Source organism: Bidens hawaiensis, unplaced genomic scaffold (genome assembly GCF_021521415.1).
Source record: "Bidens hawaiensis isolate Kalapana, Puna unplaced genomic scaffold, B.hawaiensis_p1.1 tig00001920_1, whole genome shotgun sequence".
Lineage (NCBI taxonomy): Eukaryota > Viridiplantae > Streptophyta > Magnoliopsida > Asterales > Asteraceae > Bidens > Bidens hawaiensis.
In genome coordinates this window covers 1,366,439-1,427,386 of record NW_027491107.1, presented here as the reverse complement: position 1 = coordinate 1,427,386, position 60,948 = coordinate 1,366,439, and the positions used below count along the sequence as shown (strand labels likewise).

General features: G+C 34.7%; 4 protein-coding genes and 1 pseudogene across 7 annotated transcripts in view; 3 read left to right on the top strand and 2 right to left on the bottom strand.

Moving 5' to 3' along the window:
• Window positions 1–5,664: 5,664 nt before the first annotated feature.
• On the top strand, window positions 5,665–10,162 carry LOC143599778 (serine/arginine-rich SC35-like splicing factor SCL28). 2 transcript variants are annotated; one of them, XR_013147352.1, is made up of 7 exons: window positions 5,665–5,912; window positions 6,698–6,775; window positions 6,878–7,042; window positions 7,136–7,197; window positions 7,741–7,780; window positions 8,648–8,875; window positions 9,085–9,232. XR_013147352.1 is itself a non-coding variant. In XM_077077655.1 (7 exons), exons 1-6 carry the CDS (start codon window positions 5,743–5,745, stop codon window positions 9,326–9,328), a joined length of 759 nt encoding a protein of 252 aa, XP_076933770.1. In that variant the 5' UTR covers window positions 5,665–5,742; the 3' UTR covers window positions 9,329–9,359; window positions 10,015–10,162. The 2 variants fall into 2 exon arrangements, 1 of the variants encoding a protein (XP_076933770.1); XM_077077655.1 differs by lacking the exon at window positions 8,648–8,875 and adding an exon at window positions 10,015–10,162 and having other exon boundaries at window positions 9,085–9,359.
• Window positions 10,163–16,165: 6,003 nt separating this feature from the next.
• On the top strand, window positions 16,166–19,087 carry LOC143599350 (uncharacterized). Of its 2 annotated transcripts, none has more exons than XM_077077335.1 (9): window positions 16,166–16,534; window positions 16,602–16,868; window positions 17,188–17,314; window positions 17,436–17,497; window positions 17,582–17,812; window positions 17,900–18,021; window positions 18,111–18,249; window positions 18,328–18,507; window positions 18,981–19,087. In XM_077077335.1, exons 1-8 carry the CDS (start codon window positions 16,169–16,171, stop codon window positions 18,484–18,486), a joined length of 1,473 nt encoding a protein of 490 aa, XP_076933450.1. In that variant the 5' UTR covers window positions 16,166–16,168; the 3' UTR covers window positions 18,487–18,507; window positions 18,981–19,087. The 2 variants fall into 2 exon arrangements, with proteins under 2 accessions (XP_076933450.1, XP_076933444.1); XM_077077329.1 differs by having other exon boundaries at window positions 18,328–18,526; window positions 18,981–19,080.
• Window positions 19,088–21,704: 2,617 nt separating this feature from the next.
• LOC143599768 (uncharacterized) lies at window positions 21,705–28,868 on the bottom strand (annotated as a pseudogene). The gene is made up of 16 exons (XR_013147349.1): window positions 28,698–28,868; window positions 28,531–28,614; window positions 28,324–28,464; window positions 28,108–28,178; window positions 27,882–27,975; window positions 26,984–27,061; window positions 26,216–26,282; window positions 26,055–26,140; window positions 25,912–25,962; window positions 25,429–25,476; window positions 25,226–25,346; window positions 24,403–24,583; window positions 24,186–24,323; window positions 23,984–24,096; window positions 23,634–23,705; window positions 21,705–22,382 (listed from the first exon to the last, which is right to left on the bottom strand). The product of XR_013147349.1 is annotated as an uncharacterized LOC143599768 (transcript).
• Window positions 28,869–53,131: 24,263 nt separating this feature from the next.
• On the bottom strand, window positions 53,132–56,951 carry LOC143599758 (transmembrane 9 superfamily member 2-like). The gene is made up of 7 exons (XM_077077642.1): window positions 56,741–56,951; window positions 56,478–56,518; window positions 55,469–56,036; window positions 54,831–54,968; window positions 54,595–54,751; window positions 54,025–54,509; window positions 53,132–53,468 (listed from the first exon to the last, which is right to left on the bottom strand). Exons 1-7 carry the CDS (start codon window positions 56,878–56,880, stop codon window positions 53,249–53,251), a joined length of 1,749 nt encoding a protein of 582 aa, XP_076933757.1. The 5' UTR covers window positions 56,881–56,951; the 3' UTR covers window positions 53,132–53,248.
• A 1,169-nt stretch (window positions 56,952–58,120) lies between these two features.
• The window catches only part of LOC143598899 (uncharacterized), a 6,547-nt gene continuing 3,719 nt past the window's right edge, over window positions 58,121–60,948 (top strand). The window contains exons 1-7 of the mRNA XM_077076996.1: window positions 58,121–58,207; window positions 58,645–58,681; window positions 59,819–59,973; window positions 60,050–60,154; window positions 60,242–60,342; window positions 60,550–60,628; window positions 60,878–60,889. Coding sequence (XP_076933111.1) covers window positions 58,121–58,207; window positions 58,645–58,681; window positions 59,819–59,973; window positions 60,050–60,154; window positions 60,242–60,342; window positions 60,550–60,628; window positions 60,878–60,889 — 576 coding nt within the window. The remainder of the gene's footprint in view (window positions 58,208–58,644; window positions 58,682–59,818; window positions 59,974–60,049; window positions 60,155–60,241; window positions 60,343–60,549; window positions 60,629–60,877; window positions 60,890–60,948) is intronic.

Below are 60,948 nucleotides of genomic sequence, written 5' to 3'. Positions count from 1 at the left end.
CATGACACATGTGCTACCACATGATTACAACCAACGAGAAAGCGCCAGGTGTCCCAGAGGACACGTGGCGCAGTGCGATTGGAGGAGGCCAACGAGGCTGAGCCCAACCAGTGGAAACCCTAGCACTATAAATACAGCATCAACTCCACTTTGATGACACATTCACACTCAATCATTGACAGTTACAAGCAGTGATATCACATTCAATCATATTGAATTATATTCACTCACAGTCAGTTACAGAAAAGACACAGTCACACAATCAAGAGTATTCAGCGATTCAGCAATACTCTTGAGATTCACTGACTCACACATTATTATCTTCTCCACAAAGATACTGATTCTCACGCCGGAGGGTTACCCCAAAGAGGACCCCTCTGTCCCTTTCTGAGGGGTAAGTAACGGCGCTGTTCATTTTGTAGGTGGAAGAACACGGATCCAGAAGAACCATCGGTGAAACAGTTTAATCATACCCGAGGAAAGTAGATCTGCTACCAGCGAGTAGATCCACGTTTCGAACCATCGGTAAAACAGTTTAATCATACCCGAGGAAAGTAGATCTGCTACCAGCGAGTAGATCCACGTTTCTTCAATCTCAGCACATGAATTTGAGTGTAACCATGAAGCATATTATGATGAAAACGGATCTCACACCAATAAACGTTTAACATGATATGACAACTTCTCGGAAAGTGGTTCCATGGATGTTTCTACTACTTGTTAATCTTGCAAACCAATTAAGCAATCGATTTGAGAGATTTTTTTAAAATATTTAACAAAACAAAAAAGAAAAAAAAAATCCATACCTTCCCTTCAAGGGTTATGGTGAGAGGCCTACAAGACCCGATCAATTCACTCGCCATCTATTTTCATAACAATTGATTTGTATAAATATATAACCAATTGCAGTCTTATTCTTTCAAAAGTTACCACTAACAAGCCCATATAGGATAATATATTATCCAACTGAATATATTGTCTTTAGGATATGTAAACTATATATATATATATGTAAACAGCCGTCACATTTAAAATGGCCCAAATTAAGGAATTAGGCCCAAAAAACAATGAGCGGGAAACTAAGAGCCAAAATGAACCACAAACTGACACGTGTTCCAGTTATTTTACTTTATTAGAATATATGTAGATGTAGATATTCTCTTTCTTCCGGTCAAAACATATATGGAGTCCACATATATATAGAATCACTATCTAATCTAACTATCTCTATAATTGTCTACTATTAAATCATATGTGTCGTTCTTATGTTGCGCCTCCCATTCTCTAAAGCCACCAGATTGTTTGATTTCTAAATGAAGGTTTCCCATGCATTTGACCCGAATTCGTGGGTATGAGTCTTACCAAACCTGGATAGTCTTTAAATGGGTTATAACATTTCATCCATTTGTGAATCTTTTTCATATTCAAACAATATTTTTAACGGATCATGGGTTTCACCAAACCCGGATGACCCTCAAACAGGTTATAACATCTCATTTATTTATGAAATAACCCTTTAATCATCAATGCATAATTTTCACGTGTTATGGGTGTTACCAAACCCTAATAGCCCTCAAATGGGTTATAAGTTCTCGTTTATTGGTAAACAATTTCATTATCTCGTTTACATGTTCTTCGTTGCTATCATCTCCATCGCCGGCTAACTTCCGATACTACCTGTAATCGTCAACTACATCAACGCCCCCTTTTTCATTAGACAATTATTTGTGTTCATGTTTGTTCATTTAAAAAAATCAACATGCTCATGTTTGTTCGTTAAAAATCTAAAAAACTTACACATCTCAATTGAAGAAACCCAAACGCTAAAAAATATAATAACAAACTAATATATAGGTATTAAATTAAAAACAAAACTACGTTAAAAAATAAAAATAAATCATTATAAAATAGCAAAACGATTAAAAACAAAAACTTAAATAAACTCCCGTAACACGGGAGGATCAAACTAGTTTAATCTATATATCAATACATATTTTAGGGCATCTGTGTGATGCAAAATTTAATAAAAATCACAAACTTTTCCTTAATTTATATGATTGAAGATGATATAGGAATTTCCAATGTGAATGCTCGAATCTATAAATTATGGATTTTGGGTAATCATTTGTAGCTTCCATTGATCAAGAATCACCAAAGAATGAGCTAATTATGATGGTTAGGTTGATTTTGAGAAAGAAACATAGTGTTGAAATTGATAGCTTTATACCGATTTTAAGCTTGTTATCGTTGAAAACTTGTTAACTCTAGTTTCTTTATATTTTTAGAACACGAATTATAAATCAAGTTTCAAATCATACCAAACAACTTAACAAATATCCTGAACGAGACATTTGCATCTCAAACTAATAAACCGACCAACATACTCAATTTAAATGATACAATTAAGTTTCAACCATTTTTAACTCCAAGATAAATATTGCCCATGTTGGGTTCCTAACTAACATTTTCTCTTACTTCAAACCTACATGTTCTATGTTTTCTCCTAGGAATTATTTAGGCCAATTTATGTTGTCATACAATTATTAATCAGTATAACCAAACTATGGGAAGATACCACCGATTGTGCATGAGCAGAAGTTACAGTTCTAGTCGTTACAATGACTATCGAGAGACCGTTGTTCTGACATTCAACATGGCCGCTCCCGCGCCCCATCGGGCCTCCTTGTTCGCAATGTCTCCTTCGATTATGGGTAAACTTTTCATATATTACTTTCTTGCATATGTTATTATCCGAATCGTTTTAATCTGTTCCATTAAGGTTGTAATTATGCTGTGACCTTGTTTAATAAGCCTGTTGTCCAAATGCAATTGTAGTTAGTTTGAATCTAAAGACCTGAATTGAAAATCATTAATTATGACCAAAAATGTGATTTGTTTTAAAAATGCTTACGTGTTCTTCCTAAGCGGAACCCTCTTCTATACTATAAAAGCCCACGTTTTGTAAAATTTTGAAGCATGACTGTAATATTTTGAAAAACAAGCTATCGATTCTCAAGCGTGATCTTGGATCTAGGTCTAGGTACTTTTTCAGAATTCATATCACCCAGGTCACTTTTTCTTAGTTGATGGTCGGATTCAAGCAACAAAATCTATGGCGTTATCATATAATTGAGTTTATTACTAAATAGGGAATATGGTTATGTACCTTGATATATAAATGATTTTTAACATATAACAGATTGCTATGATTTTTAACACATAAGTATATATGTCTTTTGATGTTAGAAAATATCAGAATTTTTAGTAAGTAGATCACTTGGCTATGTGAATGAAATCTACATAAATATTCATGCAAACTTGTAAAGTTCTCTGACTTTAAGAAAATGTTAGAATTTATAAGAGAATTATATGCAATTATTTTTCTACGTCTCTTTTAAAGAAATTTTCGTTTTACTGTACAAGACTTAGAATTGTTTTTACTAACCCGCAAGACTTAATGGTATAGTGACATAGTGTTTGTCTTTCTAAAATGAAAGTGGTTAGTTCAAATCCTTGCAAATACAATGTAAGGATTGTAGGTGGAAACTGTGTTGTTAACAAAAATAAAATAAAATTAAAAGTTAGCAAAGGGTTTTAAATTTACAAGTAATTCAATTGTTAGTTAAGAATAAACATCATGATACTCCCTTAATATTATGTAAATGTATAATATATCAACTAAAGACAGGTATAAAAATAAAGTAGAAAGAAACATAGTAAAGAGGCCGGAAAGACTAATTTGTGTGTTATATTGAGGAATGATAGGTTTTAGATTGTTGTTTTTCTTTTTGAAATGAAATTTACAAACTATCGTGCATAGCTTGAATTGTACATGTTGAATTAAAATTAAAGACTTTCAAGTTCTTTTACTAATAGAAAGACTTAGGGTGATCCACTGCATCGCAGTGGTGAAACCTATCTCGGTGAAGGCTTTGGCCCGGGCTATATCCCGGGTTCGAGTCCAAGGGGGCGCGGTTTTACCTATTCTACGGGGTTTCCGCGCATCTGGGGTGGGCCGGCCATGACAGTCCTGCTTGTGGGAATTTGGCCAGTACCACGTTTGGTTGCTTGGTTGGTCGTTCAAAAAAAAAAAAAATAGAAAGACTTTCGTATACTTGAATTTATAAAAATGTTTGTCTAAAATCTCCATGTGTTACCGCCCCCCTTCACTCTTCTTTATGGGTCCAGATTATCACACATGTATTGCGAGCTCAATTAATGGAAGCCATCACCCACATTAGTGTGTCACTTAAAACTTGAATTTTAGTTACCAAGTTATTAAAATTATATTTTAATTTTTATTTAGTAAAAAAAAGATATCAAAATGTTTACATTATAATTTTTACATATTATATTATTATCCTTGTAAGATTTATGAAAATTTATAAAGCAACTAAAGGAAAAAATAAATATAAATAGTTATAACCGAACGAGATTTTATGTTCGCGCTCGTTCATTAAGGAAATGAACGTGTTCACGAATATAAAAGATTGAAACTGATATATTCATTAATATGAATAATGAAAGCCTGTAAACGAACTGAACGAACAAGAGCATGTTCGTGCTCATTCATTTAACTTTAAACGTCCACGAACTCTTAATCGAACAAATATGTATGTGCATGTTCATTTATTTAAAAAATGAACATTTATGTTCGTTTGTTAAAAATATAAACAAACATAAATGAACATATATTTACAAATGTAAATGAACACAAACAAACCTAAACGAACATAAATGACCATAAATTAACAAATATAAAATCTTTAAGTAGATGTCTTATCCAAATAATATTTATTTTCTTCTAATACATACAGAAACATAAACGAACGGAAAATGTGTTCATGCTCGTTCATTTAATTATATGAACACAAACGTTTTGTTCATTTTCGTTCGTTTATTAAATAAACGAACTTCTCGTCTAACGGTTCACAAACAGTTCGTCGAACGTTCGGTTCGTTTACAAGCATAACCGCAAGGACAATGATTATGATACTATAATCTCAACAAACATATGCGAAATGACAAAAGAGAAACAAATTTTGCACCATCCTATTGTTTGTACCCATCCACTTTTCTAGAAAAAAAAATCTATACAGGAAAAAAATCGTCAAGATAAATTTATGGCTAAATCCAATTCCCAAGACAAGTCCCATGATGGTGCCTCGATGGTAAGAAGGTGGAAATCTTTTGTGGAGATTCAGATATCAACATTGGCACCACCCTATTTATTTTGTGACACCTGATTTATCTATCTCATTTTGGTTGTAAGACCGATCGGTGGGGGACGCCTAGTGGTGGCGTACACCATTTAAATTCCCAAGATAAGTCTAAGACATCTCTATGCACTCCCTTAACACTTCACAACCTTGATTTGACGTATCTAAGAACTCTAATCCCCGATAATGTCCTCGGAGAGGTATAAGCTTAGCAAATCCCGTCTAATACGTTGTTAATTTGGCTCTATTTTTACTCCCCACCCACAGGGATTCCACAGTTCTTACTAAATCTATCATTTGTCTTATTTTCACGTACCAAAACCATATCAATCTCCCATCTCTAAAATACATGTTACCACTATTTGTATACAATAACTTCATTTCTTGTTAAGTTCATCCTTAGGAAAATTCGTGTCTTGTGGTAGCATAGCATCAAACCAATAAAAATAATAATATTAATATTATATTTAGGGCAATTTGTGTCGTCATTGACACAGTAAACCAAACCAGACGAGACGAAACAATGGGAAGACATGAGAGGTCCGGGCGAAGCAGAAGCTACAGTCCTCCTCCTCGCCGTCGATACGATGATCAACGTGGCCGCCGTTACGATGACCACCGAGACCGTCGCTCCAATCGCCGCTCGCCTCCTCCCTCCGGCCTCCTCGTTCGCAATATCTCTCTCGATTCTAGGTCATAATTTACTTGCCTCAATTATTATTATTATCGATCAATTAGGTAATTATTAGGTTGTTAATATTAATTAGGTTTTAGAGATATGATTATAATTCGATTTTGTTGCATTACTATACGCATAACTTATTGTATCTTCAAATACAAAATTCAAACTAAGCAACATTCTTAATCCAAAACATAATCAATCACCATTAATTAAATATAAAGTTGACCACTTGGGATTATAATAATCATAAACATAATCATCTCTCCGTCGGAGAGGTTTTATTCCGACAAATGTCAATGAACCACGAGTTAGTTAGAGCAAGACTTTATAAATTAACAAAATCAATTGAACATTATGGTTCTTTTTAATAGTAAAATAGATAGTTTTATACTTAGAACTATGGAAAATCCATCATGCAAGATGTGATAGCCTCTCCAGGATGATTATAAATAGAAAACGATTTTCAATGATTTGCTTATGTACAACTGCAAAGTAGCAAACATTCTAATTGGATTCCATTTTTTAGTCATTCATTGAATGATAAATCACTACAAGATACGCGATTTAAATAAAGGAAAAGCCAATATTTGAAAGTTGTATCTAGAATGACCGGAAAAGTGGAAACAAGGCCATTTGATCATTATGAAGTATGAACAAATCCAAAGTCCTTGTAGACAAAGCCAATCTTCAATTCCCGATGACCATGGGACGAATGAAATCTGATACATAAATCAGTTACAAAAAGAAGATAACTTTTATTGTGTCACTTAAGTTACTTTAAGTTTTGTATGTGTAGGCCGGAAGATCTTAGAATCCATTTTGAACGTTTTGGTCCTGTGAAGGATGTCTATCTTCCCAAAAACTATTATACTGGGTATGATCTTTTTTCGCTAGTAGTTAACAACTATATTATGAAAAATTTCATCAAAAAGCAAGTAGTTTATTATAATGATGATTATGTTGTTGATAATTGCAGTGAGCCACGTGGGTTTGGTTTTGTGAAGTTCCGTAACCCTGAAGATGCAGCAGAAGCTAAACATGAGTTAAATCATTGTGTGATTGGGGGTCGTGAGATAGCTATTGTTTTTGCTGAAGAAAATAGAAAAACTCCCCGTGAAATGAGAACAACTAGTCAGATGAGGTCATTTTCACATGTCAATAATGTTATCCTTATGGTTGTTAATCACTTAATGCTTTGCTCTGTTCTGATTGCTTTTGCTTTCTTCTTCTTCAGTGGGCGTTATGGAGGAGGCTCTGGTGCTAGGCGGACCCCGCCTAGGTTTTCTAGACGTCGATGTTAGTTTCACTTGAACTATTAGCATTGATACTATTTTTCATTGAGATAAAAAAACATCTATATGGGATGGCATACATGTCTCTCTTTATAGGTGGCAGTTTTAACTGGTATAGTAAGTAATAAGGGGTTGATGTGGGTTATGATTTATCTCAAACGGGTCAATGTGCTCATATTAAAAATCAAGCTAAAAAGGTAACATGTCAAATGGTTAAGTGTAAGTTTTCATGCATGCAGCTTCGTAAATCTCTTTATTAAAAAACTTAAGATTATTATTGAACTAGTTTCAGTTTGACTTTTGTATTTATATTTAGTGCTTTATTTGTTTGAAAAATGGACACAAAAAAAGTTTACCATTCAGTGTCAACTCACTTTAAAATAACTCATTTTGGCCCATTATTCAACCTGTTTAAATAGCCCCATTATGCCACATTTATGCATTTTTTTCGTGTAATTCAGGATTATAATGTTGCATGCTACTTTGTTTGCTTTTGATATTTTTCCATCTCATGTTTTTGATATCTTTATTCTCTCTTCTAAAACAGCACATTCTCGCTGTTTCTCACCTGTCAGGCGTGATTTCAGGTTAAGATCATGTTCATCTCGTTTTTTTATTGCTTTGTATAATTTCGTCGATTTGCTGGCTGGTTATGGATTTAAAGTCTTTAAGAGGGTAGATTAAAATATGCTTGATTTAAATAGCTTTGCAATTCAATTCTCTTTTTGTTTGGAGATTTTGTCTTTTAATCAAGCGGTAAGTTCCATGAGAGTAGCTTCTTTTATTAAGGCTAAAGATAAAAAGCTGAATTAACCTTAAGCTTTTCTATTTCTTCTATCTCAAAGGAGTTTCTACTTGAAAGTGGAATATATGTGGAATTTTAATGATATCGGCGATATTGATCTATTTAGCTAGTTATTTATTGTTTGATCAACCTAACTTCGACTTCATGCATTTTTTAGAGTTCTGGGTCATGGTTTAATTTTACATTGCACACTTTAATTTGAGAAATATTGTATGGTTTTTGCTGTTGGAATTGAAATAGTTTATTTTGCAAGATAGTGCCAAAGCAAATGAATGTTAAGGTTAGTGGCTGTTCATTCCCTAAGTGAGTATGATTATGAGTGATATCGGATTAGAAGCGTTATCTTGGATTTTTTTCTCGTAGGAAACAAATTACGTTAAGTTAAGTTAATTTCAACTCTTAGCTGTAATTGTATTTTTCTATTATATTTTGTCATTTGTGGATTTGCTGCTTGCTGCGCGTGTTTTGTTTCGAATGCAGTTGTTAATTTCTGCTCTATGGACAAGGCGCTTTTCATTAAGTCTGAAATTGAAAACTAATCTATTTGGCATACACTTAGATTTCTGCTGCTTGCAAATTTCGCAGTGTTGAAACTCGTCTATATGAATGTATGAAGTTTAATAATATATTGCTTTGCATATACCAACAGTCAAGAAAGAAAATAAAGATTAAAGTTGGACCCACGAGAATAGAAGTTTATCAGTCATGTATTGCTAAAGAAAGATAGAATATAGAGATTGAGATGATAGCTGCAAAAGCTTTCCAATTCCAGTTTATTGATCATCACAAATTGGTTGTAAAGATCTTTAGTCGGACCCGCTTTTGGAACAAAAGCTAACCTATAATCTTCCTTTTTTTACCAACTGTTCGGGTAAAGGTAATAACTAATAATACCTCTAGCACAATGTTTGTAGTTTGTACAACCTACAGCAGTTAAGAGTTAGGGTTGCTTCGTTCACCTATTGTTTCTAAGTAGATTAGATACAATAATCCCACTTATGATTGGCTTTTATCAATGAAAATATGTTGTTGATATAGTACCAGAATTATATGATGGTAATTTATGGGATGTGATATTACATGCAGTAATAGAGGTCGGAATGAGTATTCAAGGTCACCACCACCTCATGATGATGATGATGGTAGAACATACAAGTCTAGACGTGCAAGTCCCAGGAAAAATGGCAGGGGGTCGATGTACACAGACCAGAGAGGCGGTTCTCATGAAAATTTGGAACCGTCGCCTGCGCAAGACTGGAATTCAAATGAGGTGGCGGCTGGTGGTGGGCGGCTTTCAAGGTCAAGGTCTAGGTCTCCTCCACATTATTAGTCTGTGGCTTCTATTCAACCTCTTGTTTCAGGTGTTTTTAAACTTTGATGGTTAAACGTCTTTTCAGTTTTTGTAAGGAGTTGCCAAGAATTGATTTCTGTATTTTGTGTTTTTAATTACTATTGATCTGGTGAGGCATATGACATTATGACTAGAAACTTGTCAGTGTCAATGAATGATCCTCTTAGTTTGGAAAACTAGTTGGTTTTATGAGTTTTGCAAGTAGTGTGATCAGGGTGTAAAGGTGACAAGCCGAGCCTGAGCTTATTAATAATTTTTCAGGCTCGAGCTGGGTCAGGCTTGACTGTTTTAATTAATTTATTAATTCATTTATTTATGTGAATATATAATGATTTATAGATAGTTATAATTATAATTTCTGCACATAGCAAAGTATATATCATAAATTTATACATAATAATATTTGTTATGTAGTTTATATATTTATTGTATAAAATAAAAAAATTCTATATGTATAAGTAGATGAAAATTATTGTAAACGGGTGAGATTGTAATTTGGTGGGTATGTTGTTTTTAGTCGAGCTCCTCGATTTTTAGTCGAGCTCCTCGATTAAGGTGGTCCTGATCCGAGCTGATCTTGAGTAGCCGCTCATGAGCGGCTCAGCTTGGGTCATTCGTACCTGTACGTGTGGTTGCTGAAATGTTGAGTGTGCATTCTTTTGCAGGTGAATGATGTTGATAGAAAGATGTGGCCAAAATTTTCCTGTTCAGAAAGTTAAAAGTTATGGTTTGAACTTTGATACAATTTAACTTTTTTGCGTTTGGAATGTAATGTTATTTTACTTTTTATGCTTAATGCAGTTTGCTAAATTTTTGTTTATACTTGTGGATATGAGTTTGATTAAGAATCGCTAAATATTTGAGAATCACTTTATGAGTAGTGTTAAAATACGCTTAAAGAAAACATTTTGTGGTTGGTGGCATTTTTGTGATTACTAAAAAAAACCTATAGTGTAATAACGATAGTTACAACATTGTTTTTAATAATCTATTCACTGACTAAAGACTCGTTTTGTTTTATCGATCTGTCATGATGGCCAAGGTGTAGTTCTCTGTTATTTGGTCGTCGTCTCTTGAAACGATTTAGTAGTAGTAAACCAAATGAACTCAACTAATTAAGGAACCGTGAGTTGAGATATACATTTTTTAAGTCTCTTTCACGCAACTAATAGCAACGATTAATTCTTTTTCGAGTTTCATTATCAAATGTCAAGAATATATAAGTTTTCATGTGTTGTGTTTCTCCCTCGCTGAAGCCAAGATAACAAAACAAAAGCTGATCTTGCATCTCGATTGCTTGGCGAGTGGATTTGGAGAGATGATGTTTTCCCAGCTCTTTTTCTTTCTTTTGAAAGTTAATATGACACCTCCATTAATTAAACAAACATTATTTCATTAAAAAAATATTAAAAGTTATATATAGTAAGGTTTTGTGAGATAACTAACAATTGACATTTGTTTAGCAACTTACAACCATCGCTGCGTGGTGAGGACTTAAAGAGATGTACTTATTTGTATATCGATGGGTTTATATAAACCGGGAAAGGATAAAGAGAGAACTCGTTGTTAGGGAGAGAACTAGAGAATTCTTAAGTATAGGGTTATTTTTGTAAAATTACCCCAAATACATATTTACACTTCTGATGGCTTCTTTCCTCTGTACGACCTTCCCCTCTACAACTTTCCTGTACGTGTTCGATGGACTCTCTCCAAACACCTGCAGATCTTGAATCATTACAACTTGATGATTAAGAACCCTAAATCATCAAATATATCACCAATCGTGTCTCTTCATCATTGATTTCAACCAGTGTTCAATGGACTCTCTCCAAACACCTGCGAATCTTGAATCATTACAACTTGATGATTAAGAACCCTAAATCATCAAATATATCACCAATCGTGTCTCTTCATCATTTATTTCAACCATTGAACATGACATCTGAAGGTACTTTTGAATTCTAACTTTTATCTTCCTTAATCATGTGTGTTACTGATCATATTGCTCTATCTACACATTCTACAATCAATAATTACTCTGTAATTACAAAATTTGGCGATTATATTGCATAAACAACATGAATTAGGTGATTCTAGGTAAAAAAAAAAAACAGCCAAAATTAGGCGATTCTGGTCAAAAATAGTTATTACTAAAGGAAAAACCATAATTTGTTTGCTTCATGTATTGATTTGATGGTTTAATTGATTAGTCATGAACAATTTTAGGAGATACATGAGTATTACAAATGAGTAATAATATGTAATACAGAGTATTGCATATATGTAATAATGTTAATATTACATCTATGTAATAATAAAATAAATATTACGATATGCAGTATCATGTTGTTGTATATGTGCAATACCCGATATAACATATGTTCAATACCGAGCATTGAGTATTGCATATATTTAATATTGTGTAATACCAATTACTGCATGTATGTAATACTGTTATTATTACAATTATGTAATATACAAAAATGAGTTATGAATAATCATAGTCTTTAGATATTTGTATCCTCTATGTGTTGATAGCATTGCTTGCTATCATTATATTGACCGAGCGTTGCAGTTGACTTTGTCTTCTGTTGATACCAACATTAGAAGTAGTTAACTTAAGGATTATAAGTTTGCCATTTGTTTTGGAATGTTTGAAGGTTTTACTATTCATTTGTTGGAATAGTGAAATTAGTTTGCTATTAGTTTGTCGTGTGTTAGTTTTAAATTAGCTTTCTGTTAGTTTGTCAAACATAATAAAGTATAATAACATCTGTTGATTTAACAAAATAGTTAGTCTGACATTATATGTGTTTGCATATATTCTCTTTATTATTCACAAAATGAAGGGCATTTTAAAGATTTCATTCGAGGACGTGTTTCAGTCTCGGGGTATGATCAAATCATATTAGGCACTTTTGGCTTGACTTTTACATGTCAACATATTAGTCATGGTGCAGACCTGAGCATTGGGTTAACAATTAATATTTAAATTGCACTATTCATGATGTTATGCCCATGCCGTGAACTTTATGGTAACAAACTAACAATGAACTGTTTGATTTTTTTGTTAGTGCAGATAAGATGTGATCTTATATTGGGTACCTTGTATTAAACTAAAATGTGATTTTCCATTGGTTACACTGCAACTCTTATGGTTTGTTTCCACTCCTTAAGTTGTGCAGAGTTTATATTTATTTTTTAAAGTGGTTGGTTGAATCAGATTTTGGATTCTACAACAAATTTATTTGGCTGTTACATTTATGTTGGATTGCATACATTTTCAGAAAATGTCAAACAACCTCAGTGTGTATACATAAATGTCGATCTTGCATTGAGGCTCTTAAAGTTTTGGACAAAGGAAAATCTACGCATATGTGAAGATTTTGAGATACTAATTGGAGGATAATTCTTTTCGAGATGAGCGTACAAATAAATCATGCGTTGGAGAAAGCATAGTAACCTGATGAATTCAACAAGAAATTAACTTGGTTGATTTGTCGATGATGACTACTTTTTTTTTCTTGTTTAAGTATTTATACTAAAATGGTTCATTGGGTTATGAATGATTTGGTCATTATATTTGCATATTTCATGTATGTATTCTATGTTTGTACTACACATGTGTATTGGTTGTTTTACTTGCATTTTAAACATCATGTACGCGCACTTCATAATATACACCATTATTTCAACATTATATGCTTGTATTACATATATGTAATGTATCTATTGGATATATGCATTACATGCTTGCATGCACATATGTACTCTATTTCTCGCGGTCAAAACAACCCACAATACCAATTGTAAATTTCCTGCGACATAAATTTCAGCAATCTCTAAACCGCTTAAAAACATAAAATTCATCGCTTAAATGTAAGTAAATACATATTGCACATACACAATGCAAATGAATAAGCTTGTATTAATGTTACATTTTGAGTATAAAACATGCATCAACAAAACATACACAAAGATACAATTTAAAAATACAAGTAAAATATACATTGCACATATGCAATACAAACAAATAATCTTGAATTGAGGTTATGATTTGAATATCAACAAGCACCGGCATAAGTTGACAAGGAGACGGATACATTGTATTCTAGACCATATTTTATTTAGCCATCCTTTAGTCTTATTAACTCCTTTTTTGTTCAACACCACATTTTCTCTCTTTCGGTAGTTTCTTTAATTTCCAATCTTCATATCCTGGTTGTAAATTAAAGAAAAATGTTGGTATTTATATCTAACAAAGTACTAATACATGTATGCAATACAATAGTGCTACATATATGCAATACAACACATTGTATTAATACTGCAAATAGGCAATACAACATGGTTCATATGATGCAATAGCTAAGCAATGCATACATGTGACACAACAAACAAAAAGTACTGCATTTATGTACAACAAACCTCATATGCACGCAATAGGTAATCACTGCATATATATAATACCACACATTTCGTATACATACAAGAGTTAAGCAATACACGTATGCGATACAACATGTTGCATATGCATTAAATATCAAGCATAATTTATATATAACATACCGTCACTGTTTACATCATCGAGCCTGTATTCCTCGTCTAATAGCGTCGTACATTTTCACTATTTATGGTCATTTTGACCTTCTTCGTTGCCTTCATTTCAGTGATATATATACAATATAATTGATTCAAACATATGCAATCACAATACTATATGGATATAATGTATCAACTTATCTAAATCACACCATCAACCCTCATATTCTATGCAATGACAATCCCTAATTTTCCCCTGTTTTGCTATATGTTTTTTTACCCAATTTTCCCCTGTTTTGCTATATGTTTTTTTACCCAATTTTCCCCTGTTTTGCTATTCGTTTTTTTACCCAGCTTCCTCTGTTTTGCTATCTTTTTTTTACCCTTTGTATTTGTTCATATTTTCCACTATAAGTTCATTAAAACATGTGTATAATATGTATTGCATATATGTATTATAGCTACAAAAATATCTAACATATCATCTCAACTTCAGATGCAATACGTCTATGTTGTATAAAGAAACATGCTCAAATATATTTCCATAGCTATGTTCAACAATACATATGTGCAGTATAACTAAAATATATGTAGTGAGATACACCATTCATGTATTAAATCTATGTAATATATCACTAATCATGTAAAATGAAACAATAGACTTAATAGATGACTACTGTATATATGTAATACATATGTAAAATGCCTGTTATTGAATGACGTAATACATAATCTACGTATATACACAGGTTTTAATGGTGTTGCATATACATAATAGATAACTACTGTATATATGTAATACAATAGACTGCATATGCACGTAACATACAAGTGATGCACCTATGTAATACAGATACTACATATGAATTTAATAGACACGCACTGTATACATGTATTATAATAGAGTACATATGCATATTATAGATAAGTGCTACACATATGTAATATAATCGACTATATATGTACTTTGATAAATAAGTGATGCATTAATTATACACTGCATATATGTCATACTTAACAAATCATGTAAATATGACCAATCGATGTTGATAATGCATAAAAATGGATGTGATTGGGTTCGTGTATTCCCATTGTCCAACGATGCATATTGAGACCATACATTAGTTCTAGTACCCAATTCCGCTTTCTCACAAGCAATTCAACGAACACTTGGTGTGCAAACTTAAAAAATTAGAAGACTTAACATATTGTTACCCGATTTTGAGATATAAATCACGAAAAACAGAGAATAATGCGTATGTGTAGTGGTATACACAAAATAATGTTTGACTCACAACCAAAACGCACAGTAATATCATATGTTCGCTTCGATTATGTGTAATCTACTAATGAATCATGCAATACATATGTGTAATTACACGTATGCGAGCTGTTAACCATATATTGTTACCCGATTTTGAGATATAAATCACGAAAAAACAGATAATCGGCTATTGAATGATTACCTGGTAGTGTTATTTGGCTTCGATTATGTGTTCTTCGCGTTTAATCGGCTGGTTTTAATTGTGTTCGTCTGGTTTGAAAAAACCCTAGGTTTTGGGATGATCGATTGATGTGTTTGAGATCTGGAGAGAGAGGGGAGAGATAGAAAGTGATGGTTTTGGGCGGGTTTTGTTATTTTGGTAATTCCTTAATTGCCCATTTCCTAATAAAAACGAGTCTTTTATCAGAATTTTTTTTTTCAATTTTGATTAGGTGAAATAAATGGATATAATAGAGTTCTCTAGTTCTTTCATTTAGAAGAGTTCTCTCTAGATCCCACCCCTGTATAAACCATGTATGTTTAATAACTTAATTGACATAAATGACCGTAACAATCGATGGGGGGCGGGGATGCGGTTGTGACGCCCCTAACGTCTACGTCTTTGCACCACCTTTTGAAACCATCATAATCGAACCGAGTCGTTGTCTTTGCATCAGCGGCACTTTAGAAAGTATAATAAATAAATATTTTAACAACTAACATAGAATAAAATAATATTATTTGTATGAACAGTAGACAAATGTGAGACAACTACCATCTACAAATTAGCATATAATACTTATAAAAACTTATCCAATCTGGAATTTATTACTTATGTGTTAACTTCTAAGAAAAAAAATAACTTAATTTGTCAAATACAAAATTGGTTGATTAATGTCATTTGATGTGGTTACAAAATACAAAACAGTTTTTTAAAACACTAAAATAATCCTTTCCTTATCCTCCTCCTCCTCCTCCTCCTCCTGGTTGTTGGTCTTCGTCTAGCAAAAAGCATGATGCATTCCCAGCACTTCCACTTCCCTCACACCAAATTATTATTATTCTTAAAACCTCCTCATTCTAATCATCAACCCACTTTCAGTTTCCTCACCACCACTACCACTACCAGTATCTGCTGCTCATCCTCTAATTCTAATTCTAATGATGGACCCAAAAAACAACGACCCACTCCAAGGACTAGGAGGTACGGAAGCTCCCGGAAGTCAGTCCTGCGTAAAACATTCAAACAAGAACAAGTGACCTTCACTGCTCCTCTCTCTGATGACCCCCTTGTCGCCATCATCGGCGGCGGAATGTCCGGTCTCCTCTGTGCTCTCCAGCTGGAGAAGAGAGGCGTCCGCTCCACCGTATTCGATACCGTCAGTCAAGCATTTTATCAAACACTTGCTCTGCATTTTATAAATATAACAAATTTTAATGATTCAGGGAATTCATGGACTTGGGGGAAGAATGGGGACTAGAACTATTCATGATGAAATGGTGTTTGACCACGCTGCTCAGTTCTTTACCGTCACCGACTCCGCGTTTGCTGACTTGGTTGACGAATGGTCCCGCAAAGGCTTTGTGAGGCAGTCACAAAGGGTGATTGGAGAGCTTCAACCCGGTGGCCATTTCCTCCCCTTTCTTTCTTCCACTCCTCGATATATAGCTGTCAATGGAATGCGTACTCTTGCAGACTCAATGCTTTCCCAGGTTCACTATTCTATTACTACTTCACTTTTATTTATTACGGAGTACTATCTTTTTTAATGCCATATGAAACTGCTTTAACTGCAAACCTCATTCATGTTTTGGTGTCTTTTCTTTTGACTTATGCTGATTTGATTCTGGCTTTGGTTTTTGATGTATATGATCCGCCATTAACTCTTGTGAAGACGTTAATGAAACTCACAGTAGATCGATAAATTAGGCTATATTGAAATGAAATAAAAATTATACGGATTTGTTAAAGTAGTTATATGAATTTGGGTAATGTGTAATGGCTTAGCTGGAAAGTTTATATGTGTTTCAGAGTTCCCTGATTGAAGTAGTCCGGCCGTGCTGGATAAGCTCTATGGAACCATATAATGGAATGTGGCACTTGAGTGAGAATGGAAAACATCGGGGACAGTTTGATGCCACTGTTATTGCACATAATGGTAACTGTCATATTAATGTCAGATCGTGTACTGTCTTTCCGGAATATTCTTGTCTAATACCCTTTTCATTAATAGAATGCGCATTTCATGATACTACTCAAATGTTATGTTGTATGATCAGGAAAATGTGCTAACCGATTGCTCTCTACATCGGGACTACCACTTATTGCAAGGCAGATGAAGGTATACAAAGCATTTCTAGAGTTTCTTATAACCTTTTTTACTTCTTTATAACTGTTCAACAGTATTAACAGTGAATGTTTACAGAGACTGGAACTTAGTAGCATATGGGCTCTTCTTGCTGCCTTTGACGATCCACTTCCTTTACCGGGAAGAATCGTTACTCCATTCGAAGGTGCATTTGTGAAAGGGATAGACTCTCTATCATGGATGGGAAACAACACACAAAAACTATCTAATTCTCAGAATGTGGGACCGCCTCATTGCTGGACATTTTTCAGCACCGCCTCTTTTGGAAAACGCAATAAAGTCCCTCAGGTTTTTATATTACTCCCTTTGGGCAAATGAAGACCTCGTATTTGACTATTTGACCCCTACCTAAATTGACTCTTTTAACTTTATCAGGAGAATATTCCTAATGCAACGGCAGAGAAGGTGAAACAAATGATGCTTGCTGGTGTGGAGAATGCCCTAGGGTTAGAAACCGGCTCACTTAAGACACCAACATATACACGTGTACAGTTGTGGTATGAATTTCGGCAATTGCAGTGTTATAAATTTATAATTATGATGGCATTACATAAGTTAAGTGGGAATAATATATATTATTATGCAGGGGTGCAGCTCTTCCTACAAATACTCCTGGTATTCCATGCATATTTGATCCTCTTGGAAGAACGGGTATTTGTGGCGATTGGCTACTTGGTTCCAGTTTAGAGGCGGCAGCCCTAAGTGGATTATCCCTAGGAAATCATGTAATTTCAACCCATTTATAACTCTTATGTTATTCACTAATATAATATGGGGTTAAATGAGGGGGTATTCTTATACAGATTGCGGATTTTCTAAAAAGTGGTGGGTCACAACCGGATGAGTTTGCGGTTGGGTTACACGAGGAGTTCCATCCGTTGCAGGGTCATGATATTGGGCAGTTCCCAGGGTTAGAGGCCAATAAAGATATACGTGAGGCTGAGGTTCAAGTTGGAGCTTAAATGTTCTCTTGGACATGAGTCGTGTGTCTTTCCTTGAGTCGTAAGTTCATCTTTATAGTTTTATGGATGCTCTCCTTTATTATTGATCAGGGACCTAATTGACTAATTTACCCCAATAGGCTCCACTACTTATAAGGTCCACTTGAATCTTGGTTCCATAGATCGGTCCAAACCCTAGGTTGGTTCCATAGGTTGGACCGGCCAAAATGGTTCTGTTTTGGCAGTTTGAACCGGTTAAAGTTTCTTTCTTTAATTTTTTTAGTTTGTATCAAGTTTCTAAAAATGATAAAGAGGTTCATTAATATAGTACATTTGCATATGGCCAGTTCCAAATTTCCAAAACCGAACTTGGGATTGTACGATTGAACTGAACCACCAAACCAGCCGGACTGCCCGATTTGATTCAGTTTTAACGATTTATAAACACGCCTACATCCAAATGAATATAGTCCATAGAATAACAATGTAAACTGTTCTTCATTTTGACCTTGCAGGTTTGGAGTCTATTAGCTTCTCTTCCTAACGCCACATCATGAAGCACCTTTTGTTGTTACTAATGCTATTGACAACAGTTTACAGTGCCACTAATCGTAATATACTGTAAGCGGGCTTATCATGTAACCTTTTTGATCTGTTTTTACCCTTTTTGATTAAATGTAAATGAAATATCATGTAAGCGGGCTTATCCTATCTTTGAGAACGTGATTCTCATCCCGGGGTTATAAAAGCGTGGCGGAGTTGGAATTTCAGTCCATTCACTCACTTATTAATGGACCAACTTGGGTTATCTCCATCTCTAATAGTTCGAATAGGAAGAAATTAAGAGAAAAAAGGACTTAAAAAGAAGTGTCAAATGTGTGGAAAGATGTCCAAATGAATAAACATCTAAATCTGTTTTGTTTAAAAGATTAGATTATTATTTAATGCGTAAGACTCATCTGAAGCTCGATTGCGTGAGTTATTTTTCAAGCGTGAGTAATTATTCAAGCTCGACCCTTGCTCATTTATTATTTATAAGTTATTTAATTATTGGTTTATATATACACACACACACATAAGTATGCGTGTATGATTATAACTTTTATATATTCATATTGTAATGTTACTTTTTATCATAGTTATATATATGATAGTATTTATCATGTAACTTGTATTAGATACATATTATTATACTTATATTAATAATGGACTAGAGCCCGTTTAAGCTTATCCGATTCGAGTTTTAACGAGCTGCTCTCTAATATCTCATGAGTGGCTCAACCCATTTACACCCGTATTGCATTCCCTAATTGTATACTTAGATTATAAAAACGGAATCCCACACTTTTCATAAGTAAGGAGTATGCTGCAAAGTATAACAAAATTAATATCTTGGTCTTTGGGATATTTGTTTTCCTTTTGTGCATATTTCCACTTCATCTTGAAGATCCATGCTTGCTTTAGTTTTACCTGATCCCTTTTTCGTTCAGGTTGTTAAATCTATTGCCTTACCCAAATTAAATAAAAAACTAATTGCATGGACTAATTGAGCTTTGTCTACAGGCACACACAAGTGAAGATGGGAGCATTCCTTTGATAATAAGAAGAATCTAGAGTGCAACATTGCTGCTAGAAATACTCTTAAGAGTTGTATCAAATAGCTTGCGTGTTAACTATCATTTGATTTGACATTTAAAGCTTTTGTTGTTAAGTAATCAATATCGATGCATCAAATCTGTTTGTTGTGTCTTGTCTAAAAGTTAACACAAATCTGTTTGATGTTTCTTGTCTGAAGGTTGCACAAGCTTATATATTGTTGTCTTAATTTATCTGATGTAACATCATGATGTGTTGCTCCTGTCTTCGATCTTTTGAACCGTGGAAAATCAAAACCACGTGTTAATGTTTTGCACTTAAAAGTTCTGGGTTTGATGGAATCTATATAACTTTTTTTTGTGTGTTTGTATCCTTGCGTGAGATCGAGGGATGGACCTTGGGGTAATGCTGTAATGGTAGGGTTGTTATCATACTTGTCAAAAGCGCGAAAAGCACCCGCCTAGGTGCTGAGGTGAGGTGCAACGATACCCCCTTATGTACTAATTCTATAAAACAAGAGAGAAACTAATTGGTCATTGTACTCTATTGAACTCACATTGTTATGTACATGCTGCCAATCACTCATCATTGTATATATGTCAAAAATAGTCTAGGTATAGACTATAGAGCGTGCTATGATATAGACTAAAAATTAGATAAACAAAATTATTATAAAAATGGTTATTCTATTATGGTGAATGACATTTTGTCATCATGGCCATAGTATGTTGTCTACTTTGTTATCATATTTGCTCCAGCAATACTAATTGTGTAGCTAACGATGGGCCGTGTGACGACACCGATAACAATTTAACTTTATTAGCTAGAATTCAACATTATATACATTTTCATGTGTCAATCTTTTACTGGATGCTTGGATTTTATTTAGATAAAACAATTTAACATCATCGGCTATTATTGTTTTCAACATTATCTTCATTTCCACGTGTCAACCTTTTACTAAAACTTATATAAAACGAAACATTATTAACTATTATTATTTCCAACATTATCTTCATCTCCACTTGTCAACATTTTACCGGATGCTTGGATTTTATATTGATAAAACGATTAAACATTATCGACTAGAAATCTAACATTATCTTCCATTCCACGTGTCAACCTTTTACTGGATGCTTGGATTTTATTCAGATAAAATGGTTTACCATTATATAATCATTGATTTTCTTGTATAAATAAGAGCTTAACATTGCCGTATCTTATCCAACACTAACTTTTCTTTTCTAAACTTTTTGAAAAATGTCTCGGAACGAAAACTCATCATCGGCTTATGATTTTATCGAACTTTAATGAATTTGATAAATGGAAAGCTAGGGTTGCTGAGCAAAATCATCTTGGTCACCTAATTATTAAATTATATATATGCGAAACATGATCATATTCATAGGAGATCATCCTCCTAGAGCGAGAAGAAGGCATCTTGACTGTCAACGTGAGCAGGGTGAGGCACGTTTGATGAAAGACTACTTTGTTAACAACCCAACATATGATCAAGACACTTTTCAGCGTAGATTTTAAATGTGAAAACCATTATTGATTTACTGAATGGTGGTGGTTGTTACATCGCGCAATATCTTTTTTCAACAGAAGCAATGCCACAAGACACCACCCACCATCATTGCGTTCACCACCAAATTTATAGCTTTTCAAAACGACTCATTGTGACTGATCCTTAAATAAAACAATTAAAATACTTAAAAAATGACATTTAAATGGGTATAAATTTTCTGGGATTGCAATGTCTAAACAGTTAACCATGGATAAAATGGTGTACAATGCAGAGGGGAAACAACAGATAGGAAGAGGTTGAAGAAGATCGAGGATCAGTGAGCGGTTTGTAAACTGCACATTGTTTGCTTTTGCAGAGATGAATTGTAGTCAAATCACTAACTTGCCCAGTTTGGTTTTATGATTTCTTAAAAACTTATGTCACATTTGGGTTGCCAGCCTTATGTACAATTATGATATGCATGTGATGATTATGTGTTTTTGTTATGTTTAACTATGCTTTAGTTGATGGATAAATTCAAACTAATATAAAACACTACATACACAATATATATAAGCATAATAATCACATGTATAAACATGTCCATCGCCTTCCAGTCAAACATCACCATGAGAATGGGTTCAAAGTGGGTCTATTCACCACAATTATACATCAGTTCTGGCTATGAACAGTGCCTGAAATCGGAGTGTGGTTATGGCTGACAGTCTGTTTATAATCATGGTAATTTGCTTTGACCAAGTAATGAGCGCTTGTCGTGCATCCTTTAGCCACCATAACAGCTGCAATAACTCTGAAAATAACAAACGTTTTAAACATTGTCATATCCTTTTTAACAAAGCAATTATGATCATACTTGCTTAGACACAAGACGCACTGGAGATAAATATATAACCAGGGTGGCAACCTTGACCCAAACCATTCTAAATGGGTCAATTTGGGTTATTTTAAAATTCAAATGGGTTGATTTGGGTCATAGGTTTTAATTAAATGGGTCAAAATGGGTCACTTGAAATTTCACATTCTTATTTTCGGGTCAAAATGGGTTGACAAATTTAACTATATGGGTCGATATAGGTTAGTGTCTTAAGGAAAAGAGACATGTTCGGGTTGAAACGGGTTTTAGATTGGAACGATATCGGTTTAGGTTTCGGCTCGGATCAGGTTTCGTGCCGACACGAGTTTTAGCACTGGACGGGTTGGGTTTCGGTTTCTTTCCAGTTTTCACACTAGACGGGTCGATTTTGGTTTTTGATTCGTTTTCGTCGACATTTCGGTTTCGGTTAATTCGTCGGTTTTTTTTATTATTATTATTTTTTTTGATGAACAAGGATAACGGCGAAAATATTTTAGTTTTTTTACTTTTTTCGTTATTCGTTTATATTTTGAGTTATGAATTTTTTATTGTTTTTTTTGAGGGATTTTAATCTTAATAAAAACCCTCAAAAAATTAATAAAAAAAATAATAACTCAAAAAATAAAACAAAAACAAAAAATGTAAAAAAAACTAAAGCGTTTCGTCCGTTGTCCTCGTTCAAAAAAAATCGACAAATTAACCGAAACTGAAAAGTCGACAAAAACGAAACAAAAACATGCTGAAACAAGCTGTTAAGTGATGAAACGAACTGAAAAATTGCTTAAGCAAGCTGTTAAGTGCTGAAACGAATTGAAAAATCGCTTAAACGAGCTATTATATGCTAAAACGAATTGAAAAATCGCTTAAACGAGCTGTTAGGTGCTTAAACGAACTGAAAATTCGCTCAAACAAGCTGTTACGCGCTGAAACGAAATGAAAAATCTCTTAAACGAGTTTTGACCCAAACCCGTTTGGACCCGTTCCAACCTTGACCCGTTCTAACCCGAACCTGTTGACCCTAACCCGTTCCGACCCGAACCAAAACAACCCTTTTTTTAAGTGACCCGTTTCGACCCTAACCCGTTTCAACCCTAACCCGTTCCGACCCATGACCCGTTTCAACCCAACCCAACCCAACCCATTTTCCACTTCTAATATGAAGTTATAAACGAAAGTATTGTGATTTACCAAGTACGAGCCTGACTTGAAGATGATCAATTCTCGACATGATTCTGTTCCCTACATCTTTCAACACAAAATCTGTGATGACAGGAGAAACAACCAAATATGATTTAAAAGGACAGGAAAATGTTCACAATAATTATGTTGTGAAACATAAATGATAAAGAAAATTGCCATAAATAGCAGCACACTTTCATTTTGTTTCTCTTTCTTTAATGGTTTGTCGTTTTCCAAAATCGTGGTTAACAGTTGGCCCAATTTACTATAAAAATCGGACCATAAGACCCTCTAATTTGCCACAGTATAAATACGTGAAGGATATCATATGCAATATTGCAGTTTGAGCTTAAAATTACCAGAATCATGCTCCGGCTTTATAGATAGACCGCATAACGCATACTTAGCATAAAGTGGTAAACGCTCGCGCTGGGAATAACCTAACTTGCTAGTTAAAGACCTGACAAGTGCACTGATGCATAAAAGAAAAGGAATGTCATTTGGTTACGGAAAAAGAAATTAAAAACAGTGAGAATGAAGTTCGTAAAAAGTAATTATTACTCGGTACGCAACACTGTAAGAAATTCAGAGGGTAAAGATTCCATAAATTCGGATACATCCCCAATACCAAGTGACTTCACTTCCTGTTTCAGATTTGTTTTCTCTTCAACCGACATTCCCTCCCCAAAAGCAGCTTTACTGTAATTAAAAATAAGATAGTGGTGTCAGCATGTGTGTGTGTGTGTGCATTATGAAATTAATCATATTTGATTATTACCTGTTAATTGTTCTTCCTGTGAAAATCAAGGGAAGATATTTAGCATATTTTCCTACGCCGAAGTGTTGGGCTACTTGTTGGATTTTATGTGAGTCCAAAAGAACCAATGCCTTCCAAAGTTGGCAGTAGTTGACTCTGAAATCTTCATCTAAACTTTTGTAGATCCCATGATCCAGAAGAACTGATGTATAAGCATATAATGGATGAAATATGTATATCTGTGTGTGTGTGTGAGAGAGAGCTATGCTATCAATAGCGGTGCTATAGCGGTTATCGGTCAGGCGGTAAAATAGCGGTCGAAATATCGGTTCAAATAGTGGTTCCAATATTTGCGTCGCTATTTACCGCTATTTCGCCGATATTTGGTCACCGATATATCGGAAATAGCGGTGAGATTATCAGTTTAATATTTTTGACCCAATTGTTACTTTTTTTGGCCCAAACTATAAGCCCATAGCCCAATTTCATTATGATTATTACTGAACGATCAGCTTATTGCCCTAAAAATACCTCAATCGCTGCTGATGCTCATCTCCGATACCCGTTTCTCCGCTGCTGATGCTTATATATTTATGGCTTTCGATTAAGTGATTAAATCATGTCTTAAATTAAAAATATCGTTACTTTGTGTTTTGAACTATTGACTTTTATGATTTTGGTATTAAGACTTAAGTATTATTATTAGATAACTTTTGGTGTTATATATATATATATATATATATCCCACCGCTATCCCACCGCAATAACCGATATCTCAGATATCGGTCATTGACCAATATCCGCTATTTTTTGGCATTAACTGCATAGTGAGAGAGAGAGAGACCTAAAGAAAACCCTTTCTTTTTATCCATGGAAACCAATATGTTACCAGGATGTGGATCTCCATGCACAAAACCATGAACAAATATCATTTCAGCAAATGCTTCTACCAAAACTTTTGCAACCTTCAATAAAAACCCACAAGAATCAATATCTATAGAACAATGAATAATGGGATTTATACTTCAAGATATTAAATACAACAACCTTTCTTGGATCGATTCCCATTTCCTGGATATAATCCAAATCGTCTACCTGTAAGCCAGTGAATTTTGTGTTAACCACATGAAATGATTCACGCATTAACCAACCTTAGTGAAGATAAGGGTTTCCATATACAAAATATAATCCATTTTGTATAAAATGTACATATAACGAAAGCAGTCCAGGTGAAACATAACTATGGTACAGTTTATTTTACTTTCCTAAATGAACAGTTCCATTGGCTGGACAGTATAGCAACACACAAACAATTAGAATAGTTTTACTATTTTCTCAAATAACATTGTGCTTGGTTAATCAATTTATAATGTGATAATACCCAGATTTATCAGTTTCCTCAAAAGATTAGTGCACGTGTAATACTTTAAATTTTTATCTAAAAACATATAAAAAGAAAACAGGAACCACATCATACTTGGCATAAGTGGTCGTGTAAAGAGAAATAGAAAGAGATAACGAGATACTAACCCTTCGTCCCTTGCAATACTCCATCGTCAATACCTGGCTGGTGGTAAGATCCTAGTAGATGTATAAAACAACTATGAAAGTAATTCCATACAAAAAATAATTTGTAGCTTGACTAGCTTCATAACATGATGAATCAAGCATACCTGAAAAACCTTAGGGACTCTGACTCTGTTACTGTGTTTGAAGTTTACTGCAGTTTTGACTGAATTCCTTGCCTCCTGAAGGAAATCTGCGCAGCAGTTTCAATTTATTATATACGCAGACAAAAATAAAAAGAAATTCTTTAAAGGTTAGTTTAGCTCACCAAGCTCCAAAGCAATCACCTTTGAAAATTCTGTTACCATCCACTGAAACCTGTATTCAGGAAACAACTGTAGAAACAAGAGAAAGAATCTTTAAAGCAGATAATAAGAGACTGTGTGTGTGTGTGTAGAGAGAGAGAGAGAGAGAATAGTTCCAAATTCGGAATTCCAATAAGAATTATTCTAAACCGTATATTTCAAATGCATGAGTAGAATTTGAAGGCGTTTGGAGGGAGAATAGATGCATTAGAGCATTCTCATCCCACCCCTATCTCTAAACCAAAAATTACACTAAAACTCACTACATTTTCTCTCTCCATTTCAATTAAACAATACTTTTTTATGCCTTTATCATTATCTTTTCTCCCCCCACCCCCTTCACTCACAACCACTTTCAAAAAATATTAAAAAATCATAGGGGATGAACAGTAGCTTTTTAAATATACAGAAAAATCATTGCGTTCCCTAAAATATAAAAACTCTTCACTCACAACACCCTAAATCACTCTCTAAATTATAAAATCACTCCTCACATACAATAGGGGGTTGGATGAGAATGCTCTTAGAATTCATTTCCATCTTTGCATTGTGAAATGAGTGTATGTGTGTGCGTCTCCCAAGGTAAGAAAAGCATATTGCAATATTATGTTTACAAGCAAAACAAATTACTAAGTATACTAGATTCTATTTTGCAGAGAGTGGCATTATTGAAAAGAATAAAAATATAAAACATAATAATGCCATAATGAACATGAGAACATCACACATACCCATGTGACACATTTGGTAAGAATAGACATTGTTGCAATATCCATTCTCATCCTATCCTTTAACCCTGGATATTGGATCTGCATTCACAATATATTTGAGATTAAAAAAATCCTCAATTCTCAACACCTTTATACTAACAGCACAAACCATGCAATGGAAAGAATGAACCAGATATCAGATTACCTCAAATGTAAATCTCGCCAAATAGATACTAAAACTAAAGCAGCAAAAAACACGGAACTAATAATAACTTTAACAGTTAGCTAGACATATAACCAAGATTTCCTATTAACTTAAAGAAGATGGAAAGGACAATTTTACCCCCTCTTTTTTAGTTTTCAAAATCTGTTAAGATGTATGAGCAGATTTTTCCTAGGTTTTACTTGTAGTTCAATAAACCTGTTTTTAAATAAAAATAACATCTGGCTACAAATATGCGCTTGAATGCTGGGTTGGGTTGATCTGGCAATACCCTTTAAACCATATTTTAGGATTCAATGCATAACTATAATGTATTGAAAATGACAAGAAGTGCTATATCATTGACATAATAATCTCATTTTATTTAAATAAAACGTTTAAGAAATTTTAAGCATTTAAATACACTTTAGGAAACTTCAACCCATTTGACCCCCTTCCTTGTTAGCCAAAATTGAGTAAGTTTACCCACGTGATCTGATGCAGATAAAATAAAATCAAAATACGCTAATTTGGATGCATTTAAACTAAAACACACACACGCACACAACACTACGTGTAGTTTAGAAAGAAATTTGAATATCTGAACTCTAATATCTAGACAATAATTTCAGCATGAAAAAGACCACACATCAGGAGCCCACAAGTAAAAAGAAAGCAAAACAAAAATAATAAGGCTTGGAAAAATCTATGACCAACCTTGAGCACGACTTCCTGATGGTCTTTGAGTACTGCACGGTGCACTTGAGCAATAGACGCAGCAGCAATAGGTTGTTCATCAACAGACAAAAAACTGATACACGACCGCACATATGGAATCAGCTATTGAGTGCTACCAAACCGTAAAAGCAAAAGTTTCAAAAAAAAATAAATAGAGGATACACATTAACCCTTCTATTAGAAAAAAAAAATAAAAAAAACTTACATCTGTTTTATATCAGATCCTAGATTGGTGATTAAGACTTGTTTTATAGCTTCAAAAGAGCACGGAAGTGCCTAGAGTATCAACAACCAAAGATTAACTAATGAGTTGATATGACTACAAAAAACTTATTAGAACAATTATAATGTTTTAAGTAAAATACAATTCCCAGATTGAGCGATTGATACGAAGAATGAAAAGATAGAAAGAGAGTTAAACCTGATCCTGCAATAATGCGAGAGTAGAAGAGTATTCATTGGGGACTTGGCGTACTGAAGCTACAAACTGAGCAGCCTTAATGTAGAAGCCTTGGTTCATCTCACATAGTTTTAATATCCGCTTAGCGGATCGCATATGAACCTAATGAGAAATCAAATTATATATACAAATAATGGTTGAGAGTAAATAAAGAAGACAAGTACTGACCTGAGATAATATTTGTGCATAGTGAGGTGTATCCTTGGATAATCCGTGCAAGGAGTACTTGTAATCAACAACATTGGCAGTAATCTACATAATACAATATGAATTATTATTATTATTATTACAAGAGAGAAATGAAATGAAATGAATATGAAGGAAAGGAAACAAACGGTATAGAGAGATCGAGAGGAGCGAAGGACGCCATTAATGATAAGAGAGTGCTGTCGGTTAGGGTTTAGTGTGTGGTAAGTGAGAGCTGAGGCGCCGGTGCCGGAGATGATGATGGCGGCAGAAAGGTACAACGATGCTTTCTTCCCCACCAACTTGGTGCTCCTCATACCCCGGTAATGGAAGTCAAATGTCAGTCAAATTAGTAACTGTTTGTGTATCTATACTATATATATATATATAATATAAACAAATATATCTTTCCTTTATTTTATACTTTCATAACACAAACCAACAACATAACGATCCGAATAAGAATAATAAAAAATCTTTAAAAATTGTGTTTTGAGAACAATAATAATAAAAGATAACAAATGACAAAAAGGAAATAAAAAAAGGTTTAAATTGTATTAATGTAAAACCTGAAGGAGGGAGTATATTTAGTAAAAAGAGGTAAAGAGGGTACGTTTAGCAACACTTTTTTTCAAACACATAGTACTACCTTAAATAGGGGTGTAGTAGTCATTCTAATATTAAATTTAACGTTTCTTTCATATTTTTTTAAATTATTTACAACCTTACTCCCTCAACTTTAATCAACATTAGGAAATTTAAAGAATAATTACAACTTTGATCCCCCACCTTTTAACTATATATTATTTATAATTTCACTTTTAACCTAAATTCCCCCACGATTTTTAAATGGTCATAACTTTTTCATACGTTAATATTTTTTTTAAAAAATTGCACCATAAAAACAAGCATTTAATTCTCTGTAATTTGAGTATGATATTGTCATAGTTTGTTTTCAGTTAAAAAAATAGCATCTTATGTTTATGCGTTTGTGGTCCGGTTTTGATGGTTTTAAACTAAGCTGTGAGCCAAACCGTTTTGTGTCATCGAAAACTGAAACCAAACTGTTCAAAATTAAAACCCAACAAAAACAAACCATTAACAATTATTAGATTTCGGTTTCATTTGTACTTCCCTACTAAATTGAGTTTAAAATAAGAATTCTTAGTCCACGGTTTCAAATGGAACGATGAGCACCCAAAATCTCTTACGTGATTATTAAGGTCTGTATTCCTGCTGCATTATGCGGGCACTCGTCTAGTATGAAATAAAGAGTCGAAGCTATTTTTACAATTACTTCAAATTTAATTTTGTTCACTTCTCCACCAAGGTTTATATCCGGTGAACCTATTTTCCTCATTGACTTTTAAACACTAAAATTAACGGTCGATTCAACCGATTGACAATGCCGTTTGACTCTATTTTATATACCAAGCATATATATGTATAAAAAAGTTTTGGCCTCCAAAAGTTATGTGCCCCAACAAGGGATGCAACTCGCACACCCCCCGGGGCTGGGCCTGGGTAAACGCAAACCCAAACACTTAATATTTGGGTTTCAAAGTGGAACATAGTTTTAGGTGTCACATACAACAACGATTAAAAAGAATATAAAGTTAAAAAAAAGTTAGAAATAAATTTGTGTTTATAAAAAGGGTTCATTTTAAGGTTTCTTCAATGATGGTACTCAAATTCAAATTCCATTTCATGTGCATGCTCTTGAATATGGACAACACTGCTACAAAGGAGATTCGAAATGTGAGTTCTATGCGGCTGGTAGGCATTTCAAAATAAACTGACAGCCAGTTACATTTAACCGTTAACAAAATAGTTTGCAAACTATAATGTAATAGAAACATTCAATTTCTATGTAACAATAAAGGATGAGAGAATAATTATCATTTTATTAAGTGATTTTTGTTTATTTTTATACGTTTGGATATCATGTCTTGTTACAAACTAACGTGTCTTAACTTCTATATATAAATAATATATATTGTCTCGTATTTTAAACGGTTTTTATTGCAAAATTATTGATTTTCATACTTAATTGCTTTAAGATTGATTACCGGGTTTAAACGGGTGAAACCTTTGAAAACCCCCCAATATGTAGACGGTTGTTGTGATGAACTCAAGGATGTTGACATGGCGATATGATGACAAAAGTTACGACCGTGACAACAAGAACTACAACTACGGCAATACAACGCCAACTATTAAAAGGAGCTACGACTATGGTGACAACATAAACTACGATTGTGTGGCACAATGGCGGCAAGAAAAAATAAATACAATTTAAATTATATATGTACAAGCCTCCTGATGCAGGACAAGTGAAAAACTGAGAGAAAGAAAGTCATCACACAAGAGAGCAACGGGGGAAGATAGTTGAAGATTTGATGGAGCTGAGAGAGATAAGACAGATTAAAAAAATAAAATCTAAGATTGTAATACCATGTAGAATAACGAAAACTATGCAAGGTATTATATAATATAAATCAACTATGTATAGGGATACATTCACAATTATTAAAAAAAACAAATTAAATATCTTCTAACTATGGTAGTGTTAGAACAACCCCTAGTACGAAGTTATGAACTCAGAAATGTATCACCTTATGGAATATCTAAGTTGTCATGAAATCATGAAGCTTGTGTTCCATGGATTTATATTAAACTAGCAAGTTAGTTTTGACATTATAGTTTTCAATGGTTTTCTTCTTCTCAACCTATTACAAATTGATTCAAAACGTAATCCAAAATGTACAAGACTCGAACAAATTATAAACATGAGAGGGGGAGAGAGAAGAGTGGAACATGGGAAGAGGCATGGAGATAGGACTATTTCATATGAGAAACAACAGCGTAAGGAAGAGAAAGGTTTTCCTAAATTTACTTTTTTTTACCATTGGAATAAAAATTAAAATTTGGTAATTATTATTATATATAACAAATTATAAGTTTGGTGCCGCAAGTGTCTTGTTGGGCCACTTGGCGGCACCGAACTGGTCCGCAAAGTTTGTTATTGTTTATTTAGTTTGGTTGTCATAACGAACGTAACGAAAACTGAGCAACGACAATTTTATTTTGTGTTTTTTTTATTTTAGTTCCGGGATCGACAACGTTGGCTTTTACCAACGCTCGAGTTTTACCGACTGACGTCACTCTATTGATCCACATCAACTTTTTTACCTTTTCGTTTTATATTTGGTTTTAATTCCTTTAATAACACACATCATCAAAACCGACCGAATTCACGTCGATTTACCGGCTCAATGCTTGGGGCTGACAACACTTGGGTTTTAATTTGTAGTTTTAAGTGGGATGTTTTTATATAATTTTGAAACTTGGATTAGCAAGGTTTAATATATAGAAATTGCTGAAACAAAAAATATATTTAAAAAAAAAAACATTTTGGTCGCAAAGCCGAAGCGGTTGCAAAATTCATGACCACTTTTATGGTAGCAAAATCCAGTTGAATTGCGACCGGTTTTATGGTATCAAGATATGCAACAACCCTTATGGTGGAAAAATCTGGTCACAACAAGGCAACTGCTGTCATTTTGCGATCGCAAAACTCATTTTTCTAGTAGTGTTTGGCAGTCAAAGTAAATTACTGAAGCAGTTTATGGACGGCTCCATAACATGTCAATTAAAAAAACTCCTTACTTTTAATGAAAGCTAAGTAAAACCATGAAACCGCCCTAAACGGTCACCGATTTTGTTTTGTGGTCGTTCTTTTACTTTCACTGAAACCGACCGGTTGGTTTCAAGAATTTCATACCTGTTTACTTTGTAGTTTATATCGATAAAATCGGTCATTTAAACCGCGGCCTGAACCGTGAGATTGATGTATACTCTTTCACATATTTGTTATTAAGTATAATTAGTTATTTATTTTAAAGCATTTCTATATATCTTCACATCAACATATAGCTTGCTTTTTTAGAAGCAGATCATTTTGAGGTTGTTTTTTATTATATATTTCTAGAAAGATGATTTTTTTATTTATTATGTACTTTTTAAAAGAGTCCTAATAAAGCCCAAACCATACTAAGGACTGCCATTTACATATCATGCGGACTTCAGTTGTGACATTTTCTTTGTTTTTTTATTAAAGAGACGCTTCTACAAGCCATTCCTATTATACTTTCATAACACAAACCAACAACATAACGATCCGAATAAGAATAGGGGAGGCAAAACCCAAAATCAATTTACAAACCTAAACACTTGGCAGAGAAAAAATTGCCACAAAAGCATGATAATTGAACAACATAACCAAAAGCAAAACGATCTAACTGAACGAATTGAAGAAAACTATGTCAATAAGTTGTTTTGTTCTTTAGTTTCTTATATTCTAATTTGAACTGATAATATTATATGTTACATATGGATCTTTTGATACCTTTTCTTTTATCTTTTTATTTTTTATTATGATTGTCTTTCTTTAGAAAACCTGTGTGCAACTGATGATTAGTGGGATAATAATGTCTGATGAAAAATTGCATTATCTATCATTTTTTTGGTTTAAAAAGGTTGGTTGTAAATATAATTATTTTGCATCTTGGTGATCATGGTTTCAATCTAACAGTGGAAGAACTTCAGATCCATACTATATCTGCTTGGAAAGAAGCAAAGCTATACATGCATAAACAAATTTTGGATGATGGTTAAAATATTTTTTAAAACTCATTTTTTGATTTAAAAAATGAGTTAAGAACTGCTTTAAAAAATATATATATGTAAATAAAAAACTCTCACAAATCTATTAATGATTTCTCACAAGCTCTCATAAAAGTACATACTTCAACAAGTTGTATATGAATAAAAGTAATTAATTGTTTAATTTATTATGAACGTAAAAATGGTTGGTCCCAAAACACAACATGAATTTAAATGGGTCGGCACGACCTGACACGAAAATATGGGTTTGGTTAGGGTTGAAGAATCTCAACACGCAAACATGTCAACCCGAAACCCATCAAACCGTCAACACGCCAAACCGACACGATTGACACCCCTAACTGCAACCGAGCTCGAGCTGAGTTAGGCTCATTAAAGTTTTCTTATTTTAAATATAAAAAATAATTAAAAATATGTTATAACTTAACTAATAAATAACAACCGGGCTGAGCCCGATCCAAGCTCAAGTATAAAAAAAATATTCACATGTTAAGTTTAGGCTTAACTCGGTTTGTTTATAACCCGCATACGCCTGCTTCTTGCACACGCACACACATTGTGTAAAATGTCATGTAGTGTGTCGCCTAAACCCATTGCAAACCTTGACACTACCCTCTTTGTGTAAACGTGCTAAAAACATCACTTAATTGTCGCACAAGCATTGCAAATTTTAAATCACCGTAAACATAGTTTGCTTATGAAATAAAGTCGGATTTTAAAGGCTAAATGATATTTAAAATGGAAATTAATGGTCCGAAAAGCATTAAAACCCTAATTTGTTTTGATCCATTACATGCCATTCGTTGGATTAATTTATAGCCGTTGAGATTAATCCCCATCATCTATATATATATATATAAATATATTTATTCAACTCCACTTCTTGATTACTTTTACTAATTAACCTTCCAAATATATATCGTCTATCGTCTTCTTCAATTGATTATTTCTTTCCCCACCGACTCACATCCAAATCGATCAATGGCGTCGACATTCACGAAAGAACAAACGGGCAGACGATACATCGGTGAATTCTTGGCTGCCATGAATTATCACGATCCCGATCTTCAAAACACCATCAAACTCATGCGCAAGAAGCTCGTAGAGATTCAACGAAGAGAAGCCACTAAGAAACCGCCAACGGTCCGAAAACTTATCATCAAGTTCGGTGGATCGTCAACATCTCTACCAATCGCTCCTCATAAACGCCCACATTCTGAAACCCTAGTAATTTCTGGTGATCATAAAGACGCCATCGAAACCCTAACGTGTAAGCGACAGAAGATCAACGACAACATTAATGGTGATCACATGAAGTTGAATGATTCAGCACCTGCAGCCGCTAAATTGGTGAATGTGATGGATTTTATTAAAAGCATTGGCGGGTCGGAAGCGGAGTTAGTTATCGAGAAGATGTTGACGCTAACGGATGTGACGAATAACCAGGGCCGGCTGTTGATTCCGGTGTTGAAAGTTTGTAGTCAGGGTTTCTTGACGGCGGATGAGAAGATATTACTTGGAAAGAAGCAAGACATAAGTGTGCCCGTGTTTGATCCGAAAAGGCGGAAATTGATGCTTAATCTTGCCAAGTGGAGCATGAGTAAAGAGTTTTACGTCTTAAATACCAACTGGAATCAGGTGGTGAAGACAAATAGGTTCAAGGAAGGAACGGTAATTCGGGTTTTGTCGTTTTAGGTTTCATCAGAAACTTTGTTTTGCACTTGATCGTCTTGTATCATGACTTCTGGTTTGATCATGTCATACATAAATATTAGTTGTCTGGTTTAAGGTAGTTGTGACATTCGTCAATTTCGGGTCACTTTTGTTATGTAAACCCGACCCGTTTGTAACCCGAACATTTCAAATATATAAAATATTGGATCTTGTCACTTAAAATATATAAAATATTGTTTTTTTATATTATGCATTGTTTGACCATTTAAACATACCCATTTTTATGCAAACCATAAAAGAATCTTTATACCCAACCCTTCACTCCTTCCCTATATATACACACCCATCTTCTTCATTTTACTCTTGCTACATCTCCAAAAACTCTCTCAAAACTCCATAGATTCAAGGTTGTATTTCTTATGTATTCTTGAAGTTTTGACTTCTCAAGTCAAACTAACTATAGTCTTTCATTCTAACTTGTTCATCTAACATTACTAACTCTTGAATATGGTGGTACAACATATATATAATACACGCCCCTTGTTTCCTTTATTTGTTACTTCACCGACTTTGGTTGGTTAAGTTTCGAATGTCATAAGACAAGGCTTTATGGAGGACTTCGTGTTCTTGATATATATTTACACACACATAACTTATTATACATATCACTTATGACTAACTTCTAACCCTTTAGTTTGTACATCTTATTTACAAGTTCCATGGTGTGGGTTTGTATAAGACTAACCTCGGTTTAACCGAAACTAGTCCAAACCAGAAACCGAACTTTTGTTTACTAGTTTTGTTAAAATAGTTGTTTAAACATGTTTATTGCTAGATTTGAGTTTCAAAAATCATTTTTACAAGTTCTTTGATATTAAGCATATGGAATCCATCTATGAACTCGTTGGGAAATGGAAACCGAACTAAACCGAAACTTTTGCTTAAAAGACTTGTAGTTAACTTTTTTTGTTGTAAAATTTAAGTTTTCTTCATTTATAAACCAATATACAAGTTCTATGATATTTGGGCATGTAGAAACCATCTATGAACTATTTGTGAGATGGAGACCGAACCAAACCGAACTATACCGACTTTTACTCGCTTAAGACACACAAGTGTGTTTTTAGCTATCAAGACTTGTATATTTCTTTAAAAAAATAGTTTACAAACTGATTTTAATTATTTTCTTAAGTACTTGGAATAGTTGGATCCAACTTGATCTCATAACATAGTTTGGACCGACAAAACCGAACACTCGCTTAACGTGCTTTGTTAGTTCTAAACAATAGATCTACATACTTGGTTAAGTGTTAGTATGTTTTAATGAGTTATCTCATAAAAATTAATATTTTGGAAAGTTGACTTTGGGTTCGACCATTTGTCAAGACCCGAACCGACAACCCGAACACTCGTTAAAAACCCGTTTTAGTATCTTTAGCCTAATGGAACTTGCATTTTAGCATTTTCCCCACCTTATTACTTAACATTGGTTAAGTAAATTGTAACATCCCGAAATTTCCAAGTAATATTAATTATGTTACTTAATAATAGAGAGAAAGTTTACCCGGGTTATCAGGAAATAAATAATAGAATAGGAGTTGGTATGGGTCGGGCTAGTGTTGGGTAATGGATGTGGGTTATGGACTTGGATTAATTAGGATGGGTTAAATGAGAATGGGCCTTAGGTCCATGGGATCTCAGGGATATAAATACCCTAACACCCCAAAATATCTTCATTCTATCTTTATCCAAGCACACTCCACACACACATACACTAACTTCGCCGGAACCGGGCCGAGTCAAGGGAAGAATCGGACTGATCCGAGAGTGAGAGAGGGCGACTAGTTGCGTTAACAAGTTAAAGGAGATCCAAACAAGCCCAAAAAGGTATGATTCTTGATCTTTGAAGTTTAAAGATCCAAGCTTTTTAGTGTTTAAGTGACCGAAAATGGTCGGGAAGCGTAGTGGGTGATATTGAACCATAGCAAGGGTGTTAAAATCGCTCGAAATGTTGGACAGAAACCAAACAGCAGGCTGTCTGGGCAACTTCGCCTTCAAGCGATGAACTTCGCCTGCAAGCTAAGTTCGCCTGATGAACTTCGCCTGCAAGCTAAGTTCGCCTGATGACAAGTTCGCCTGAGGTTTAATTTCGCCTGAAGCCAAGTTCATCTAAGGTTTAACTTCGCCTGAAGCTAAGTTCGCCTGAGGTTTAACTTTGCCTAAAGCCAAGTTCGCCTGAGGTTTAACTTCGCCTAAAGTTTAGTTCGCTTAGAAAATAAATTAAAAATCTAATAAAAAATGTGTTAAGACGGTTAATGGAAATAAAATTTTTCCAAGCTGACCTGGCAGCTCGACCCCAGCCAGGGGCTCTGCCCCTTGGACCCTGCTAGGGGCTGCCGCCCCTAGACCCCGCTGCCAGGGGCGCTGCCCCCGGACCCCCGTTCGTTGTGGGTAGTAGTTAAGACTGGAAAGATGATATGAGTAGTGATAGTTGTTTGATACGTGTACTTGTTATACAGTCAGCCGTGCACAGCTGAAGAAAGGGATTACGATTAACGGTGAGCGTAACCGTGTTCAGGTGAGTTTCTAGCCCCATTCCTTGTTATGTTTTCGGGGCTGTGTGCATACTCGATGTGTTGTTAATACATTTATCCTAAGTGATAAGTGTATGTCATATGTGATATGTGTGATGGATATGAATGATTGTTTGTCGGTACGCGAACGATCTTCGGATATTGCGCGTACTGTCAGGTTAAAAATAAAGGTACGAATATTATATATCGAAGATGTATGAATATTTCAAATGAATACTTGTCGGGGCGTGAACGATCTTCGGATATTGCACGTAACGACAAGGGGTATGGTTGTTAAATGAATGAGGTAAAGAATGCCTAGAGTGTTCTTATGTTATAATGTAAGTATGTGTATCTAGGTACACGAATGGCATGTGAGTTCTACGTTCGACATAGTAAGTTAGGATGGCAAATCCCTCTAGCTTCTGTCGGACATAGACTCGGCTGGTAATGGCGTAGTTAAGGACTGCGAGCCTTATACGTGAGGTAGATGATATATGTAAACGTAGATAAGGACTGCGAACCTTATACGTAATGTAAATAGGCGTCAGCATAGGAAAGGACTGTGAACCTTATACGTGCTGTATTTGTAGCATAGGGGAGGACTACGAACCTCGTACGTGCTATGAATTAGGTTGCAACATAGGGAAGGACTGCGAACCTTGTACGTGTTGTGGATGTATTTCAGCATAGGAAAGGACTGTGAACCTTATACGTGCTGATTTTGTAGCATAGGGGAGGACTGCGAACCTCGTACGTGCTATGAATTAGGTTGCAACATAGGGAAGGACTGCGAACCTTGTACGTGTTGTGGATGTATTTCAGCATAGGAAAGGACTGTGAACCTTATATGTGCTGATTTTGTAGCATAGGGGAGGACTGCGAACCTCGTACGTGCTATGAATTAGGTTGCAACATAGGGAAGGACTGCGAACCTTGTACGTGTTGTGGATGTATTTCAGCATAGGAAAGGACTGTGAACCTTATACGTGCTGATTTCGTAGCATAGGGGAGGACTGCGAACCTCGTACGTGCTATGAATTAGGTTGCAACATAGGGAAGGACTGCGAACCTTGTACGTGTTGTGGATGTACTATGGTATAGGGAAGGACCGCGATCCTTGTACGTACCATAAATGGTGAACATAAGTAAGGACTGCGAACCTTGTACGTGTTCACGACCTTGAGTACAGGTATAGACGGTGAACTATGAACGTACTCTCGGTAGACTGAGGTTAGTGATTGTATATATGTATGTATGTATGGTAGCAAGTATGTATGTAGAACAGAAGGGTAACTAGTGAAGTATGGATATGTATCTACGGATATGTGTGTATGTGTATGTATTGTATGGCGTTCGATTAACTAGAACTCACTCAGCGTAGCTGACTTTTAGTATGCACGCAGGTGAGCTGATTATAGAGTTAGCATGAAGATGACACACGGCATGGATTGAACGGCTGGCATCTGAAGAAAGAAGTAAAGATGTTTTAAATATAAAGTTTTGTGTTATGGTATCAAAGAAAAGATTTAATGTTTTGTAACAAATGATTGATGTTTTATATTCCGCGAAAAGTTTTAATTAACTCTGATTTGAAGAACTGTGTTTATGAGTAAATCCGACGCTAAAGTAGGGTCACCGGGGTCGGGGCCTTACATAAATATTAAGGTTAGATACTTTAACCCGGTTTTGAGCAAACTTACATTTTTTAAAAGGGTTATTATTATAAATTCTTAAATAGTTACATTTTAAACCTTGAACTTTAATTAATTAGTTTTGCAACAATTATTTTATTTAAAGATCTTCAAGACAACCTTTCTAAATCCAAGACTTTCTTTTATTTAGGCTTCATACGTTAAACTCGTCGTTCCGGCAAATCTCCAAATAATCAATCTTTCAAGTTTATTACTTGAACGTGAGTAACTTCATACCCCGTTTTCTATCTTTTATTTTGGTGGTGACATTTCAACTTATCTAAACTAAATGTTTTATACTCGGGTCTTAAACCACAAACGTGTTGTATACCTTACTTGAATAATTGCTCGATTTGGTGTTCTATGCTTATTTGACTATGTGTTTATCGCTTTTGGATGGTGGAACTATAAATCCTAGACCATTTGGCAACCCCACATGGCAAGGTGTCGTTAACGTAATGCAATTAACGATAACTATAAAATCCTAAACTATTTGGCAACCCCTTATAGTTGGGTGTCGCTAACTTGTTAGCGATAACTATTTATCCAAGTTTATAGCTATTATTTATGGTTTTGTATACTAGTTTTGTGGCTTTTCATACTATATATCTATTGTTCAAACTTATGAATTGCTCACCAACCTTTGTGTTGGTAAACTTTATTTTATGAAATGTTACATGTTTGCATCTAGGTTGATTATGGAGTTCGGTGAAGAAAACGTCACAAATACCGTTAGGATATTAGCAAAAATAAACAATATTTGATTTGCTATATTTTGTTATATTTTGTTGTATTTGAGTTATGAATATTTGGTTACGTGACATGTGAAATGAAATGAGTTTGTTAAATATTGTCGCTTTAAATAGTGTCATGCGCTTATGAGCAATCGTTGCACCCCGGCATGTTCCGCCGCCTTTGGTCGGGGTGTGACAGATTGGTATCAGAGCCATGACAATTAAGATAGGTGGTTAGACGTAACGACCTAGAATTGTTATGCTTAGGGTCCTATACGTGTGTTCATACGTGTTTACTCTATCTAATTGTTCATATCGCATGTTTATATATTAACTTGTTTAAAATTCACCAATATCCTAAATGATCACATACACACACTTTCATAGTATTTCCAAGGTATTCTTACCTTAAAACGCAAAAAGTAGATTTTTATTGTGTTTTATGGATTACAAGATTAACTTGGATCCCGTTGTTTCAAATCCCTTAAAGGTTGCGTTTATTTCGGGTTTGTAGCCATCATAGGAAACGGGAAATTATAAAATGACCATTTGACAAAAAGATTCCAAGAATCGAAGGTGATTTAATTACCTGGGATGGTTGAGTTATAATGCTCGTTTTCTAGGCCATAAATCGTGTTATAAATGTCAATACTTTAAGTAGTCGAATGCGAGCGTTCCGGTCGCCATCCTAATTTTCGGTGTTAAAACAATAGAACTACGGTGATTTCGTGGACTAGTGTTTTGACATGACGTTGTATCTCGATTTATTGTGTTATTATCGTTATTTGAGTCGAAAACATGAAAAAGTTTTGGTGGTTCGTACACATGTTTAGACTCCAATATGTTGTTTTATAAAACTTTTTAGTGTTGGAATATCAAGTCATGGTGGTTCATGCACGATTTTTCCAACTCTATAAATCTCAAAATCTCAAATTTTTAAGCTTTAAATTCTCAAAAAAAAAAAAAAACCATTTACTATTGTTTTCGGTTTTGTTATTTATAAACAAAATTTTATATTTTATCTAACACTAACATCTTCTCCATACTAACTCTAGGATTCACAAATCAAAAATCGAAATCTTATTTTATTTTATACACCTTTATATTCATTTCCTTTTTACCCAAAAACTTATCCCATTTTCTTTATAACTTTTTAACATGCCTCTGCTAAGACGCCAACCGCGCAAGAACTCCACTCGACGTATGGCCGCCATCATCGCCAAGCAAATGGCCGCTGTGATTCCCGAACTAATAACCCAAATACAAGCAAACCAACCCGCACCCGTTGTTGCACCTATTGAGCCCAAACCCGCATCCTACCTACTTAAACAATTTACTAGTGCCAACCCGTCCGAATTCTATGGAACCAACTGTGCGACTACGTTGTTGCAGTGGTTCGAATATGTGGAGAATGTGTTTTTACACAGCGAATGCCCTGAAGCGAAAAAGACAAACTTCGCTTCAAGCATGTTTAGGGGAACCGCCCAAACATGGTGGGGTAGTGTCATGCACCTCCAAGGTACGGATGTGGCCATGGCTCTTCCATGGGCCGAGCTCAAGGCGCTGATGAAGAAGAAATTCTGTCCTAAACACGAGCTCCAAAAGCTTTAGGTAGAATTTTGGGACCTAAAACAAGAAGGTCGTGATAACGCCGCTTACTCGCTCCGTTTCCACGAGCTAAGCGTTCTTGTACCTCACTTTGTCACCCCAACCGAACGTGAAATTGACAAATATATTGGGGGTTTACCAATGAAAATCCGGTACTCAGTCATGAGTAGCAAACCCGCGAACCTTGAGGAAGCCATCACGTTAGCCGGTTGGCTATCGGAAAATCACGTGAAGGAGGGTACCCTAACCCTCAAGAAAACAATCGAGAAAGCCAAAACCGAGCCCGCTCCCCAAGCCAAGATTGAACCCGCACCACAAGCTATAAACTACTCCAACTCCTCCCGACAAAACAACAACAACAACAAGAAACCCAAGACTAATTACCAAAACTTTACCGTCACCCAACCTCAACCACCACAACAAGCCCAAACTCTTCCCCAAAACCGAAAACCTTATATTGGTAACTCCCCACTATGTAACACTTGCCAACTTCACCACCCAACGAACTCGCCGTGTCGCCATTGTACAATTTGTAACTGATTTGGTCACTTCCCCAACACATGCCGATCCACCCAACGAAACCAACCCAGCCAACCTAACCCACCAACCCAACCGAGAAACTTTCCCCAAAATGCCCAAAACCGCTATGCACCATACCCATCAAACCAACCCCAACAACCCCGAGCTTGCTTTAATTGTGGTGATCTCAACCATTTCCACCAAAATTGCCCACGTTTAGCTTTTGCCAACCAAGCTTAAACCGTAACCATACCATACTACCAAACACAAGCTTACCAAGTTCAAACTTACCAACCCCAAATTCCCCAACTCAATGCACCACTCATCCAACCCATCCAAACAATCCAAGCACCACCTCCACCTCCACCTCCACAACAAGCACATCAAGTCAACCATGGTAATCAAGGGCGGGCGTTTATGATGAATGCAAATCAATCTCAAGTGGCAAACGATGTTGTGAACGGTATGTTTTTGGTGAACTATCATTTGGCTTCTATTTTATTTGATACCGGTGCCGATAGAAGTTTTATTTCTTTGAAATTTGAGTCAAAACTTGCGATGCCTCGAACTAAGCTTTCCCGACCGTTCTCTGTTGAAGTCGCCAATGGCAATGCTATTACCATCAATTCCGTCGTCCGTGATTGCTCTCTTATTCTTTCTAAGCATAAATTCACCATCGATCTCATCCCGATGCAAATGGGTAGCTTCGATGTCATAGTAGGCATGGATTGGTTGTCTTTGCACCGTGCCGAAGTCGTTTGTTTTGATAAATTCATTCGCATTCCGCTTGTCAACGGCAAGGTTCTTAAGGTCTTTGGAAACACAACGTCTCGAAGGATAAATCTCATGTCGTGTGCTCAATCGCAAAAGTACTTACGCCAAAAGTATGTTCCGTTTTTAGCTATCTCGGTGACAAAAGACAAAAAGGAAAGGAAGATCCAAGATATTCCTATTATTCGTGATTTCCTTGATGTCTTTCCCGATGATGTTACCGGTCTTCCTCCCGTTCGTCCGATTGAATTCCAAATCGATCTTGTGCCCGGCGCGATGCCCGTGGCCAAGGCTCCTTATCGTCTAGCCCCGTCGGAAATGCAAGAACTATCAAACCAACTCGAAGAACTTTCCGATAAAGGCTTCATTCGTCCAAGCTCTTCTCCTTGGGGCGCTCCTGTTCTCTTCGTGAAAAAGAAGGATGGTTCGTTTCGTATGTGCATCGATTATCGAGAACTCAACAAACTTACTATTAAAAATCGTTATCCATTGCCACGTATCGACGACTTATTCGACCAACTTCAAGGCGCAACTTGTTTCTCCAAAATTGATCTTCGATCGGGTTATCATCAATTGCGTGTTCGCGAAGAAGACATTCCAAAAACCGTTTTCCGTACTCGATATGGACATTTCGAATTTTTGGTTATGCTCTTCGGGTTAACAAATGCACCCGCGGTGTTTATGGACCTCATGAACCGCGTTTGTAAACCATTCCTTGATAAATTCGTTATTGTCTTTATTGATGACATCCTTATCTTCTCTAATTCCAAAGCCGAACATGAACATCATTTGCGTTCCATTCTCGAGCTCCTTAGAAACGAATAACTCTATGCCAAATTCTCCAAATGTGAATTTTGGCTCGAGAAAGTTCAATTTTTGGGACATATCGTAAACGACAAAGGTATTCATGTTGATCCTGCTAAAATTGAGGCTGTTAAGGATTGGAAAACTCCAACGACTCCCACGGAAATTCGATCCTTCCTCGGTTTGGCCGGATATTATCGGCGTTTCATTCGGAATTTTTCCAAGATCTCTTTGCCTCTTACCTCTCTCACCCATAAGGGACAACCCTTCGATTGGGGTTCGAAGCAAGAGGAAGCCTTTTGTACTCTCAAGGACATGCTTTGCAATGCTCCTATTCTAACTCTTCCAGATGGAAACGACGATTTTGTTGTATTTTGTGATGCATCCCATCAAGGACTTGGTTGTGTTCTCATGCAACGAGGTCAAGTCATCGCATACGCATCAAGGCAACTTAAGGTCAACGAGAAGAACTATACGACTCACGATCTCGAACTTGGTGCCGTCGTTTTCGCTCTCAAAATATGAAGACATTACTTTTATGGAACAAAATGTGTGGTTTTTACCGATCATAAAAGCCTTCAACACATTTTTGACCAAAAAGATCTCAGCATGAGACAACGACGATGGGTCGAATTACTTAGTGATTACGATTGCGAGATTAGCTACCACCCCGGTAAAGCGAATGTTGTCGCCGACGCCCTAAGTCGAAAGGTTAATGTTAAATCCGTTCTGCTTCTAAGCGTCATTGTTCAAACCGATCTTCAAATTCGTATTTTTCAAGCTCAACGCACATCCGTTGAAGAAGGTAACATGTATGACAAAATATCATGTGGAGCCGAACTTCAACTCGAAACCAAACCCGATGGTCTTTTATATTTTCTCAATCGTTTGTGGGTTCCCGATCGCGATGACCTTCGTACTTGTATTCTCGACGAAGCTCATAACTCGCACTATTCCGTTCGTCCCGGTGCGGATAAGATGTACTTCGATCTTCGTGCTACCTTTTGGTGGCCGGGTATGAAAAAGGACGTAGCGTTGTTTGTATCTAAATGTCTTACTTGCTCGAAAGTCAAAGCCGAACATCAAAGACCTTTTGGTCTACTCGAGCAACCACCGATTCCCGTTTGGAAATGGGAAGACATTGCTATGGACTTTATCACCAAATTACCCAAAACCCAAAAAGGCAACGATAGCATTTGGGTGATCATCGATCGATTAACCAAATCTGCTCATTTCATTCCGATCCGCGAGAAGTATTCTGTCGAGCAGCTTGCTCAAATCTATGTTCGGGAAATCATGTGCCGACACGGTTTGCCATTGTCTATCATCTCCGACCACGATGCCCGTTTTACCTCTCATTTTTGGCGTTCACTTCAAGAAGCTTTGGGAACACGTCTCGATCTTAGCACCGCTTATCATCCTCAAACGGACGGTCAATCCGAACGTACAATCCAAACACTCGAGGATATGCTACGAGCATGTGTTCTTGATTTCGGTGGGAATTGGGATTCCCATCTTCCGTTCATCGAGTTCTCCTACAACAATAGCTACAACTCTAGCATTGATGCGGCTCCTTTTCAAGCTCTTTACGGTCGTAAATGTCGTTCCCCGATTTGTTGGAACGAAATCGGTGAAGCTCAAATCACTGGACCCGAAATGGTCCAAGAAGCCACCGACGTCATTGATCAAATCCGTAAAAACCTCCTAACCGCTAGAAATCGTCAAAAGAGTTACGCCGACAAACGGCGAAAACCGATCGAATTTAATGTTGACGATCTTGTCCTTCTAAAAGTATCTCCTTGGAAGGGGGTAGTCCGTTTTGGAAAGAAGGGTAAACTAGCTCCTCGTTTCGTTGGTCCTTTTAAAATTCTTGAGCGTGTTGGGAAAGTAGCGTATCGACTTGAACTACCGCAAGAACTTGCCGGTGTTCATCCGGCATTTCATGTTTCGAATCTCAAAAAGTGCCTAGCCGAGGGTAATCTTCATATACCCCTCGATGAAGTTCATGTTGATGAGTCTATGATTATGGTTGAACGACCCGTTGAGATTATGGATCGCAACGAGAAGAAAACCAAGCGTAGTCGTATTCGGTTAGTAAAAGTTCGTTGGGAATCACGGCGTGGCGCGGAGTTTACTTGGGAGCGAGAAGACGCAATGAAAGAGAAGTATCCACATTTGTTTGCATCGTCGTCTTCATCTTAATTTCGGGACGAAATTTCCTAAAGTAGGGAATACTGTGACATTCGTCAATTTCGGGTCACTTTTGTTATGTAAACCCGACCCGTTTGTAACCCGAACATTTCAAATATATAAAATATTGGATCTTGTCACTTAAAATATATAAAATATTGTTTTTTTATATTATGCATTGTTTGACCATTTAAACATACCCATTTTTATGCAAACCATAAAAGAATCTTTATACCCAACCCTTCACTCCTTCCCTATATATACACACCCATCTTCTTCATTTTACTCTTGCTACATCTCCAAAAACTCTCTCAAAACTCCATAGATTCAAGGTTGTATTTCTTATGTATTCTTGAAGTTTTGACTTCTCAAGTCAAACTAACTATAGTCTTTCATTCTAACTTGTTCATCTAACATTACTAACTCTTGAATATGGTGGTACAACATATATATAATACACGCCCCTTGTTTCCTTTATTTGTTACTTCACCGACTTTGGTTGGTTAAGTTTCGAATGTCATAAGACAAGGCTTTATGGAGGACTTCGTGTTCTTGATATATATTTACACACACATAACTTATTATACATATCACTTATGACTAACTTCTAACCCTTTAGTTTGTACATCTTATTTACAAGTTCCATGGTGTGGGTTTGTATAAGACTAACCTCGGTTTAACCGAAACTAGTCCAAACCAGAAACCGAACTTTTGTTTACTAGTTTTGTTAAAATAGTTGTTTAAACATGTTTATTGCTAGATTTGAGTTTCAAAAATCATTTTTACAAGTTCTTTGATATTAAGCATACGGAATCCATCTATGAACTCGTTGGGAAATGGAAACCGAACTAAACCGAAACTTTTGCTTAAAAGACTTGTAGTTAACTTTTTTTGTTGTAAAATTTAAGTTTTCTTCATTTATAAACCAATATACAAGTTCTATGATATTTGGGCATGTAGAAACCATCTATGAACTATTTGTGAGATGGAGACCGAACCAAACCGAACTATACCGACTTTTACTCGCTTAAGACACACAAGTGTGTTTTTAGCTATCAAGACTTGTATATTTCTTTAAAAAAATAGTTTACAAACTGATTTTAATTATTTTCTTAAGTACTTGGAATAGTTGGATCCAACTTGATCTCATAACATAGTTTGGACCGACAAAACTGAACACTCGCTTAACGTGCTTTGTTAGTTCTAAACAATAGATCTACATACTTGGTTAAGTGTTAGTATGTTTTAATGAGTTATCTCATAAAAATTAATATTTTGGAAAGTTGACTTTGGGTTCGACCATTTGTCAAGACCCGAACCGACAACCCGAACACTCGTTAAAAACCCGTTTTAGTATCTTTAGCCTAATGGAACTTGCATTTTAGCATTTTCCCCACCTTATTACTTAACATTGGTTAAGTAAATATTAAGGTTAGATACTTTAACCCGGTTTTGAGCAAACTTACATTTTTTAAAAGGGTTATTATTATAAATTCTTAAATAGTTACATTTTAAACCTTGAACTTTAATTGATTAGTTTTTGCAACAATTATTTTATTTAAAGATCTTCAAGACAACCTTTCTAAATCCAAGACTTTCTTTTATTTAGGCTTCATACGTTAAACTCGTCGTTCCGGCAAATCTCCAAATAATCAATCTTTCAAGTTTATTACTTGAACGTGAGTAACTTCATACCCCGTTTTCTATCTTTTATTTTGGGGGTGACATTTCAACTTATCTAAACTAAATGTTTTATACTCGGGTCTTAAACCACAAACGTTGTTGTATACCTTACTTGAATAATTGCTCGATTTGGTGTTCTATGCTTATTTGACTATGTGTTTATCGCTTTTGGATGGTGGAACTATAAATCCTAGACCATTTGGCAACCCCTCATGGCAAGGTGTCGTTAACATAATGCAATTAACGATAACTATAAAATCCTAAACTATTTGGCAACCCCTTATAGTTGGGTGTCGCTAACTTGTTAGCGATAACTATTTATCCAAGTTTATAGCTATTATTTATGGTTTTGTATACTAGTTTTGTGGCTTTTCATACTATATATCTATTGTTCAAACTTATGAATTGCTCACCAACATTTGTGTTGGTAAACTTTATTTGATGAAATGTTACAGGTTTGCATCTAGGTTGATTATGGAGTTCGGTGAAGAAAACGTCACAAATACCGTTAGGATATTAGCAAAAATAAACAATATTTATTTGCTATATTTTGTTATATTTTGTTGTATTTGAGTTATGAATATTTGGTTATGTGACATTTTCGATGTTGTGAAATGAAATGAGTTTGTTAAATATTGTCGCTTTAAATAGTGTCATGCGCTTATGAGCAATCGTTGCACCCCGGCATGTTCCACCGCATTTGATCGGGTAACTATCTTACTATATAATAAAAGAAGATAGGTTCTGCCAAATGTCGCTCCCAGGTTTAATTTGGTAACGTGGAAGCACCATGTTCAATTTGCTAACGTGTTCAGTGAAGACCTTGTCCATCGCTTCCCAATCTCAAAGCTTCATCTGAAAGCTTAAGAAGATTCAAATTTCAAATGAAGCTTTCAGAGGTATGATGTATTTTTCTTTAACAACATACCTTTGATATTTGAAACCCTAATTTACGATTTTGCTTTCTTCTGCTCCTTCACTCTTCCGTCACACATTAACATGTTCTTTATAACTACGATTTCTTCATCTTCGTATCAACTTCTATGTATATCTATTTGAACCAACGATGAAAGCCATTTTATATATGGGGTTTCAGAATATCACCCAGGTATTTTTCATTCTTACTTGATTCAATCAATATGTATATACATATGGCTCATATATATATATCTGTATATTCTTCCAAAGATCACCCAATTTGTGCCTAATTTTGACTGTCTATTGTTTCATTTTCTACTGTGGTTTCATTTGTTTTGTGAGTGGATTCTTACAAGTTGTTTAATTTTGCAGGAATCAAAATGGTGGGTTCTATATTTATCTCAACTTTAACTGCCCGGAAGTTTGTTTGATGGTTGTTATTAGTTTCATTGGCGGTGATGTTCGTTCGTTCAGGTCAAGAATATGTCTTATAAGGAGGTACTTTTTGTTAGTTCAGTTTCTTTGTGTTATGTTTGGAATTACATTTAATTTGATGCATTGATTTTCATGATTTTGGTTGTCCCCATAAGTTGCTTGATGAAATGCCTGTATTCACGGGTTTATTTTTTTGGTTTTTATTTGGATAGAAATAGAATTGTGGATCAATGATACAGTTTATCATGTATGTTGGTGTACAATGTATATTGAATTGTTTTCTGAGTTTTGTTTTCTAGATAGCAGTTTCGGCAAAGGGCTTAAACCCAAAGCCCCTGATGTCTGTTAAAGATATTAATATCCAGTCACAAGCTTTTATAAAAGTCGAGGACAATAATAAGGTATCCTTCAAGTTTGCAATGTTGCGTGTACATTATATGCTTATCTATAATAGAATTCTTATAAGAATATGTAATGGTTTATTTCATCACATCTTGCTTGCTAAAGGTGAAAATGTTTTATTATTGTTATTATTAATATTAATATTATTATTATTATTATTATTATTATTATTTTGTTTTGTCGCATATATTATATCATATATGTTTATTATCATCCATTATTTGTAGTACTTTTTGTGATAAGTTTATTCATTTTTAGCATAGTCCAAATTTTGAAAAATTTAAACTAATCACAAACAGAAAAGTCAATCGAAGTCGTTCGGTTTCAATACGAAGCTTAATGATGTTAAAATCCAGATTTTCAATATGCAATCATGAAATCTTTTCTGTTGGAAGGTGCAACATTATGCTTTTCTATTTGATAATCTTTTTCGTTTGTTTTCTTGATCATTCTGTTTGATAAGCAAGCTTTTCTGTATGATAATTGGAGCCTGGTTGGTTCTATGTTGCCAGAAGTTAGTAGTTAGTGACAATCTATTATTCTCATATTCAGTGCACTGTGTACTTTTACATTTTGTTAGTGTGCAGATTGATGGTAGAACTGATGCGCTCCAGTATATAATTCGAATTATGTATTGAAGTTTCTAATTTTACTATCTAATTTGAATACGAAGCTTAAAGATGTTAAAAACTAGATTCTCAAAGAAGCTTATCTATAGGTGGCGAGATTAATTCATAAATGAAAATCTTGTGTTTTCATCTGATTGTGATGCTTAGGTTAATTCACTGTACTTTATATATCAGAATCTTGTGTTTCAGATATGCTTTATATGTTTGAATGATGTTCTTGAGGGCATATCAATTCTATAATTATGGAGGTTAAGGAGGTGGGCAAGCACACACTTCATAATTTTTGAAGTGACACTTTTACATGTATGCGACGTTTTTATTCAGTTTTCATTAAAGGTTAGAGTGGGGCTAAGCTATGTCATGTATTCAGGAAATGCTATTTAAGATAGGATCGAATTGTTATGGGCTAACCAAATTCAAGCCGAGCAAAAAGTTTAAGACCACTGAAGATGGTTTAGTTTAGCACTATGCTTCATAGATTACATTTATTAATATGCTATAAAAATTATTTTTTTTCAACCCGTGTGTCACACGGGTATATAAACTAGTGTATTATGTTTTGGTGACTATAGAGTTTGTATGCATGTCTTATGGCACAGGAATTGAAATTAACACCATTATCATGGTTTTGTAACTGTGTTATCTTGTTCTGCTATATACATAATATAATTCTCAAGTATCATTAAATGTATCTTGAATCCATTTAATTTGACTTGTATTTTTTTTATTCGATCGTATATTTAGTTGCACTCGAGAGGTACTTTAAAATCCATTTTTAACTTCAACGGATTGAATACATTTTTTGAATCGTGAAACCTATGGATTCGTTAATTAATTGATGCACTAATTTTTTTTAACCGATCATCATCGCACTACAACAATTTTTAAATGTCACCTGCGATAATTCCGGCATGGTAGCGTGATCGAAAATTTTAAATGGGGCAGCATCATTCTGTTAATTACTTGCTTCTTTAATTTTGGTTTACTTTTGTTTTTTCAGTTGTTTTATAAAACGTTTCGAATTTCTAAATTAAATTTGTACTTTAGTTTTTTAATATGTTAATTTTTAGTATTTTGACGTTGACAAATTTATATTTTGAATCTACTTCTGGTATCATCACGATCTTAACTGATGTCGACCAAATTTGTGTCAACTAACTACCAAATACATATGGGCTTAAATATGTTTTTCTTTTTCCTTTTTCCTTTTTCCTTTTTTTTATTCATTAACTATACGAGTATCAATACTATTTTAAGTGTTTAATATTTTATTTTTTGGGTTTAGTACACGTTGTTGTCATAACGAACTATCCAATACCGATTCGCGGTACGGTCACAACGCAATATATATATACCAATTTAGTCTAGCGCAACACGTGAGGTAGAGGTGGGAAAATAAACATGTTAATCGAACCAAAACCAAACCGGTTTGAAACCGATTATGTAGAAACTGGTTTGGAACCGATTGCAACCGTAAGTTCGAAACTGGTTTGTAATTTTCTCCACCAAAACTGGTTAACCGAACCGAAATCGGCCAAAACCGGTCAAACCCAAACCAAAACCGATCATAACCTGGTCAAGAAACCAATTTCAACCTGGACCGAAACTGATCATAAACAGGTTTTATTTCAAACGTGTGTTGGAAGAAAATTATCACCACCTAATTAATAACACATTGTTAAGAAAAAAAAATCTACTATAACACACTTTGTTTCTTTTTTTTTTTAATTTATTTTTTAATGACTAGTTATAGATATGTATCGTATTGAGGCAAAAGCGAACTCTTTTAAAAATACCGATTTGGTTGTTTTGTATTATACCAAAGAGTTACCATCCAATTTTGGACCCAAACCTGATCGTTTAGATTAAGTCAAATAAAGTCAACCCCAACTCGCATCCCATGTACTCCAGTGACTCCAATCTTATGGTTCTTCATGTAAACTAGATTGGTTTAAAAACCGGTTTCTAACAGAACACCATACCGGATTAGATTGGAACCAATTTCAAACTGGGTCCAACTTATTATATAACCCGTGTTTTCAAAACTAGTTTCAAAATTGGATTCAAAGTATATATATACTCAAACCGATAGATCAGATCAGATTCGTATTGGTTTCATCCAAACCGATTTCTAGATCGATTTCTGATTCGGTTTGGTTGTGCACCTCTACACATATGCTATGCTCTATAGATTGTAGAGTAAGTTTGGTGGTTTTGTTCCTCTACACATACAATGCTATGTTAATTATTTATTTAGGCTTTCTAGTGACAATGTGACATGATCCATGTGTTTACAACTAGCCATATTACATCTATTTTTAATCAGATAACTTTTAGGGCGTGTTTGTTTCACAGAATTCGTGAGAATTCAAAGGAATTAGAATTAAAATCTCATGACATGACGTGTTCGTTTAGTTGGAATTGGAATCTTAATATCATTTTGGTGTGTTCGGTTCAAAAAATTGGAATTGTAATTCAATTCTTTCAAATTCTTTTAAAGTAAAGGATTCAAAATCCTTCCAAAATGTGGAGTAATTCAAGGAAATTCATTAGAATATTTTCTCAAGTTTTTTTGTTTTTTTTAACGAGGACAACAAATAAAACATTTTTATAGTTTTTTTTCTTTTTTTGTTTTTAATTTATATTTTGAGTTATAAATTTATTATTGTTATTTTGAGTATTTTTTTGATGGGTTTTTGATCTTAACCGAAAACTCATAAAAAAATAATAAAAAAATCATAACGCAAAATATAAACAAAAAATCTAAAAAAGCTAAAATGTTTTCGCCGTTATCTTTGTTAAAAAAAAACTTGATTTTTATTCATTTATCAAACGAACACATTAAGAATGTAATTAGATTTCAATTCCCGTTCAGATTCCAAATCCAATTCCTTCAAATTCCAAATCCTATGCAAATTTCAATTCTAATTCTAATTCCAATTCCATTCCATTCCGTGAAACGAGCATGCCCTTAAGGTTTTTTAAAATTCTGACATCAGTTGGGTGATTTTAATTTCTAGTTATACTAGGCTTTTCGTATGATATATGTCTAGTAGATTAATTTCCTATGCATATCTTAAACCTTTTATTTATTTTATTAATGTGTTCTTTCTTTTGGTCTCAACTGAGTCTTCTGTGCTTTTGTGACTGAGCCATTTCCGCCTATGCGGGGGCGAAGTATATAATTGAGCAAAACAGAATGTCATAGTGATACAACAGGCAATGGCTACAAACAAGCGATACTACAATGGAGACTCAACTCAACCACAATGAATGGCAAATTGTTGAAAATAATGTCTAATAATATATGATATAAATTTTCGTAAATAAAGAAAAAATGAAGTCCCCTCTCCTAGTACAGATTGTAAGAGCTTGTTGTTTTACTCACACTTGATAGAACGGTATATATGTCGAACAAAAAAGAGAGCAGCACGGAAACCAATAGTCCCGAGCATGAGAAAGAAAGCATAGCAAACGCATGCCATGTAACCAAAGAAAAACGAGGTCTGCATAAAACCTGTCATATCCGAACGCCCATAGTAGTAATACAAGCAATACACATAGATAAACAGCCCCGTTGAACCACCACAAACAAAAGACCTGTAAAACATTTGTAAATCATAACTCAGCCTCATAGTTTTATACTAATAACCACAAAACAAACAAATAAATAACGATTAATATCATAAAAAATATCCAATTTTTCATGAATTAAGATATATTTAATGTCCCCAACTTGTAAAAAATACAAAAAAAAATAATAATAATAATAAATAAATAAATCACTAAATTAATTTTTGCTTATTAAACTCCCTAAACTTTTCTAAAACGTATCTACTTGTAAATCTTTTTAAATTTAGCTTGTTAACTCTTAAATTATTTAAATCTTGATAAAGTGACATCCAACATTTTTGCAAAAAGAAAATTATACAATCATTATTTATAAAAGATTAAAAGTACCTGCATTTGAACAAGTTAAGGGACTTTAATATACAAAAAAACTGAATAGCTGAAAACATATAACAATAATTTATTGACTTTTTCTTGTATTTTTTACAAGCCGAGGGACTTTAATATATCAAACTTAAGTCACAAGACTTTTTTTTGTGTATGGTGTTTTTTATGTTATTAACCCATAAATAAATAAATACTTTACCGCCACCACCATTGATGATCTTCAGCAGCAAGTTGAAAGTAAGTCAAAGCTATGGTAATAAAAGCAGTGACAATAACCAGAATTATAAAGACAATGAACAAGATGCTGTATATGGTATAGATTCTGTGACCCCACACACTGGCAAAAATGTAATAAAGTTCAATATAGATGGCACTAAACGGAAGAAAGCCCGCCATCGCCATTTGAGGGAGGGTCCCACGGTACCATGGCAACGGTGGGACCTCTCGTGGATATTTAGTGGTCCGACACGGGGCTTGAAACTCGGCTTTACTATTCTTTCCTGCAATCCCTCCTAACACCAGCAATGGTGATGTCACCAGCCCCCATATTAAGCCTATTATTACTATTGTTCCAAATGGCAATGCTGCAGTTGCACTGTAACCGATTGCAACCGTGTTTAGGAAGCAAAAGGTTATGAAAAGGGGCCCACAAAACAACCCTCCGGTTAATATCAAATTCCTCACCTGCAGACCGCAACAAGTTGAAATGTGAACAAGTAAAATTAAAACTGGAATCAAAATGAGATTAAGATAATAATAATATGCACACCCAATTGGTTCCTTCAAGTTGGCAATAAAAAGAGGATGCAGTGCAACCAGCAATTCCAGATGTTAGCGCGTATATAACAACCAATGCGGTAAAAAGAGCGCCTCGGTTATATGGATAAAAGACACCAACTAATGCAAGTATGAAGATAAAGATTGTGCTGCATGGTGAAATATAGATGTGTCAAAAGGGAATGGTATTGAAACTATGACTTTAAAATAATAATCAAAGAAACTTACAGGGCAAATAACTGGGTCCCGGAACCAAGAGCAGCAGCAAATAAAGACTTGTGTTGTGGGTATCTGAAGACATCACCGTGTATGTATTTCCATCCGCTTTCTTCTTGATCCTCAGCTTCTTCTTCATCATGAGCATATCTATGTGTATATAAAACCAAATTGTCAAACAAGAATACACATATATGCATAATAATATGTATATACAGGGTGTGATTCATTACTGAACACTAAATTCTTGCAACAACAAAAGGAATAAACCTAAATTGTTTTGACTTTTTTTATCAATGGTTCATATTCTTCAAAACATTTACTTCTAACATACAAATTTGTATTTATGTACATAAAAAATCATTAAACTAACTTTTCATATAGTTTTTAATTCTAAATTTTTACCTACCTACACATGTGTAGGTTTTATAAATAAACAAAAATGTTCACCTTCTTTTTTAATATTCAGGAATCAGGAGAGGAAAATAAACATTGCATTTCAACATTTTCTTATATTTTTAAAAACTTTTGAAAAAATGAATGCTTTATTTTGTTCTTCCTGTTCTTGCAAAAAACTGTGTTCAACAATAAACCCTCCCTTGACAATGTGTGTGTAGAGAGAGAGATAGTAAGAGAAAAGAGAATGTTACCTGACAAAATCATTTTTGAGAACGCGCATGAGAATCGTGGCAAGGAAACCAGTCAAAAGAAGCACAGTGACACAAGAATTAATAATGGAGAACCAATGTATTTCCAAGTGATGCGGTAGTGAAGAATTTTGTGAGTACTTATCCATCCTCTTTTTAAAAGGAATCTTGGTTTCCTTCCATCTAACGGTGTACATAAAGTCAACGTCGACTTCCTTGTCTTCAGTGATATCCACAAGAGCAGTAGGATCCGTTTGGACATTAACCTCAATAACATGGTTCTTGTTGTAAAGTACCTCAAACTGCAAATGCTTAAAAAGATAGTATTTTTGTTCACTTGCATCATATTTCCCTATGAAACCCCATAGAGGCAAGTCATCAAAGTACATTTGAAAGTAGTAGTCCTTTGAAATGGCCTTCCGGAACTTTCCAACTTCTTCCTTTGAGAGTTTTTTGGAGCAAACCGACTCTGAATCTTTATCAACCAAGAAATCAAGCTTGTATGGAGCACTGACCAAACGGTCTCCGTTTAACACTTCTCCGAGTGCTTCCTTTTTCTCTTTCAAATCGCCTGTTTACAATCCGTGTGTCAAATATGATTACAAATGTTACATATTATTATTACAACAATGTTCTGATTGTTGGAATTAATAAGCTTTAGAACATTTAAGGCGTTTAAGATACACGTTAAGCGACTTTAAACCGGTTTCATGATTTTATCCGTTTTAACCAAAAAAACACTCTTAAGTGGATGGGTCGAAATTGCAACCTCTAGAATGTTTTACGCGTTTATAATATACCTTTGTCCATTATTGTCTTTTTCATAGACGATTAGTGTGTCAAATTTGATTACAAATGTCAGGTATTATATCACAATATTCTGATTGTTTGGATAAATATGTTTTAGGCGTTTAAGGTACACTTTAAGCAACTTTAAAGTGGTTTCATGATTTGAACGAAAATCAACAGATTCTTAAATAAATGGGTGTAAAGGAGCATGAAGTTATCTAACCTGGCAAGCAGAATGGAAGATCAAAATAGCGATATGTTTCACTGAGATAAAATATAGGCAATTGATTAGCAACAAGATCATCATATAAAGTCAACTGACTACATGTGAACATTATATCAAGTATAGAAAGTAGAAATTGCATAAAAGGTAAACCAATATAGTATCTGTGGTCAGTCATATACATGGTTGTAAAAATCCCAACCAAAGGTATGTACATGTATGATAGTAATAATAATAAGTTGGTTAAAGCAGTAAATACATACCTTGGATTCTGGAATGGACCGACCTTGTTGGCAAAGAGAGGAACAGAGTCTCGGTGATTGTATTTGTGATTTGAAACATCTGAGGCCACAAGAGTACAAATGAGAGACAATGCTGCTGCTAGAATGAGCCGATGATCCATCGTATCGTATGGTATGAAATTACATACACAGACAAATAGATCAAGATCCAGATCTAGCAGTGGATCGATATGATGATAATGTAGTTGGAGTTAAAGGGTTTCTTAAAGATGGTGATGGCGTGCAATGTGAACTAACCAGCTGATTGATTAAGTACTTGTGCCGACTGCCTAACCATTTATGATTTATGTTTACAGTAGACTTTGATTTCATTCCACCAGATCTGAAAACCCACCCGACCACTTACATTATATTCAACTAACAATTCATACAATATTATTTTTCTATTTCTAATTTTCACTTTTATTAATTAATATATATTAATTTTAAAACTACGTAATGTAATGTAATGTGTTTTTCTAAACGATTTGGGTGTGGTTAACATCCTCCAATGGTGCTCACATGACAAACGCTTATGACCGTATGTAAATTAATTAAAATAAGATAGTCTATGAATATGATGAAAATTGTTTTTATTTTAACGGTGGCTTTTTAATCTTATAAAATATTATATTATATTTTTATTTTAACTTAATCCACTGCTTATCACGTGTATTTTGTTTATTTATTAAAAGTTGTACCATTTTATATTTTTATTGCAGGTCTGTTTTTTAAAAATATTGTATGTTTTAAAGTGTGATTTTATCTATTAATCATTCTGTATTAATTTTGTGTCGTTATTTAATTATTTAATTGGTATATATATAATATAAAATATTAATTAGAAATTGTTCTAGATTAAATAATAATCATGGGATGAAAATTAAAGCTTTATTGGTTTAAATATGATATGGCATGCAAAGTTGACTGTTTGAAACAATGACATGTGTGTTGCATCGGTGCTGCTCTTAGGTTGTAATATTTCCGTGGTAATTAAATTTTCAATTGGACGATTCAGAAAAATTAAGAACTAATACGCATGTCCATGTTATCTAACTGCGCATGAAAATAAACCAAAGAATTGCGTTTTACATGTTGTGAATCATCATGACAATTTGTTAAAATGAGACGACGTTTCTTGTTTTATTTTAACGGTTAATTCTCGTAATCAGTTACAAATAGATATTCTCTCACATGTAATTTACCAATGATGATTTGCTTATGTTGATAGTAACATGTTAATCAACTAACTGGTTGTTTGAAATCTGAATTAATCATGAATAGAGTGTGTTTGGTTCACTAAAAAGAAAAACTTGAATTAGTAATAGAGCCTCTTAACTGATATATTTATAAACATGTTAAATGAAGCTTCCAAATTGGTCAACCCATTTAGCGACTCAAGTAGTGGGTTCCAAACTACTTCTTAATCACTATTTATTATTGGCTTATGTTAGTACTCATTTAGTTACTACTCATACTCATAATATGTTTTTATCACACAGTGCTAGTGATTTGATAGTACTATATTAAGAAGATATGCTAGAAGCAAGTTCTATATGCGCTTATTAAAGGAGATCGGTTTTCATGTTGGATTTTGTATATCGTTTAGTAGAATACTTTAACAACGGAAAACCTTCCTTAACAAAAAATAGTAGGATTTTGAGCAACCTTCCTTTTACACTTCACCCATGGTTGGATAATTTTCTGAAGTGATAACAATAACAATAACATTGTTGAACTGAGTTTCTAGTTGTTATGTGAGAGTGGAGGGTGAGAATGAAAAGGAAATTGCAGTCCGTGCTTGTTCGATCTAGGGTTTTATCAGCCAACGCTAGAAGCATCAACATCATCCTAGGGTTCATATTGATCGCTTATTCATCCCCCAGAGTTCCGTTTCTTCTACCCTAGCTGCATTACTTCCAGGTTAATCTATCTATTCAATATAATATAACACACACACTTGTTGTTGAACTTCCAAGTAGAGTAAGTAGGGGTGCCAAATGGGTTGTGTTGGGTCGGAACGGGTCAGGGTCAACCGGTTCGGGTCGGAACGAGTCAAAACTGGTTTCGGGTCTTTTTTTTAACAATAACAACGGAGGAAACGTTTTAGTTTTTTTTTTTGGTTTTAAACAGTGCGTTTCAGCACGAATCAGCGCGATTTTAACATGTTTCAGCAAATCCAGCACGTTACAGCTCGTTTTAACAGCAAACAGCACCTTAAACAGCTCGTTTCAGTGATTTTCAGTTCGTTTCAGCTCTTAATAGCTCATTTCAGCGATTTTTCAGTTCGTTTCAGCACTTAACAGCTCGTTCTGGTCAGTTTTGCAGCAATTCAGCAATAAAAGTCAGCAGTTCAACTCGTTTTTGCCCCGTTTCAGCAAGTTACATAACCAATACTTCAAACAAACGTCTAAACTCACCACTTGAAATCAGTAACCAAATCTGACTCGAACTTCTAATCTTTTCTCGTTTTAGAGTATAATTTCTGGAAATGACCAAAGTACCCTCGCAACAAAACTTCTCAAAATATCCTTGCAATAGACTTTACAATCTTTGATCAACAATTAGGCGTATGAACTGAAACAAGTCAGCGTATGAACTGAAACAAGGTAAACAATGATGACATTTCCAAACCAAAACGTCAGTGATGGTGGTGACAAATTGTAGCTCACGGTGGTGGTGGTGGTGACGAATTGGTTGTCGGAGGAGGGATAGGCGACAGAGAGCTTGGGAATTGGGATGAGACCCTATCGCCGGCAATAGAGAGGCGGTGGCTGGAAGAAATCGTGACCCGTGGTTTTAGTGAGCAAATGAATAGCTAACCCTAACAACCCATTCTTTTAAAAAGATCAACCCAATTTGACCCAGTTCAATATTCTTTATTTTTGTGAATAACCCATTCTGACCCATTTAATTAAATAACCCAACCCGTAAAGTTTTAAAAATAACCCAAACTGACCCAAATGAATGGCTTTGGGTCAGGAACCCCCCCCCCCCCCCCCTAAGAGTAAGTATATGTTATTTATGTGTTGTCTTAAATGCCAGCTGTTCCTCCTGCAGTATTTATTGGATTAAGTTTGACTCCTGCATTTGCTGAAGATGATGCAACTGATTCAGTTGGTTTACAGAAAATTGATGATGGTTCAGTTGTATCAAACATTCATACATCCAAGTGGAGAGTCTTCACAGACAGCGCACGTGATTTCTTCTTTCAGGCAAGATTATTATTACTATTGTTATTATCAGAGATTATTGTGTTTACACATGCTAGTGTTTGCTTTTGTTTTAAAGGGTAAATTGGAGGATGCAGAGAGGTTGTTTATCGGTGCATTGGAAGAAGCTAGACAAGGTTTTGGGGAAAGGGATCCTCATGTCGCCTCTGCATGCAACAATCTCGTGTGATTCTATTTCTCTCATTTCATACCCGCCCCCGTGCAGTGAATTTCTACATTTATTTCAAACCTTTGTATTTTATGCTTGCAGGCTGAGTTGTATAGAGTTAAGAAGGCGTTTGATAAAGCAGAGCCCTTGTACTTGGAGGCAATTAACATTCTTGAGGAATCATATGGACTTGAAGACATAAGGTACTCCATCCATCTTGCTTCCTTCACACTTCTGTTCCGTGTTCACCCAACTATTTGTTTTAGATACTATCTGGCTATATTAGGCGAAACAATGTTTTTGTAAATATCTGGCTACTTAAATTATTTACAGCGATGTATCAAATTAATGATGGAGTTTGTCTTAAAACCCTCTTTAGTTTCATGATTTTATAATCTGTATACGTTTAGGGTTGGGGCTGCACTGCATAATCTTGGACAATTTTATCTTATCCAAAAGGAATTGGACAGAGCTCGTGCTTGCTATGAGGTATATACAATTTGACTATATTTTTTACTTGTGCCATATCATATTCATTCGCAATTTTGTTTATAACTTTCAACTGCATGACAAATATACTATTTTTATAGGTATGCATACTGAACATATCATAGGATTGCCTCTCTGTCTTAACATTTTACTAATACTTGTGTGTGTTATTTATTGTTTGAACTGAATACATTATTACTGACTGTTATTCTTGTTGCCTTTTCATGTGCTTCATAATTTCTTGGGCAGCGTGCTCTAAAGGTACGGTGGATATAGTTAGCATCATGATTTATCCATACATTTTTTACTGTGATAGTTGT

Coding starts and splice junctions, on each gene's coding strand:
- LOC143599758 (XM_077077642.1), bottom strand. CDS start 56,880: ATGGATCATCGGCTCATTCTAGCAGCAGCATTGTCTCTCATTTGTACT. Junction 54,969..55,468: donor CTCAAAAATGATTTTGTCAG/GTAACATTCTCT, acceptor ATATACACATAG/ATATGCTCATGATGAAGAAG. Junction 54,752..54,830: donor GGGACCCAGTTATTTGCCCT/GTAAGTTTCTTT, acceptor TTCACCATGCAG/CACAATCTTTATCTTCATAC.
- LOC143599350 (XM_077077335.1), top strand. CDS start 16,169: ATGATGCATTCCCAGCACTTCCACTTCCCTCACACCAAATTATTATTA. Junction 16,869..17,187: donor CAGACTCAATGCTTTCCCAG/GTTCACTATTCT, acceptor TATGTGTTTCAG/AGTTCCCTGATTGAAGTAGT. Junction 17,498..17,581: donor TTATTGCAAGGCAGATGAAG/GTATACAAAGCA, acceptor GAATGTTTACAG/AGACTGGAACTTAGTAGCAT.
- LOC143599778 (XM_077077655.1), top strand. CDS start 5,743: ATGGGAAGACATGAGAGGTCCGGGCGAAGCAGAAGCTACAGTCCTCCT. Junction 6,776..6,877: donor CCCAAAAACTATTATACTGG/GTATGATCTTTT, acceptor TGATAATTGCAG/TGAGCCACGTGGGTTTGGTT. Junction 7,781..9,084: donor CCTGTCAGGCGTGATTTCAG/GTTAAGATCATG, acceptor TATTACATGCAG/TAATAGAGGTCGGAATGAGT.